Consider the following 72,089-nt stretch of genomic DNA (forward strand, 5'->3'; position numbering starts at 1 on the left):
AAAACTAACAGCTCTGATAGCATCGATGTAAATTTACCTGAAACATATTTAGTTATCTACCCCAATGTAATATTGTGGGTTGTTATTATCTTTATTATCTTTACCTCTAAGCTACTATAATGTGGTAAAGAAGTCCTTTTTATTGAATTTGTTTCCTATCCTCTTTTCACATCTTTATTTCTTCAGAATTGGTAGAGATATCAAGATCTGTAACAGATTTATTGGCTGTTCCCACTACCAAGAATACAATCTTTCTCTTCACAAATTGGCAGAATAAATGATATGACTCCCAGGGCGCACTACTCTATCTTTAAAAGATAAAAAGTCACTGGATTTAGTGAAATCAGAACTAGGGGGAAAATGTTTTCCTTCATTTCACCTGCCTACTTATATGGTTATGCAAAATTAATGTTTTTAGTTTCTTATGTTGACACTTTTCTAAAATAGTAGAAGAGGGTTCAGTGGTTGAGTTTTGATATTCATCTTTTTCCAGACTTGAGTTTCACAAAAAATTCCATCACTCTAACACTAAAAGGGACAAGTTATGAAAAATTTAATCAGATTTCTTTCACAGAGGAAAAAGAACAACGTCTTACTCTGTTATGTTGCACGAATGGTATATTTTCTCATTCTAAAAAATCAGGCACCAGGGATGCTCTTATGAGTTGGTTCTGTGGAATGCAGAATCTGACTAAACTAACATTTACTGAACAAGAACAGCCTTCCAGACACTGCTGTATATCTTAATGATATTGTTTAACGAAAAGGGATAATAACTGTAACTGCAATGTATAATTGCCAACTTTGTGCCTGAAGATTTTTGCTCATTTATTGATGTTGCCCAAAGCTGTGAAGTCAGTAAGTGCTTGGGACAAGGTTTAATCACCATTTTGTTTAGCTGCACAGCCTGTGCTCTAGTATTTCTTACCCAGTGCTGCCTGACTTTCCATTGATTTGTACCATTTTCTTCATGATATCTTTTCCTGAATTTAAGAATTTTACTAAGTTTAGAATTTCTACTAAAATTTAAGAATCCTACTAAGACTGATCCACCCATTTTGATCACTAAAACACTCGACTCTCTAAAAACAAACTCTTCAGTAAGCAGTTGTTCCTGAGAGGCTAACCCCTTAAGCCTATCTTGGCCAAGAGTATAGGAGGATAATGTTTGAACTGTGCCCTGGGACAGTGAGATAAGGCAAAGTAACTAAGGGTGTGTGATTATGAGTATGCATTTGGCTCAGTGAGGGAGAGAGTCCTCATAAAGGAAACTAGAAAAATCCAACACAAGCCACTGGCACTTCATTACTTATAGAACAACTCCTCTCCTGCCTATGTCCAATCGAATTCTTCCACCAAGAAAACTTACAGACTCTTGTTACAGGTTTAGTATAATTTCTTCCTTTACTTTTCCTTTATTCTTTTAACTGTTTCCAGTTTCTGTGCTTCTTTTTATCAGTTTAGTTGCCTGAGGCTAGAGTTTGAACTTGCCTTGCAGTCTTGTAGGTATCCTGCACAAACGTTTACATGAGCATTTCTCAACAGAATAAAATGGTTTGAAATTAAGCTCTTCCAAGGGAAGAATTTTCACAGTGTCTGTTCAAGGTGAACATGCATCTAATTATCCTAATTTTTATCATAGCAACGGAGGGTAGATGAGAGTTCTATCTCCCAGGAGATACACACCTAGTAAAATACAGAACCAAATAATCAAGGGTCCAAGAGTAGGAAGTGAAATGTAAATTCCAGAACCCATTTTCATTTATATAAATTGGTGTTGGCACTGGTGTCAGTTCCCTTAAAATCATTCCTGGGAAGAGAGCAGCACCATGTTTGAAGTCTAGTTAGGTTAATTGTGTGGAAGAAGTGGTGTTGAGCAAGTGAGAACAAGAACATCAGAGAAATGACAACCATTTAATTAACAAGAATTTATTCAGCATTCACTATATTCCTGGCACTGTTGTAGGCAGCATAGATTGAGCTTGTGCTATAGGAAATTTTGTAATAACAATGGTTCTTCTTTAGTGCTCAGTTCTCCCTTCATAGATACCTTTCCTCAGATGGCTTTCTTCAGGAATTCTGATTTTGTTGTGTTCATCCAGAATTTTCTAAGTTATTATTGGTAAGAAATTATGGAGAAATACCTCTTAAGAGTATTTGCAATTTAGTGTTTCTAGAAGATTAATTGGATTGATGGGAAGGACATTAGTTTTGGAATGAGAGACATGGATTTTTATTTCTGCTTTACCACTTAATATACTTGTGGTTTTTGGTAAGTCTTTTATCTTCTCTAATCCTGAGTGTCTTCATCTGTAAAATGGAGATAAATACCTTCTGGGTTGGTGTGAAATATGAAGATTAAATGAGATAATGTATATACCATACACGATGTATAGCACCAAGTAAGGGCTCCATAAATAACCCAAGCTGCTGTGCTCTTCTATTTTAATCACCCAGAACAGAGCTTAGAATACATTAAAATCACTATAATTCTTATTTCATTTCTCTTCCCTTTAATCCAAGGCATGGAATTTGTCCCTGTAACTGAAAAAAGTAGGTACAAATTTGGCTCAAGGGAAAGAGAAGGAAAAAAAAAGAAAAGTGGAAGGAACTTTCTGAGGCTCTTCAAACCAAATCAGCTGTGACCTTAAATTTCAGTTTGGGTTAAGCTCTGTTCTGTTAGTGAAAGATTCAGAAAGCCAATTTTTCTTTCCTTTACTATCTTAAAATGTATCTGGATTGAGAAGAAATAGGTAACCTCTTGACATGCTTTATTTTGGTGGCTAAAACCCATATACTTACATCTCCAAAGTTGTCTCTTACCAGAGTTAAGATGTTTGGAAAAACTGTAGCTTCTTTTGTGTATCAATAACTACTTTACTTTCTCTCTCAACCCATTATTTAATTGGAGGCTGGTGGGGGCTGAGGCGGGTCTTGTAATCATTTTCTGTTTCACATATCATCTCTTCCTACGATTTAGACATACAGTCCCTACAGATTTTGATTTTGTTCAGCACTCCTAGGAAAGAATGCTCAGGCTTTGGGATTTTAGTTCTTCCTTACAACTGCAGGTTCTCTCCCAAGATGGTGACTGAGTTTTGGGGGGTAGAAATATGGCTTACATGATGTCTTGGAAGCCAAAAAGACGTAGAGAACTTGAGGATATGATTTTTTTCCCACTCTCAGGCACAGTGTCTTCTTTCCTCTCTGGTTTTAGCTTGCTGGGTGGGTAGGCTTATACCTGTAGTTGGAGGGCACAGCTGATGTAACTCAGAGTTCTCTCTCCCTCCCAGTTTTCCCTCTCTCCCCAGCTGGTTCAGCTTTTCTTGAGCTCCACTTTAGTCTGTATACTCCTCTTGGATCTGGCTATAAGTCTCCTTTAGCCAGGTACTAGGAGTTTGAGTTACAGTTCGTGCCCACTGGTAACTGGTGCTCTGTAGAAATCATCTATCTGTTACAGTATGCTGTAGCTTCAAATTATCTTAAAGGAAAAATTAAAGCAAATTGTAATAGCAAAGTTAGAAAAATAAAAGGAAAAATATTACCACTTGTGAGCCCAAAGACTTCCTGCTAACTCTCTTATTGTTGGTTTCTGAATCCTACTAACTCATCTTAGGCTGAGTCCTTATGTATGAAATATTCTAGATAACAAGAACAACAATAACAAAAAAATCCAGAAAAAATTAAAAATTTTCCTGAATCATCAAGATAATTAAGTGCATGTTTGCTTTGGCTGTTAAACATTTTTTTAATTTTATTATTTATTTATTTTTATTTTTTTAAAGATTATTTACTTTATATATAGAGAGAGAGTGAGGGAGGGGGTATAAGAAGAGGGAGAGAGAGAATCCCAATGTTGAAAAGTGCTATGACACTTAAAAGTTGGTATCTTTATTATCTTTTCCCTTAAAATTTAAAGTCCTCTTAACTCAAAAGAGCTAAATTTGAAAACAGTTTGAAAATAATAGTTTGTAACATTTATAACAAATATAAAAGGAAAAATAATATAATCACCAGAATCTTTAATAATAATATTATTAATACAAGTCCCATTTTAATTTATCACAACTATTCATATCAGTAGGCCATTTGTATTAATGAAAGCTCAGTAAAGTTGGTAGCATACATGTGATGATTCCCATATGTAGAAAGGATATGTGACTCAGAGGGTAATGCAACATGCCTATGTTTTGTGACTGCTAATTAGTACCAGAGCTAGTACCAAGTATTGAACCCCTCCTCAATAGTAAGGCAGGGTAAAGGGAGAGAAATGTGTACCAAGAGTGCTGTCAGTGAGAAAGGCACAGAATTGGAAAGATACAGGGTATGAAAAGAGGTCTCAAGACTCAGGTTTTTCACGTTTCAGATTTGAAGCAAATAAAACCAAGATAATTCTTGAAGACTCTTCCAACACCAAAATACATTATTCTTTTTTAAACAAATAGCATTCCCATTACGTACTCTTAAAGTTTGATGGAATGGATATTTCCACTCAGCTAAAGCGTAACTATTTTTGGAGGGCAGTTTTCTATTTCTGGAACTCTTATATCTCTGAAACTTAGTTCTGCCTCTCTTATTTTTGCAGAACATTTGCACCTGAAGTTTTTATTTTACCTTCAATCTATTATGTCTAAAATGAATTCATTATTTTTTTTCCAAATAAATTTCCTTTCAGGGTGTGTTTATAGAAACATCATTATTCTCCTAGTTACTAAGGCTGAAAGCTTTGAAGCCACCTTTATTGCCTTCTTCTCTTTTATTCACCTTTTTTAAGGGCAGCCACTCACCCAGTATCTTCTGCATTTGTAGGTTCCTTTTCATTCCACTGATGCTAGGCCAGAATGGAATCTCATTGTTTCATGTTTGCATAACTTAATAATCTCATAGTTAATGTTCTCCCTTGCTTTCAGTTCATCATATAAACACAAACAGCAAAGTCACTATATACACAAAATTATTATCAACTCAAAGTGATATGGGATAAGTAAAGGCAGTTAATGTGTTACTTGCATTTTTTGTCATATCTTATATTTGCCATAAGAATAGGTATCTTGCAGATGTAATCAAAAGAAGGGTCATCTGTACCCCAATGTTTATAGCAGCAATGGCCATGGTCACCAAACTGTGGAAAGATCAAGATGCCCTTTAATGGACGAATGGATAAGGAAGATGTGATCCATATACACTATGGAGTATTATGCCTCCATCAGAAAGGATGAATACCCAACTTTTATAGCAACATGGATGGGACTGGACGAGATTATGCTGAGCAAAATAAGTCAAGCAGAGAGAGGCAAGTATAATATGGTTTCACTTATTTGTGGAGCATAACAAATAACATGGAGGACATAGAGAGATGGAGAGGAGAAGGGAGTTGAGGGAAATTGGAAGGGGAGGTGAACCATGAGAGACTATGGACTCTGAAAAACAATCTGAGGGTTTTGAAGGGGCAGGGGGTGGGAGATTGGGGGAGCAAAGTGGAGGGTATTAAGAAGGGCACGTATTGCATGGAGCACTGGGTGTGGTGCAAAAAAACAATGAATTCTGTTATGCTGAAAAGGAAAAAAAAAAAGCAGCATAGGTATCTTGGCTTTCTTATTCAATACTCTTTCCCAGCACCTGGAACAGTGATGTCATAGACAGACCCTAAGAGGGCTGTCCTGCCTTACAGTGTTTTGATCACTCGCCTTGGTTGTAGATAGGACCTGTGACTTGCTTCTAATCAACAGAATATGATAAAGGTGATATGATGATGTTTCCATGATTATTATAGAAGGTTATAACTTTCATCTTGCTGGCTAGCTCTGACTGTTGATTTCTTTGCTGGTTTTGATGAATCACGTTGCCATATAGATAGATCCATCTGACAAGGAAATAAGGGTGATCTCTGAGTGATAGTTAACACATTGCTAAGGCCTTCATCAGACAGTTTAAGGACTTTATTTCTGTTGATGACCACATGAGCTAGCAAGCAGATCCTTCCCCAATCAAGCTTCAGATGAGACTCCAGCACTAGATCTTGATTGCAACCTTGCGAAACAGAGGATCCACCTAAGCCATACTGGGATTCCTGAGCTAATTGTGAGATAATAAATGTATGTGTATTAAGCCTGCCAAATTTATGATAATTTGTTATGCGACAATAAAAAATGAAAATGCAAATGCAAATTCAGTGATCAATCAATATTTCTCAATTGGATAAATGAATGAAGTATCCTCTTTGCATTCTTATAAGTCAACATTCTCCACATACATCCAATAAATATTCCTTAAAAAAGAAAAAAAAAACCTTCTTAACAGTTAAGAAAACTAAATTGACTTTAAAACTGGGACCTTCAGTCTTGTGGCATTCACTCCAGTGTTGGGTAATTATGTGGTAATTGAGGTAGTTTCAGTTATTTCAATTATTGCTTGAGATATGGTGGTTGTTTGGTTGCTAAAATCTCTGCTCTCAGTGAACATGTGTAATTCAATGTATGATCTATACTTTCATAAACTAATTAAGTGTGTTTCTATAATGTGAACTCTCCTTTTATTTTCTCATAGAGTCTTTGAAGTTCCAAAGTCATTTTGCCATAATTCTTGAGCAGGATGCTTAACTAAATTTGTTTTGTTTTTGGATATCCTCATCACCAACAGTACATTGCACCATAGTTCTGGACATGCAGAAAGAAAATCAAGTTATAAATTGAAATGTTGCAAATATGCATTAAAAAGTAAATTCTATAGAAGTTAATCTCACTTGGCAAAGACTAATATCAGATGATGTATTATATTTCATATCTCCTATAGAATATTTAAAAATCATGGTCGTTTTCTCTTCGGAAGAAGAAAAAGTTTCAGCAAACTTAACATCTATAAAATATAGTGATATATAAGGAGTACATTTTTTATTATATTTAATATATTAATTTATTATATTTAACATATTATATTTTAATATATTATTATGTTAATGGAAAATACCAGAAGACAATATGTTTATTACCAGGTTGGAATTGATGTGTCTGCATCAGCTTTTTCTAGAAATTTCGCAGTGGCTTTAACTGTTTGCTCCTGTCATTCAGGCAATTCCTTGTTTACTGCTTCTTCTAACCTAACTCATTTTCACTTTGTCTTATCCCACCAGAACATTTGCCTTTCCATTCTACCATTACTATGTTTAGAACTGATCACATCAAACAGAAAACAATCTTAAATTAATTAAATATGTCTTGAAAAACTTTTTTTTCATTGAACAGAGGATGAGAGTATATTTGGCTATAGTCCTTGCTAAAAAATATTCTTACTGGAAACCTTAATTTTAAAACATAATCTGGAGAGAAATAGTAAAATTGGGCAGTATATTGTATTTAACTAAAAATACAAGTGGACAATGAAAACTTTGTATGAGTAGTCATTAAAGGAAATCATATAAAGCAAAAATTAGAAAGTCAAATTTCACTCAAGTAGTTGTTGAAGCTGTTTTTATCTTTTGGGTTCAAATGAAGTACAAGTGGTACTTGGAGGGAGGGTTGGCTGGTAAACAAACTGGCCTCAATGTAGCACTTAGTGGAGAGTGTGAGTCATATGGTCAATCAAGGACATCAAATTTGACATGTAGTATCTGGGATGGATTTCAAGAAAGAAGAGGATACTTAAAAAGTGAGACTTAGAGGGGAGTAAAAAATAAGAACCTAGAAAATAAGATCCTCCATAGATCTTATTCTCTGGTGTCTTTTTTTCTTTTTAAAGCTTTATTGAGGTATAATTGATATACAAAAACCACACAGTTTAATGTGTACAGTTTGATGACTATGCATATTTGCAAATATACCATGCAAATATACCCATAATATTATCATGACAATAAGGGAATAAACATTTCCAACACTTACTAAAGTTTCCTTGTGTCCCTTCATTTCCCCTCCCCCCACTTTTTTGGTGTTAAGAACATTTAATATGAAGGGCACCTGGGTGGCTCAGTTGGTTAAGCATCTGCCTTCTGCTCAGGTAATGATCTCAGGGTTCTGGGATTGAGCCTTGTGTAGGACTCTATACTCAGTGGTCTGCTTCTCCCTCTCTGCATGTTTTCTCTTTCTCTTTCTCTCAAATAGATTATTTTTTTTAAAGAACATTTAATATAAAACCTACCCTTGCAACAAATTTTGAAGTGCATAATACTATATTATTAGCTATAGACAGGATTTTGTCAGCAGATATCTAGAACTCATTTATCTAGGATAACTGAAACTTTTCCCATTGAAAAATACCTCCCCATTTCCCCTACCTGCCATCCCTGGCAAGCACTGTTGTATTAGATACTTCATATAAATGAATTATTCAGTATCTGTCCTTCTGTGACTGACTTATTTCACTTAGCATAATGCCCTCAAGGTTTATCCATGTTGTTACAAATGGCAGAATTTCCTTCTTTTTTTTAAAGCTGAATAATATTCCACTGTGTGTATGTACCACATTTTAAAATTCATACATCTGTCAATGGGAAGTTGGGTTGTTTCCACTTCCTGGCTATTGTGAATAATGCTGCAATGAACATGGGAGTACAGATATTTCTTCGAGTTTCTGATTTCACTTATTTTGGATTTATACCCGGAGGTGGGATTGCTGGATCATATGGTAGTACTATTTTCAGTATTTATGGACCTCCATACTGTTTTCCATAACTGTTATACCATTTTACATTCCTTTTAGGACTAATACGCAAATTAAAGTTGCAGGATATAAAATCAATATGTAAATCAGTTGTGTTTCTATACACTAATATCTGAAAAGAACATTGAGGAAAAAAAATCCCATGTACAATAACATCAAAAAGAATAAAATATTTAGAAATAAACTTTACCAGAAAGGTAAAAGATGTATACACTGAAAATGTAAAACATTGATGAAAGAAATGAAAGGAGACACAAATAAATAGAAAGATATCCTGTGTTTATGGATTGGAGGACTTCATCTTTTAAAATGTCCATACTACCCAAAGCAGTCTACAGACTCATTGTTATCCCCATCAAAATTCCAATGGCATTTTTTGCAGAAATAGAAAAAATCCTAAAGTTCACAGGGAACCACAGAAGATACAAAATAGCCCAAGTGATCTTGAAAAAGAAGAACAAACTTGGAGGCTTCATATTTCCTGATTTCAAAACATACTACAAAGCTGCAGTAATTAAAACAGTATAGTACTCACATAAATACAGTCATGTAGACCAATGGAATAAAATAGCTTAGAAATAAACACACTCTCTCGTCTACGGCCATACCACCCTGAACGCGCCCGATCTCATCTGATCTCGGAAGCTAAGCAGGGTCGGGCCTGGTTAGTACTTGGATGGGAGAAATAAACACACTCTTGATTTTCATCAAGTGTGCTAAGTACACGCAAGGGGGAAATTTTTTTTAAAGAATTTATATATTTATCCGAGAGAGAATGAGGGAGAGAGTGAGAGCATGAGAGGGGAGAGGGTCAGAGGGAGAAGCAAACTCCTCACCAAACAGGGAGCCCGATGTGGGACCCCATCGTGGGACTTCAGGATCATCACCCGAGCCAAAGGCAGTCGCTTAACCAACTGAGCCACTCAGGCTCCTTAAAGACTTTATTATATATTTGAGAGAAAGAGAGAGAGAGAGAGAGAACGAACACACACGAGGGAGAGGCAGAGGCAGAGGGAGAAGCAGGCTCTCTGCTGAACAGGGAACCTGACACAGGACTCGACACAGGACTCAGTCCCAGGACCCGGAGATCACTACCTGAGCCAAAGGCAGATGCTTAACTGACTGAGCCACCTAGGTACCCCCACATTGGGGAAATTCAAGAAATGGTGTTGGGAATACTACATATCAATACACAAGAACAAAACGAACCACCATCACCAACAACAAAAAACTACTATAACCCAAAAAACAAAACAAAACAAAGTCTAATACCACACACAAAAATTACCTTAAAATGGACTAGAGTTAAATGTAAGACCTAAAACTGTAAAACTCCTAGAAGATAAAATAGGGGAAAAGCTTGATCATGGTCGTGTTAATGATTTTCTTGGGTATAATACCAAGAGCAAAAATAGGCAAGTGAGATTACGTAAGACAAAAAACAAACTTCTGTATAGCAAATCAAACAATCATGAGACTTAAAAGGTAACCTCCAGAATGGGAGAAATGTTTATAAGCCATATATCTGTTAAGGAGTTAATTTCCAAAATACAGAAGGAACTTATAAAAGTTAATAACAAAACAAAAGAAAACCATAAAAAAAAATACCCCAACCCAACCCAAACCTAAACAACCCAACCAAAACAACAACAACAATAAAAAAAAAAATCTTTAAAAAGTGGGCAACAGGGGCACCTGGGTGGCTCAGTGCGTTAAGGCCTCTGCCTTCCACTCAGGTCATGATCTCAGGGTCCTGGGATCGAGCCCCGCATTGGGCTCTATGCCCAGCGGGGAGCCTGCTTCCCTTCCTCTCTCTCTCTCTGCCTGCCTCTCTGCCTACTTGTGATCTCTGTCAAATAAATAAAATCTTTAAAGAAAAAAAAAGTGGGCAACAGATGTAAACAGACAGTTCTCTAAAGAGAACATACAAATGATCAACAAGTATATGTGTATGTTCAAAATCACTAATCAGGGAAATATAAATCAAAACTACAATGTAATATCACCTTACAACTGTTAAATGGTGGCACCTGGGTAGCTCAATCAGTTAAATGTCTGCCTTTGGCTCAGGTCATGATCTTGGGATCCTGAAATTGAGTCTGAGCCCCATTTTGGGCTCCCTGCTTAGCGGGGAGTCTGCTTTTCCCTTTCCCTCTGCCCACCCCCACTCTTTCTCCTTTCTCTCAAAAATAAATCTTTAAAAAAAAAAAACCCAAAATAACTCTTAGGATGGCTACTATGCAAAAAAGAAAAAAGCTTGGAGAATATGTGGAAAAATTGGAACCCTTCCTTATCTACACTGCTGGTAGGATAAAAGTTTCTGACATTTTTGATAAGACATTATGTTTGTTCCTGAGTCAGTCTTTGGTTGGTTTATGGTATCATTTAAAAATCATTATTTGAATATCTAAAAATACATTTTAGGGGTGCCTAAGTGGCTCAGTCGGTTGAATGTCTGCCTTCATCTCAGGTCATGATCCTGTATTCCTGGGATTGAACCCCACGGCAGGCTCTCTACTTGGTGAGGAGTCTGCTTCTCCCTCTCCCTCTCTCTCTGTGTTCTCTCTCTCTCTCTCTCTCTCTCACATAAATAAATAAAATCTTAAAAAAAGGAAATACAGTTGTCTTTTGATTTTGTTAACTGTTTCCTTTGCTGTGCAAAAGCTTTTGATCTTGATGAAATCCCAATAGTTCATTTTTGCGCTTGCTTCCCTTGCCTTTGGCGATGTTCCTAGGAAGATGTTGCTGCGGCTGAGGTCGAAGAGGTTGCTGCCTGTGTTCTCCTCAAGGATTTTGATGGATTCCTTTCTCACATAGAGGTCCTTAATCCATTTTGAGTCTATTTTTGTGTGTGGTGTAAGGAAATGGTCCAATTTCATTTTTCTGCACGTGGCTGTCCAATTTTCCCAACACCATTTATTAAAGAGGCTGTCTTTTTTCCATTGGACATTCTTTCCTGCTTTGTCAAAGATTAGTTGACCATAGAGTTGAGGGTCTATTTCTGGGCTCTCTATTCTGTTCCATTGATCTATGTGTCTGTTTTTGTGCCAGTACCATGCTGTCTTGATGATGACAGCTTTGTAATAGAGCTTGAAGTCCGGAATTGTGATGCCACCAACTTTGGCTTTCTTTTTCAATATCCCTTTGGCTATTTGAGGTCTTTTCTGGTTCCATATAAATTTTAAAATTATTTGTTCCATTTCTTTGAAAAAGATGGATGGTACTTTGATAGGAATTGGGAGAAGATATTTGCAAACGACATATCAGATAAAGGACTAGTGTCCAAAATCTATAAAGAACTTAACAAACTCAACACCCAAAGAACAAATAATCCAATCAAGAAATGGGCAGAGGACATGAACAGACACTTCTGCAAAGAAGACATCCAGATGGCCAACAGACACATGAAAAAGTGCTCCATATCACTCGGCATCAGGGAAATACAAATCAAAACCACAATGAGATATCACCTCACACCAGTCAGAATGGCTAAAATCAACAAGTCAGGAAATGACAGATGCTGGCGAGGATGCGGAGAAAGGGGAACCCTCCTACACTGTTGGTGGGAATGCAAGCTGGTGCAACCACTCTGGAAAACAGCATGGAGGTTCCTCAAAATGTTGAAAATAGAACTGCCCTATGACCCAGCAATTGCACTACTGGGAATTTACCCTAAAGATACAAACGTAGTGATCCAAAGGGGCACGTGTACCTGAATGTTTATAGCAGCAATGTCCACAATAGCCAAACTATGGAAAGAACCTAGATGTCCATCAACAGATGAATGGATAAAGAAGAAGTGGTATATATACACAATGGAATACTATGCAGCCATCAAAAGAAACGAAATCTTGCCATTTGCGACAACATGGATGGAACTAGAGCGTATCATGCTTAGCGAAATAAGTCAAGCGGAGAAAGACAACTGTCTTATGATCTCCCTGATATGAGGAAGTGGTGATGCAACATGGGGGCTTAAGTGGGTAGGAGAAGAATCCATGAAACAAGATGGGATAGGGAGGGAGACAAACCATAAGTGACTCTTAATCTCACAAAACAAACTGTGGGTTGCTGGGGGGAGGGGGGTTGGGAGAAGGGGGGTAGGGTTATGGACATTGGGGAGGGTATGTGCTTTTGGGTAAATTAGAAGGGGAGGCGAACCATGAGAGACTATGGACTCTGAAAAACAATCTGGGGGGTTTGAAGTGGCGGGGGGGTGGAGGTTGGGGTACCAGGTGGTGGGTATTATAGAGGGCATGGCTTGCATGGAGCACTGGGTGTGGTGAAAAAATAATGAATACTGTTTTTCTGAAAATAAATAAATTGGGAAAAAAAAAAAAAGGAAATACATTTTAAAAGATTTAGAAGCTTAAGTCACCTATGTCATTGGCAAAGGTGTTGAACACATTGACTGCCTTGCTTTCCCCCAGCTATGAGGTCAGTCATGGAAATAAAAGAATTTCAGTTTGCAGTTTAAATTGATAGACATCCTAAGGCCCTCATGAAAATCTTTGAGAAGACTAGACTGGAGAGTATGTTAGCTCTAAAAAAATAGTAACATCTATGGAAATGCTTTTTAAACATAATTCCTTTGTAGGGTGCTAAAAATATTTACAAATACTAATGTATAAATGAAGGAAATGAGAACTTAATGATTTATTAATTTTTCCATAGGCCAAATTTATTAAAGGACTGAACTTTACTCTGCAGTTTTGTCCTTCTTAAATATTGGATGCTAAGTGATCTATCCCATATGAGATGATTATAAAGTTAAATGAAAGAGCTTTTAAAAGTGTTTTTACATAGCAAAATACAAAATTGGCAATTCAAGTCTGTCCAAAACAAAAATTTAAACAGAAACTTTGACTATTAGTATATTTGTGTGGCTTTAACTCTATTTAGCATACTGAGTATATTAGGAATGTCTACCTTGTCCTACACTTTTGGGATCTCTGTGATTAATGGGAATGGACTTTCATAAGACTAGCATATGGAAGGGTAACTATTTTAGTAATAGGACATGTTCTAGAGTGCTTCTGTGGTCGACACTGTCCACACTCATCATCATGGTTTCTAGTCTTTGTTCCCTATGGTTTTACTGGGGGCCTCGCTGTTCTTAACGTATTTGAAGCGTTAGTTTCTGACCAGGAAGAAATTTATAGTTTTTTAAAATTTATATACTTTTATTGAAGATCTTTCAGTTTATAATTTCAGATGAAACCTGACACTTTTTTAGGGACCATATCTACCCAAACCCAATAAAAATATTTGATTATGAGTTTGGGCATCTATTTTCATGGGCTTTGTATTATTATCACCTTTTATATAAAAAGACAAGGATATATATAGTATTACTTTGAGTTGCTTTTTCAATGGTAGAGAAGAGTAGAAACAAGCTGTGGAATTTTAGAACCAGAATGGACCTTTGAAATTGGGAAGGCTGTGGTGTCTCAAATTAATTTAACAAAAGAATCAGAATAATATAAATGCCTGTGTTAAGAGTTCAAATCTGTGCTCAGTCTCTCTTTTCCTATATTCTAACATTCTTGTGGTTATTATCTTATCATCATGCTTTTGAAAAAATACACATTGGGGTGCTAAATCACCTTGTTCAGCATCCATGGATATAAAGTTATATAAATAATATTTTGCTTTCAAACAATAATATCCTTAGGTCCAAGCAAGAGAGACTCTCTGCCATGGTCTCTATGCTCTTGAGGACACTCTTCTTGATATTCTTTAGCCATGCTCCTCTCCATGGCTTATACTTCCCTTTCTTGGCCATTCTCTTGTTAACTAGAACCCTGGAATTTGCTTCCCCTGTTCAGGGTCTGGATGGGTCTCTTTCCCGAGTATGTTCCCTTTAGGATAGATGGTATGAACAACTCCAAGACTGAGAGATGATTAAGGAGCAGCTGTTAATGGGTGTTGTGGACAGAACCTGGCTGAACAGGCTCAGATTTTTGTATGTATGCATGCATGCGTACATACCAGGGCTCTTCCTCTGTGGAACAGAGCTATGACTGTGAAGAGAATGAAGCAGGCAAGGTTTTAGAGGCTGCTACCATTTTTGATAGAGTGAGGAGTAAAATAATTTTAAACTTATACATGGGTTAGCTGGGTATTGGAACATATATTTATCAGGGCAAGAGAATGGAATATATTTTACTATAACTGTTCACTAGTTTGATTTTTCTTTCTTCTTTCTTTTTTAAGATTTTATTTATTTATCTGAGAGGAGAGTGAGTGAGTACGGGAACAGGGAGATCGGGGGAAGAGAGAGGAGGGGCAGAGGGAGAGGGAGAAGCAGACTCCCTGCTGAGCAGGAAGCCTTTTGGGACAGGTTTCTAGTAGGTGCTCAGAAGAGAAAAAAGATCACTGCTCTTTGAGGAAGTATCATATCAATCAAAGGAATTGCAGGATCTAGCCATGTCCATTGTCAGGAACCATAGAGAATAGGTGTAGAAGTAATTCTTGAGGATGTTACACCTGGCAAGCAGGATGTTAGACTGGAAAATACAACTTATTTACATGGTGGTTCTCCCCTCTGGCTTATTTTAAATGTCCTGGCAATAAAGTGGCTTTACTGGTTTGACTCTTAGAGGCTTAGGCCTGTTGATTATCTAAAATAAATTAGATATATTGCTGAGGGAGATTCAGATGATTCAGAGAAGTGAATTAAAAAAGTCAGAGTGGAGTTACTTGGAAAGATCAGAGAAGCTGCCATCTTATAGGCTTCCAGAAGTTCCTAAAGGACACACTTCTCCCTTTAAGATAATAGGAAATACACTGGTTGGCAGTAGGTAGGAGAGATCATGGAATCTTTGAGAAGGTTTAGTGCATTTATTATCTATAGGCCAGAATGGTGGGAAAGGCTCTTGTGAAATTAGATTCCCTTTTGTCCTTTTTGAAACTAGATTCTTTAGTATAAATGGGGCTGATGAATTCCAGAATTGTAAGACTAGCTGACAGTATACCAGATGTAGGGTAGATGTAACTGCCATGATAGGCATTGAAGGCCAGAATGGCAGGTGGGATGCCCAGACCATAAGGGTCCATTATAAGGGCTACGAGATCATGATAGTCATAGGTGTGAGACATACTGACAGTAGGTTAAAACATTTCTTGTTTTGTAGGAATAAAGAAAGTGATATCAGAATAAAGAAAGTGATATCAGGACATGGAAAATCATGTCCTGCCAATTTCTAGATCTAAATTCTCTTACAGACCCAGGGTCCATTGATTGAAGGGGATCCTAAGTCCTCAACATCATCACAAATATCTATGGTAAATGGTGCATTGTTTTGTTCCCAAGAAGATCTATGTCTTTGCTAGGGCAATGGTGCCCTGAGAAACTTTTCAGTGTGGAGTCTGAACTAACATTGATGCAAGATATTGGAAATAGGACCATGGTCTTCCATTTACCGGGCTTATGGTGGAGTTGTAGTAGTGAGTACCATAGTTTGTTTCATTAACTCCCTTGTCTAAAGTCTTTTCAGATACTGTTTTTGTGACTTTTACTTCATCCTTTGGAGTAGTGAGGACATCTTATTCTCATAAAAATGCAAGGTCATTTTGCTGCATGGGAGCTGGGTAAAATGGAAAGGTATGAGTGGATGTGAATGATGCAAAGAATGAGTCCTTTCATACACCTTCTAAGTATCGCTTCAACTGCTTTTGACCTCACTTGCCCCTGGTCCATGGCTGCTTTTTACCTCCCATACTGTGATGACTAGCTTCACATAATAGCATCTTGTCTCTTACCTGTAACCTGCATAGCTTGCTTCTTTCCTGGGGTGTCCTGGTTTTCATTGATGTATGAGATGTTGTAGGATACACTTGGCACCTCTGCATATGCAACCCTGAAGCTGAACTTTTGACTAATGAGAAGTAGGAGATAGTACGTATATTCTTAATCTGTTTCCACATAGACAGACTCTAGTAAAATGCAGTGCTAAATATGCCCTCTTAGTAGATGATCTGCTAGATCAAGCAAAATCAGTTGTGCTGGATTTCAGGCAATGATCAATTCTATAAAACTTTCTTTCCTATTTATTCTCTTTCCTTTAATACCTCATTCTTCATTTTTTCCCCTCCTGCTTCCCTGGGATTTCTCTTATCATTAAAGTATTAACATATAAATTTTTGGCATAAGCTTTGTTTTTAGAAATATTAAGCCAATATACTACATACCCCAGAGATATGTATCTACTTCTTATATCTGTGCTGATTTTTTGTTTTTCCATATCTTGGTGGGAAACTCCTGATCATTCTTCAAATTTTAGTTAACTGTGTTTTATAAAGTTTGATCCACTCAAGCAGAATTAATCATTTTCTCTACTGTGTTACTGTGAATTTCCTAGCACATGTATCTATTATTTTATTTATCATAATGTTCTACAGTGGTTTGTATTACTGATTAAGCCATGAACTCCTTGAGAGCCATGTCTTATGCTTCTTTGGATTCCCAATATATGAATGGTCTTTTGAATGTAGTATATGATAAATTAATGAGTTAATTGAAATGTAGTATTAGGACCATGTTTTAGTTTATTGGTTTGTGGGACTGCAAGGAAGTATCTTAAGAATTGAAAATTTATACTACATTAGCACTTGTTATATAATTATATACATATATTAAGCATCCAAAAATTTTTATTTACCTTTCCATTTTATCTGTCTAGCTATTTGTCTCCTACCAATTGCCTACCTATGGTCAATGTGTAATATCCATTTGAGAATGAGAAAGAAAACAGGCAAGTGTCATTGATAAACCAATAGAACATGAGGCTACTTATTCACAGTCAAAGCACTATAACCTTTGGAGAGATAACTTTTATTATTTTAGCTAGAAAGTAAGCCTACATTGCTTCTTTGTTTGGGTCCAGTGTGTTTTGGTTCTGACAGAGATTTTGTTGTTATAATGGTCTTACTGCAGTGCTTAAACTTGATATAACAAGTCTGAGAAATGGCATCATTTTCCCCAGTAATTGAGATGAAAATAAAGAAATTTCATTTACAGCTGAAAGACTTAGAACTTCAAGTCAATCCTGGATTCCTGAGCAATGTATTAATTTATTTGCAGATCTCTCTCTAACATACCTATCTGCTTCAAACCTCCATAATAACCTAGTATACTTGTTATTGTTCTGATTGATAGTGTCACCTCTCATTTCTATGCTACAGGCTACTTGCTAGTCCAAGACCAGTCATTATATAATTCCCAGAGTGAGAAAAATGTGTGCCCACACCCAGAGCTTTCTCAGTTATTGTCGTATTTTGCTTCTCATCACTCAGCTTACTTTCAAATTTAGCCCTCAGGCTTTTGCCTCCAAAATCACCAAAAAAGGCATCAAGTCTTGGATGCTTCAAAGGTACAAGAACTTAGGTTTCTGTGTTCCAGAAAACAGTTACCACTTATTATATTATTACAAGTGTCCAGAAAGTATACAGTGATAATTTTGTATCCAATTGAAAATACACAATTAGCATGTAATTATTCCCTATTGAAATTATGTCTGACCTAAGTATATTATTTATGGGTGAGAATAAAGGGAAAATCATTCCTTGTTTGTTCAGTTTGATGAAGTTCTAGAACCTAGGTGAGGTTCGGTGGGCTGAGGTCCAGAGCCGATGACCAAGAAAGAATTCTTGAGACATCTTTGGTGCAAAATGGTGGTTTATTAAAGCACAGGGACAGGACCCATGGGCAGGAAGAGCTGCTGCCCCGGGTTGTGAGGGTAGGCATGTTACATACCTTGCGGTTGGGGGAAGGTGAGGGGAAGGGAGGTTCAGAAGGGCTATTGGGGTAAAGAAGACTATCAGGATATTGAAGGCCTGGTTACTATCAAGCCAAGGCCACTTTCCCTCTAATGAGGCATTAACATAAAGTCAATTGGGAGTCTCCAGGTGGAATGTGACATTCCTGCTATCAAGGTCCTTGTTAATGAGATTTAGGTTTAGAAGAAATTTAACTTTATTTACTTTTCCTTCTACCTCCGCCTCCTTCAGTTTTTTATGGAGGGAGGGTGACGTTAGGGCTTGAGGAACTGTTATGTGTCTTTGGAAATTGGGCTATTGATAAGGTAACTTCTTTGTTGTAAATCTCAAGGACATTTGCAAACCAAGGGAGACTCCTGCCTTGCAGGACTGTGATCTCTGCAAGTTAACTATTTGTTTTCCTTCTAGGATAGTCAGGGGTGCCTGAGGAATGTGACACGTATTACTGAGGGGAGCGGGTGGAGAGGGGGTACAAGGCTCCATCCTCAGCCAGCCTCCTGCTCCCTCATCAAGTTTACCTTTGTGATTTATCCAGATTGCTTAATTTAGTTCTTTTTTAAAGGACTGTACTTTGAGATAATGCATCCTGGAAAATATCTGCACTCTGTTTGTCCAAAACATTTATTTGGAGTGGATTAAAGATCTTGAAGTCTCTATTATATTCTTTCTTTATCATGCCTTTAAGAGATTTCTCAGTTCCTGTCAAGGTACCTAATATTTCTTTTTCTCAGCTTGATGTAAAATGTCATAAAACAACTCTAGGAGAGTGTGGGCAGTCTCCATATTGTCAAAGAGAAGTGATCTTCTTTTTTTTTTTTATGAAATTATAGCTATTTACTTCAGACTTTTAAGCTGATTTGTCACTAGAAGTTTCTATTTAATTGTTATACTTTAAGCAAAGGAAATATAAATAGATGAGACAGAAAATTAATGAATATGATCACTTTATTCATTAAAACAATTTTAAAAGGGGCCGTATGAGTTTAGGAAAACAAATGTCATAGTTACATATAGTCTTGCAGAATTTTTTGTCGGCATTTCCCATGCTCTCAAATGCCAAAACAGTAACACACTTGACGTCGGTGAATAAAAATTGTTTGTTAAAGTGATCTACTACCAAACATGACCTAATATTATCCTATTTTTACATTGTTTTGTAGATACAAGGCTTCTTTGGGCTTCTAGGACAGATTAGTCCTCAGAAGGGAAGTGCATGACAAACAGTGAAAAAAGCTTTGGAATTGGTTGGCTTGCTTCTAAGCATCAGTGCTCTTATGCTCATATCTGATACTAGTGGTGAAATGAGAGGAAGAGGACTTGGGGGTTGAGTTGGTAAAATTCATAGGCAAAAAGAGAAGAAGCATACATCTCTAAGAAGAACATGCTGCTTCTGATCTTAGGTTTAATATTGACCACCTCACCCATTTCACAGATAAATGAAACCAAATAAAAAACATTAATATTTAATGTGCTTATTTATGGACTTTTAAAAATCCTTTTCTCTAGTATATCACCTGCACTCACTGTTCTGCCATTTCTACCTTTATATGAAAATGGGCTTCTCAAAAGTAGCACTGTTGACATTTGGGGGTAGATTTATTCTTTTCTGGGGGAGTAGAGGCTAAGCTGAACTATCTTTTGCCTTATTAACTGTTTAGCAACATCTCTGATTTTTATTTACCAGATTGCAGTAACACAACTCTCCTCCACCTGTTGTGACAACCAAAAAATGTCTTTTGACCTTACCAAATGTCCCTTAGGGGACAGAATCTCTCTTGTTAAGAACCACTGTACTAAAAGAAAAATTATAGATTCTGCATTAAAATATGTTATACTAGCTACTCTTCTCAAATCTTGGTTGCTTGACACAATAAGTTTATTTTTTCCTCACTTTATAGTTATGAGCAGATATTCCTGGTCAAATGGCCTTCTGTAATATAATTAAGGAACATAAAACACTGTGTTTCATAGATCTACCTTCTTTAAGGTGCTTTGAGTCCTCCCCATCCAGCAGATGGAAAAAGAGAATGGGAAAAAAATCTGCCCAATTCTTAATTACTTTGGATAGGAATTGATATGTATATTAGATCTGTTTACATTTCATTGAGAAGAGTAGACTTTGGCATCACATGATTAACATAAAATAGGAAACCTGGTCCTAAATTAAAGGCAGCCATTTCCAAGCAATGATTCCCCCTAAAGAAAAAGATCAAAATGTGTCTTTGGGGGTTAGAAATGGGGTGTCACTTTCTTTTATTTGATGCATAAATTTGGAATAGTTTTTTCTACCCCAAGTACCCTTTGATTTAATTTAATTTTTTTTAAAGATTTTACTTATTTATTTGACGGACAGAGATTACAAGTAGGCAGAGAGGCAGGCAGAGAGAGAGAGGAAGGGAAGCAGGCTCCCTGCTGAGCAGAGAGCCTGATGTGGGGCTCGATCCCAGGACGCTGAGACCATGACCTGAGCCGAAGGCAGTGGCTTAACCCACTGAGCCACCCAGGCCCCCCCCCCCAAGTACCCTTTGAATTTGGACTGTTGGAGAGGTTTGGGAGAGTAACTAAACTGAGGTGCCAGTGAACAGAAGATATTTTTAGGTATTTACCTTGAAGAGAAGGAAAAGAAATCTCAGAAACCTATATACTTTATAGTTCCAAAATAACACTAATTTAAAGTGTTTTTAAGAAATTTAAATATTTGAGAAATTTAAATATTTACTAGGTTATAGATTCGTTTAAACCAAATTTATACAATATAGTGGGTTTAGAAGAAGAAATCTGATTTTTGATTTTGACTCTGCTTTTACTGGTTTACAATTTGTGGAAGTCATTGAACTTCCCAGCATGCTTGTTCTGCATGTGTAAAATAGGTATGAAACCATTTCTTTTAACTTCCTTACAGGGAATTAAAATAAGACTTATGTTTATACCTTTATTTGAAAAATTCTCCATTCTAGGTAACTCGAAGGTATTATGTTTATATTGCACTACTTATTACAGGTCAGGGTGTGATATTGGTGATTGAGTCAGATATTGGTATACTGTCCAGTAGATAAAAGGATTCTGATTTACCTGGAAACAAAAAGACTGAGAGACTGAGTAGTAATCTTGTAAACCCCATGAGTGTTTGGACATGTTTATGGAGACTCCAGTCAGGCTATATAAAAGGAATTCCTCTGTGATGTGTACCATAAAGTATAAAGGCCTCAGTAACAATAGTTTAACTATAAGGAGGATGAAATTTTGTAAGAGAGAACATTCTCTCACAGGGTATAGCCAATGAATTAGGTGGTGAATTTTGAATACAAGGCTCTTGAGGGAGCTATCCACGGTTCTGATATTGTACTACTGACCTTTCTGCATTGAAGGTTCAATATACCTATTCTTGAAGAAATATTGGTCTTAAATATTGTTCTTCTGGTTGTAACTATCCTTGACATTACTGTTTTCTGGAGCAAAATTGATATGTAAATCATTCTTTTACCTTGAACAATTTTCCATCCTAACTTCCATTAAGCTTTATGAGTTAAAAAGAGTTAAGCTACTGCCCAAGTTAACCAGTTCCAGTGTGATCTTTACATTCCCAGATATACCCAAGACCTATATTTTGCTTTCAGACTGGATGGAAAATACATGCATTGTGCATGTAGCCAATAGTTAGAAATACCTTCATATGGAATCAATAACTGTAGTGCAAATCAAACTAATTTTTATGGTTTGTGACATTTTAAAGTAACTGAGAAGAACCTGAATTTGGAACACAAATCTTAGCAATGGTTCAATATATTGTGAGAACAATGATTTAGTTGTAAATTAATACTTCTGCTGATTGTTGAGGTTTCTTATCTTGGCCAAGAATTACAGCAGACTCATATATATTTATAACAGGTGATGAAATCATATGAGCTACTTTGCTACTCATTATATTATCTCACATGATTCCATTGTCATGTAAATACCCTACTCTGGTAATAAGGAAAGAAAAGATAAGTGGTCTGTTTCTGGAATTTTGGTCTGATTATTTTCTTCACTGACCTTTAAGAATATGAAGTATATTATTTATGCCAAGCACAAAAAATCACATTACCTGAACTAAGAAGAACTGTATTTTGCAGGGTTGATTCCTATTAAAGAGTGAGTTTTAACAGAAAAGGACACAAATAAACCAGCTTGAGGCGTATTGATCAGGGAGAATTGCGGGATTGAAGCTGGCTGAAAAGTGCACTTTTGGTATTCGGTTGAAAACCAACAGCGTTAGAACTAGGGAGATTCCTTAAAAACACAAACCAAAACATGTCTAAGGTGCAAGGATTTCTAAATTTCATAAGAATTAATTTAGGTTAAATCAGTTACTCCCAAAAGAAGGAAAAATGGATGAACTGGCAGATGAATGATGTACTTGAGACATTTTATTTTTATTGCATCTGATTGACCTTTTTCCAGATAATGATATAAAAATGTACTTGGCTTCTAGGTGTTTTAGTGAATATAAAATAAATATGGCTATTTTAATCTTTGTTTCATTAGATTAACACTATAGTGCTAATATTAAACATTGCAACATATTTTTATTGAGGTATAGTTGACATACCCTATCATATTAGTTTCAGGTGTACAACAATTTGACATTTATATACATTTATATACGTTATGAAATGATCACCATGGTAAGCCATTTGTCACCATGCAAAGTTATGACAATGTTATTGACTATATTCCTGTATATGGTATACTTTATATCCCCATGACTCATCTATGTTATAAATAATCCTTCATATATTTTGCCCATTCCCCTACCAGTTAGGCAACCACAAGTTTTTTTTCTTCTGTATTTATGAGTCTGTTTCTAAACATTGCAACATTTAGAAATATCTATATAGTTTCCCTGGCTAGATTTTCCATGACATATGAAAAAGAAACTAATAGATATTCCAGACTTTCTAAACTTAATGACCTATTCCTTTTTATGTTCTTAGGAACATCAGTATTTGAATATGGGAAGGGAAGAATACTACCTAAGTGGTGTATTAACAAAAAACATATTCATTGGCAATTACTGCTTTTACTTTCACCTTTTTCTATATTGGATACTATATGAACAGAAATAGAAATTTATAAATAGTTGGCCCTATTTTCAATGATTTGAATAGCACATACAGCTTAAAGATAACAATAAGTCCCAGGCACTGAGATAAATAGTATAATTTGACAGTAGTCCTGATTATATGCTTCAAGTTTTGAAGGCTGCTTTCATTTTATTTGTACACACATTTGGCAGTTTTATTGTTTGCCCAGTATATAATTAGGTTAAAGGCCTAAGGAAAAAAAAATTAAAGAATAACATTGTTCATTTCTTAAAATCAGGTAAAATGTGGCCATTTTCTTACTGCATGCCTTTGTCCTTTCTTGAATGTTCTTTGGGACATTAGAAAGTTTTCCAAATTTTAATGTGCATGTTAGTCATGTATACATCTTGTTAAAATGCAGAATCTAATAGTAGATCTGGGGTAGAGCCTGAATTCTGCATTTCTAGTAAGCACCCGTGTAATGATGATGTTGCTGGTCTGAAGACTGTACTTCTAGTACTGAGGCATTAGTCTGTTATGTCATGTCATAGCTATTATTTATGTAGCTATTATACTAAGATATTTGTTCTTCCTATTTCAAAACCCTAATCTGTACAATAGTGATGGTGAAGTATAATGAGTAAGAGCATGGGCTCTGGTGTCAGGTGACCTGAATCTGATGTCCCGCTTTTACTTTTATTTAGCTGTGACTTAATTGTTAAGCCTCCCTAGGCCTTAGTTTTCCATTAGATAAAAAGTAGATAATATCTAGTCCTACAACATGGAATTCTTTTGTGAATTACATGAGATAATGCTTATAAAGTACTTAGTCCACTGATTGACCTATTCACATTTATATGAAACTAAAGGGATTTCGGAAATTCTGTAGTGTAGGGGCGCCTGGGTGGCTCAGTGAGTTAAAGCCTCTGCCTTCAGCCCAGGTCATGATTCTAGGGTCCTGGGATCGAGCCCCACATTGGGCTCTCTGCTCAGTGCATAGCCTGCTTCTCTCTCTCTGCCTGCCTCTCTGCCTACTTGTGTTCTCTGTCAAATAAATAAATAATATCTTAAAAAAAAATTCTGTAGTGTAGCCCTTTATTTTTATAGCTTGGGATGGTAAAGCATCTAAGATAAACTGAATTTGCTTGGATTACTCAGAAAGTGCTGCTTAATAACCTAGATGGCTAGCATATAAGAGGCAGGAATGATCTGAGAGAAAACTTGGAAAGATCAAGACAGTTAAAACAAAATCCATTATTTTTGAAGATACATTCATCAAGAAATAAACCCATCATTTACCATTACTTAATCAATGTTTATATTTTTATGAACATATTTATTTTTTTAAAGATTTTTTTTAAGTTTATATATTTGACAGAGATCACAAGTAGGCAGAGAAGCAGGCAGAGAGAGAGGAGGAAGCAGGCTCCCTGCTGAGCAGAGAGCCTGATGTGGGGCTCAATCTCAGGACCCTGGGATCATGACCTGAGCTGAAGGCAGAGGCCTTAACCCACTGAGCCACCCAGGTGCCCCTGAACATATTTCTATTTTTTAAATATTTCATTTGTGATATTTCAAATAACTTATAATGTAGCTTATACAATCTTTTAGAGCCATTTTAGCAGACAGAATCTTGAAGTACAAATAGAAATTTTGACACACTTCTGCAACAGAATAATTGCTTGGCAGGTATCAAATTCTTTTATACTTAAAAAATTTCTTGTTCATCTTGAATTGGATGTCTGTCACTATCTGGGCCTGATAATCAAGACACATGCATTTTAATTCTATTTTTTTTACTCACTGATTGTGGGTTCTTGGGTAAGTCAGTTTATCTCGCTCAATTTCATCAGCCATAAAAGATCTGTTTTTTCCTTCAAGCATCAAAAAATTCTCAGTGTTGGTCAAAAATATGTTTTTGAATTATCATCAGTTTGAATTCATTATAATAGCACATCTTCGGAAAATAATTAAGGCTGTCAATGACATAGGCTCTTTTATGAATGTCAGTGACTTTCCCAGTAACAAAGCAAGGACCCATTTCTTTAAGTGTTAAAAGCACTGAGAAATTGGGTAGCAGCTATTGACATTGAAGAGGCTAAATTATTAACCATATAAGTGTAGACCCAGGCATTTCCTTTAGGTAAAAAAAAAAAAAAAAAAAAGAATACCTGACATAATTCTAAAATATGGTTGCATTAACTTTGTCTCTATCTGAATTTTTAAAAATAAACTGTTGTCTATGAAGTTTTCCAAAAGATTTTCTCATGGTTTGAGTTGGAATTACCTTTTTTAAAAAAATGCTATGACTTTATTCTCTGTTACAAAATGACATCCAAATGTCAACATCATGAAGAGAAAAAAATGGCCTTACTAAAGTGGATCTCGACTTTTCGTTAGAGATGGATTATTATTTATTGACTTTTCTTTACCTCAGATATGTCTGCCCAGTAAATGCATTTCAAAATTCAGGATTGTTTCTGACTCTCTCTTGTATGTTCCCTAGGATGTTCTTCCCAATGAAGGTCAAGATTTATCTAGGAAAAGTTTATTGTATTTCAAAAACTGTAAAAAACTATAATTTCTTTCTGTTCCCTCAGGTAGAGGCTGCCAGGATCATTCAGGCAGTCTCCACTTGTTTCTTTCTGGAGTTTCTGCATATGAACTCCATTTACTGATTGAGGAGGTCATGATTCAGCATTCTCCATATGCCTTGTGCTGTTCGTTCTTGAAGTCCTATCCCTCCCACTGCTTTTGTCCCTCTGTTGGTCACTGAGGAATATCAGATAAGCTGTTGCGTTCACTTATAACTTCGTCCCAAGGTAATCGTTGATGGAAGTGTAAAGATTATCTTGAGAGGAAAATTTGTCATGTGGAGTAGAAGCATAATATCTTTTTAGGTCTCTTCCTGAAGAATGCTGTCATTTTTGAATTAACACCTGTGTTCAAAGAAAAAGGCTGCCTAAGTTCTTTTCTTAATTTAGAAGGCTTTAATTTTCAGATATTCTATATAAAATGTGCCCATTAGATATAGCAGAGTTTTCTGAGTTCATTTAAAAGTCTGCATCATTGGGGAAGACAAACCATGAGAGACTGTGGACTCTGAGAAACAAACTGAGGGTTTTGGAGGGAAAAGGGATGGGGTTTGGGTAAGCCTGGTGTTGAGTATTAAGGAGGGCATGTATTGCATGGAACACTGGGTGAGTTGCATAAACAATGAATTTTGGAACACTGAAAATTAAATTAAATTAAATTAAAAAATAAAAGTCTGCAATAAAGAGTGTATAGTAGCCTTCCTTGTTTAAAAATATTTCTTTAAGGACATCAGCAGTCTGCCTTGGCCCTGGATAGCATTTTTCAGGATGCCTTGACCAAGCCTCAAACCACGTAGTCAATTAGGGAAATAGATTTTTTTTTTTTCTAGTAAAAATAGGCTTTGCTTATTGTTCAAAATGTGGAGTAGTCTTGGGGGGGGTGGGAGGTTGGGGTACCAGGTGGTGGGTATTATAGAGGGCACGGATTGCATGGAGCATTGGGTGTGGTGAAAAAAATAATGAATACTGTTTTTCTGAAAATAAATTAATTAATAAAAAAAATTAAAAAAATGTGGAGTAGTCTGAAAATATTTAGCTAAGATGCAGAGTAAAATAGAAGCAAAGTCCTTTTTAAAGTATTAATTAAAATGTGTTTTTCAGTGATTATAAAATCCACTTTTTTACTTAATCCTAGATATAGACCTCTTGATTTGAGTCATAGGGACAGTCTGGGATGTTGTGAGTATACTGAGCAACCTCTCAGAATATGTGCCTGAAATTTAATAAACTTAGAAAGAAAGGGTTTCTGCTAAGAAATCATTTTTATTTGACACCTCAGCAGTGAACATTGAGATCTGACAGATTTAAAGTTAGTATGTGAATGTGAAAAATATGATTTCTGTAAGTGCAAAGGGAAACATTGTTTTGCCACACAATGATGATCTATTGAAGAAAGTAACCACTGTACCAGAAAGACTTACTTTCTTTGATGTATGTATTCACTGGGGGCAGAGCTTGACAGCTGTTTCATTTAGGAGAAAAACACCATTAGTACTGAAATTCTTAAACATTAGTTGCAACCAGCTTTTAGAGTCAAACATGGGCCCAATTTGAGCTAATATTAGTACAAAGACCCTCTGGCTCTCATTGCCAGGCTGCTTTACATAATCCATAGGAGCAGCTGTATAATTTGACTTTATTCTGGGAGCTGGCTTTGATAAAAAATAATTTCTGCCACACAAAAAATTATTTGATAAGCCTCCTATGTTCCATGTTTGTACAGCCATGATAGCTCATCCCCTTGGAATTATCAGTGAAATAACTAGGCCTTCAAGATCTGTTCAATTAGTGTTTTCTTGTACAAGACATTTAATCCCTCGGAACTACTTACAGCAGATCCTGGGACAAAGCATTAAAAAATCACAACTTATAATAACAAATGCTAATATTAAGATATCATTATTCATTCTTCAGGGGGATATATATATATATTTTTAAGATTTTATTTTTTATTTATTTGACAGACAGAGATCATGAGTATGCAGAGAGGCAGGCAGAGAGAGGAGGAAGCAGGCTCCCTGCTGAGCAGAGAGACTGATGCAGGGCTTGATCCCAGGACCCTGGGATCATGACCTGAGCCAAAGGCAGAGGCTTTAACCCACTGAGCCACCCAGGTGCCCCAGGGGGATATATTTTAAAGATGATTTTTCCACCATAGGCTTTGGGTTTCTCCTTGGCAAAGTGATAGTTTCTTCCCAGTCTAGGCTCTAACCTCCTCCAGGCTGGAGAACTAATATGAAGAGATAAGGACTGGTAGGGACTGTGAGCTCTCTTAGCCTTGCATTCTTTTGGTTTATAGCTGTTAGAAGTGAGGCCATATTTTCTGCCATTCTTTTCACAGTTGGATCCCAGCTTGAGATTCATAGAACAAATTGCAGGAGGTAAACAACAGCCAGGTCTTGCACTCCATGAACCGGCCTTTGCCTGAGGCAGCCATTTTGTCAAACTCTGCATTTTACCTCTGTTGAATACATAGGAGGGAGAAATACAGTTGGTCCTATAGGAGTTCATCAAAATTCAAAGGTAGTCTTCAGGAAGAGTAGTTTGTCAAAAAAGAAAAAAAAGGGGGGAAGTGAGGATAGTTTATTTGTAAAGTGAAAAAGTACTCTGGGTTTCTCTTTCCAGGAAAATTTTGAAGTGCTGTTTTGTTTTGTTTTTAACTGGTACAGCATACCTAAATCAAAAATGGAGAATTCAAACAATTCTTTAAATATTATAGGCAGTTATATCAATTAGAGTTTTATAACACATACATAAACTATTTTGTTTTTCTAAAATGGATTTCTAAAATGTATTCCTATATAATATATATATGTAGCTATGATTATTTATCTATACCTACTTTATTTCCATTTAGATCAATAATTTAATTTTGGCCTTTTGAATAATTAAGATGAGCTGCTATTTTAACTCACTTCTGGTTTGGGTTTCTCCTATCACATTATTTGCAACTGCTCTGTTACCAGTTGGAAAGTAGTTCTTGTTCATTTCTTTGTTGTACTCCTTTTGTAAGGCAGGCACAAAGGAATATATTCCTTAATAAGCAACCAGAGCCACTCTGATTACAGATAAGCTAAATCCATGCAAAAAAATGAAGGCGACAAAGAGTGCTGCTTTGAGAACCCCCACATCCCAGGGCAGACATTAGAGATACTGGCTCTTCTACTTTCCCCTCTGAAGCTGCAAGTCCCCTGTCTGCCAGGCCATGAGAGCAAAAGCAAGTTGTGGAAGGGATAGGGGTTATGTAAACACACAGGATGGTAAAAACATTCAAAATCACAATGGGACAGATATGCAAGAGGGTTAGAATTTATAGTAGTCCAGTGTTTTTCAAATTATTGTCTCAGGCCTGCCTGGCAGAGCCACCACTTGCCCCTAATGAGTCAGGCTTCATGGAGTTGTATGTCCAGGGTACAAGCACACCAAATGACTTTTCAATACATACTAAGGTTTGTAAATCACTGATTCTAATCAAATATTCCTTCTAGAAAAATTGAATTAACTTAGTTACATCATCATCACTATCATCAGCGTTATAAAGCTGGGATTTATTGAGAATTTACTCTGCAGGGCACTGTACTTTCCATGCTTTATTTTCTTTAATCTTCACAACAGTCTTATAAATTAGGATTATATAAACTATTATAGGTAAAAGGAAAAAGACCTAGAGAACTGAGGAACTTTCCCAAGGTCACAACAAGTACTACTGGTAGGGACAGAATCCAGCCCCTCTTCTGTGTGACTGTAGAGATTTACTCTTGAATATTTTGTAAAGAATAATTTACAGAAAAATTAATAGTAATGTTTTCTGTAGAGACTGAAAATAGTGTGAATAAATAGGAAAATGCTTTAGGGAAAATGCAATTAATTAAAATTCTTGAAAAACTGTTTAATCTCATCTAGTCTGTTGTATTAACAGAAATATTAGAGTTAGCCACAAATTGGAAGAAAGAAATATGGGATTGTGGAACATGGATTAAGACCAGCATATATGCTCTAAAATTTTTTTTAGGGGACCTGGAATTTGCATAGACAAATGTGAGACAAAGAATAGTGTAGGATCTGATGGGTGATTAAGTAAAATACCTTCAGTTTCAAACTAAAAATTCTTTCCATATACTTTTTTTATTTTTTTAAGGTTCTTACTTTGCTGAAAATACCTGGTATGTTACTACATTACTGGGTTAGTTCTCTAAAAACCTTTATATTAGTCTATAAAACAATCTCACTGCCCTGAGACCATCAGTATGTAGGAGACCTAGCACAGTGTTCCGAAGAGTCTGTAGGTTAATATGAACATAGTTTTGATTGAGTTCTCTCCTTCTGTGCAAGGACCTTTTGCTGTTTTATAGTATATGTGACATCATCCATAAATGTTCATGACAGAACTTTGTTATAAGTCCTTTGTGCTGCTCCAAGGCTTTGGTAGCCAAAACCCTTAGTCTATTTAGGTGTCAGGAAAGTGGTTGCAGAATTTAGCTGGCAGTTGTTAATGATCCAAATGTTCTTTGAAAAAAGTGCATTCTGTTGGCATGGGTCACACAGGATATGCCTTGTAAAGGGGTTTCATGATCACAAACATTTGGGAAATGCTGCATATGATACTCTGCCCCATGCAGATTTATAACATACTTCAGCATATTAAAAGCTTGATGAAATCCTTTGCTAATTTAACTTTAGCTTTGCCAAATCCTGGATTTCTGAAACTTATTTGATTTAAAACTCTTTCTGGCTTATTTTTTTACTGTCACTTGGAATTCATATCCAAGAAATAACTGATGTGAAACATTGTGTTTTAATATAATAATGATTTTCTTTCCCCCTTAGGAATCGCTTTCACTTTTTTTTTTTTTTTTTTTTTTTTCCTATCTGGGCTTTTGCTATCTGGGCTTTTATTCTAAAGGGCCATTCTAATAGCTTTTCAGATCTGCCACAATGTCTTAATGGAGATTTTATTTAGGAAATGTATGAATAAAACATTTGAAAATATAAAGGGAGAACATGGAGATCATCATGAGATGATGCCAAGAGACTTTCAGTGCATCCTTGTTGATAAATTCTGTGTTAAAAAGTGGTCTGTGTTGAGATGGGCTGCAGTCTTCAGTCCAAAATTCTGTATGACGTGGATATTAAAACCTTGGATGTTTAAATCAGAAAGACTTGATTTCAAGTCATAGCTCTTCAAAATTTTATATGTTCTCAGACAACATACCTAACCTCCCATTTATATGCTGTGTATGGGAATGCCCAAATTCTAAGTATGTGGGGAAGGTGTGGATATCTTGTATGTATAACATCTTGAAAGTAAAAATTATAGAAATAAAAATACAAAAGGAAAATGGGCCCAGCTGATATTTTACTAAACACAAGCACATTTTTCTTTTGTATATATGTGAAACATGTTAGATTATATTAGAAATATAAGTTGTTTCTATGTGATACTGAACACACAAATGAAAAATTAAAATTAACCAATCTTTGCTGATTATATAAACATCCAGATGTTTGGCATAGAATAGATTAAACATCTGGCTCTTGAATTGAAAATTTTACTTTTCATATGCAAGTTTTGATGGCACTACTTGATGTATATTTCTTTCCTTTTTTAAAAAAAGATTTATTTATTTATTAGAGTGCAGGAGTGTGGAGAGTGGCAGAGGGGGAGGAAGAGGGACAAGCAGACTCTACAGGCTGAGCGGGGATCCCTGTATGGGGCTCAATTCCATGACCCTGAGATTATGACCTGAGCCAAAATCAAAATTCAGATACTTAACTAACTGAGCCACCCAGGTGTCCTACTTGATGTCTATTTCTATAAAATATTTTCCTTTCCAAAGTAACTGGCATATGACTTGCAAAAAAGAAATGTGTACTGTAGGGAAAACACTTCAATTTTTGGTAAATTTTATTCTTACAATTACTTTTTACTTTCAGTTTCATACCCAATTAAATTTATTCAGTAACAATTTTGAATCTTATTATAAAGCAAATCCTGTGTTAGGCAATATGGATTTAAAAACAAACATAAAATCCAACACTGCATGGAGAATAGGTCACATTTGAAGGAAGAAAACAAATGTTTGAAACAAAAATTTAGCATCAGCGCTGAAGTAGCATCAGGGTGCCATTGGCTCACAATAATGGGGCCCCCTTCCCAGTTCCCAGCTAGAGAAAGTAGAGAGAAGGAATGTTTGGAAAGACTTTCATGAGGAAGATGATACTGGAATTGAGTAGTAAAGAAAAATTACTGTATGTCAGGTGGATTAGAGAGGTGATGGACATTCAAGGAGCTCATGGATTTGTCCCCTGGAGTTTAGGATCTATATGTAAGGTGTTTGGGAGATGAGACGGCAAGGAGAAATTTTAAATAGCTTCCCCCTGTAGTCAGTGGGTTGACACACAAGAATGAGTGTGAGGGCAGTAGGATACAGGTAACCAGCAAGGAGACTACTGCATTCTGGGATTATGAAAACCTGACTTAAAGAAAAGGAGTAACAGGAGAGGACAGATTATTGAGATATAAATGAGCTAAAAACAACCCAGTTTGGTGCTATTAGGAGTAAGGGGTGAAGGAAAGGGAAATTAGCTTTTTGGGTTTCTATCTGAGTGACAGGGAGATAATGTCATCTCTGTATAGATCTTAGAAGAAAGGAAAAAAAGGAACAACTCTGTGACTGAAAATGGTGAATCCAGTTTTTGTCAAATGTCTAGAGGGCCATAAAAAGTGGTCTAGCTTGTAATAATTGATTGTGCAGATGTTGAAATCTGAGTAAATAAGAGGAAACACTATAAAGATTATAAACACTAAATTTAAAATATTCTATAAATTACATGATAATCCAGAACATCAGTGTAATGGGTATATCTTTTGAAATGTCTTTATTATGAATTCCATTAATTAATGACCTTGGATGATCAGAGTATTGGAAATAAATTTATTATTTATGCCTGATAGAATCTGTGAGCCATGATTTCACTGCTGTCATATGTGCACCTTAGCCAGAACTGTATGATTTTGTGAGATATCTTCTAGAAGACCAATTTATTTGAATTTGAAGACTAAAGATATAAAAGATTATGTGTCTTTTGTGCTCCCTATGTTCCATTTGTATTTGAAGGGAACTGGGTTTTAATTCAGGTTTTTGTCTGTGGGTCTAAATAGCAGAAATAAAGTGCCTCCAAAATTGTTGAATAATTCAATGATATGTCACTTTGTATATAGTATCAATTATTTTGTATTGGAGATATTTCTGGATGGAATCCCAAACATTAGACTACCTATTGACTCTGTTTGACCTTGCCTTGGGATTTTAATATTGCTATTATGTGGAACCAGAGTGTGATACCCATTATCAAACTTCAGAGCACAAGCCTCACTGTCATCTGACTTGCTCTATGAGGCAAGGGAAATGGAGTTTTGCCTAGATGTTGGCAGGAGGCACTAATACAAACCTTTAAATTAGAGTCAAAGCTAAACTTCTGAATAGCCATCAGCAGGCCAGGACTTCACACTCCTCCACAGTAAGATCTGACCTATAATGTTCAATATTGTTTTATCTCTTCAGTGATGGATTGAGGAATAAATTTCATTTTTCTGATAGCCAAGATAACTTAGCTCAACTTTACACTAACACTATATGTTATTAATCTCAAAATGACTCTTGCTCTGTTTTAGTGCTTAAACAACCTTAAAAATCTAAATGATAGTGTTTCAGTTATTGAGGGCTAATGGTATGTTTTAATACTGGGTAAATATTATTCACTCTCATTACTCTTATTTTTCCTCCTGGTGTTTTATAACCTTCTGTTATACACAAAATTCATATTAAATGCTTTAGCATATACATTTAAAGAGAGAAAATTTCTCACATATACATTATAGTACCAACACTAAAAATAATTCCAACTATTTTCCATTATCTAACATTTAGCTCATATTGAAATGTACTGGATTGTACCTCAAATGTCTTTAGTTTATTGTTGTTTATTGAATCAGTATTCAGAATCTACACATTGCATTTTGCTGTGATGTCCCTTAAAGCTCACACACATGTGCAGAATTTTTTTTAAAGATTTTACTTATTTATTTGTTGAGAGGGAGAGAAATAATGAGCTGGGAGGAGAGGGAGACCAGACTCCTCTCTGAGCCAGGAGCCCAATGCAGAGCTCGATCCCAGGACCATGGTCCAGGATCATGACTTGAGCCAAAGGCAAATGCCTAACCGAGTGAGCCACACAGACACCCCCACATGGAATTTTTTTAATGCTATAATCTTGTGAAGAGGCTGTTGATCAGTGATTTTCTAGAATGTTCCACATTCTGGTTTTGCCTATTTGTTCCCAGATGTCTTTGCTTATTCTTTTCACATATGAATTTCAAAAGCAACTTGTATAGAAAAAGTCTCCATCCATGATGGAGTAACAAGAATTAGACTCCCTTCCCTGCATTAAAACAACTAAAACCTGTCCAAAACGTATGAAACAATGGATTTCTGCCATTGGACAAAAGGCAGCACAGAACAATGATCCCTGCGAGAGAAGAAATAAACAAAGTGAGCCCTGTGCACTCCAGCTTATTACCTGAAGAGAATTTCTAAGTTGCAGCTCATAATAGGGGTATCTAAATAGAGTTTAGCAGTCTGAGTTGAGGAGAGAGAGTTCAGAGTTTAGGGAGGGAAAGGTGGCTAAAATTCATGGAAGAGAATGCAAGAGAGGAAAGCTGCACCCACACATAGAGAATGAGAGAGAGAAAGAGAAGCACGTTGTGGGGGATGTTCTTGAGTCTTTGAGTAGACATCAGTATATTGTGTACTGTGAGAGGCCAGACAAAGAGCCACCATGAAAAAGCAGGTGGAATGATCCTCAGAAGTGACATACGCTTGAGAATAGTTCTTGTTCTTACCATGTAGAGAAAAAAAAAATCTCTGAATATGGAAATTGAATAGTCTTCAGAAAAGCATAGCCAGAGTAGTGAGATCAGATTAAATCTTGACCCATAACAGCTGTTTGGGATCGATCAAATCTTAAAACCAATCTTTGAAAGGATCAGATTTTTGCTAATTAAGATAAAAGAGCTAAAAAAAGTAAAAATTTACAATCTGTAATTAGGAGAAATGTCAGTAAAAACAGAATAACAATGACAAAAATGATAGGCTAGGCAAATGATTATATGTGTACTCCACATGTTCAAGAGAGCAGAAGAAAGCATAAGAGACAATAAAGATTAAAGAAAAGACCCAATAGAACTTCAAAATGAAAAGTACAATGTTTAAAATGAAAAATGCCCTTACAAGGATTAATAGTAGATTAGACACTACAGAAAGCCAGATTTGTAAAATGAAAGTGATAGATATTATTCTGAATGAAACGGAGAGAAAATGGACTGAATTAATATGAACAGTGGTATAACATATGAGGTCTAATATACATGTGCTTGAAGTCTTAGGAAAGAGTACATGGAGGGAAGCATTTGAAGATATAATGGGTGAAATTTTTCTAAACTTGATGAAGATAGTAAACCCACAGAGCCAGGAATCTTAATAAATCTCAAGCAGATAAACAAAAGATGATAAAAACTGTGACAAGGCACATTATAGTCAAATTGCTTACCCAGTGATAAAGAGAAAATCTTAAAACTAGCTAGAAATAATATAGCATATAGACAAGTTGAATCACTATGTTGTACACTATATACAACATGTGTATACACTATGTACAACATATGTACAACAAATAGTGTTGCACACTATGTTATGTGTCAGCTAGACCAAAAACAAAACCAAAACTAGCCAGAAAAAAATGATTTTATACACAGAAGAAAAAAAGACAAGATTGACAGCTGACCTCTTGTGAGAAACAGTGTAATGAAAAAGACATTTTTAGGACAGTTATAACAAATTAAAAGAAAAAATCTGTCCACTTACAGTTGGATAGTTGGCAGAAAGATTTTCATTATCAAAGCCAAACAAGGACTTTTCCAAGCATAAAAAACTAGAAAAACTTACAAGTACTACAAGTAATGTTAAAGAAAATCATTTCATCAGAAGGCAAATACAAAGGAATCAGTACTGGCACGGTAGAATACTACCAGAAAAGACAATTACGTGAGTAACTATAAAAGGTTTTTTTCTTACTTTAAATTCTCTTTGAAAGGTAATGGAATATTTAAGGCAGGAGTTGGCAAAATAAGGACTGTGGACCTAATCAGCCTCTTACAACCTGCTTTTTATGGCCTGTGAGCCAAGAATAGCTTTTACATTTTTAGTGGTAATAAGACATAAGCAAAAGCATAAAAAAAAAGAAATATGTAACAGAGATCTCCTGTGACCTGTAGTGTCTAAAATATTTACTGTCTGAAAAAAATAAAATAAAATATTTACTGGCTGGCCCTTTACAGAAGAAAATCCCCAGTTTAAAGAAAAATACTAATATTATATTGTAACATTTATACCATATGGAAAAACAAAATGTGTGACAATGACAGGACAAACTCTAGTAGAGAGAAAATGGAATAATAATGTCGCAAGATTTTTCTATTATCCTTTAAGTGCTACAACATTATTTAGAGTTAGATTGAGAAAAATTAACATATAAAAATTAACATGTAAGTTAATGATAATAATGATAAAGCAACCACTAAGAAAGATGGACAGTTACTAAGATACAGTGAATCTGTATATGAATAGTTACTTTAGATACAGTGAACTAAAATAATCATCAGTTATTCCAAAAGAAGAAGGTAAATAAGAAAAAAGATATAAAGATCAGAAGGGAAAATTTAAAAATGATAAGCAATATGGGAGAACTAAACCTGAAAATATTAATAAATCATATTAAACATAATTTACATTATACCTCATTAAATGGCACATGTGCCAGATTGGATAAATAAACAAGATACAAAAGTATGTGGTATACAGTAAACCCCCTTCAAACATAAAGACACAACTGTTTAAACCTCAAATGATGGGAAAAATACATGGAGGGGCTATGTTAATATAAGATGAAATAAATTTAAAGAATATTGCCAGTGATAAAGTACACTAGTTTTAGAGGTTATAACAATCCTAAATGTTTGTGTATATAACACAACAGTTTATAGATAAATGAAAAGAAACTGGTAACATTGAAAGAAGAAATGGACAAATTTCCAATTAAAGCGAAAGACTTCATACTTGATAGAAGACAAAAATAAGTAGGGATATAGAAATCTTTGAACAAAAGTATAAATAAACTTTACCTAGTAAATATTTTTAGAACATCCTTCTCAATAATATCAAAATACACATTCTTTTCAAATTTACATAACTTTAACCAAGATAGATTATATTATGGTCATGATACATGTCTCTAGTTAAAAATATTCAAATCATGGGTTGCCTGGGTGGCTCATTGGGTTAAGCCTCTGCCTTTGGCTCAGGTCATGATCTCAGTGTCCAGGGATTGAGCAGATTTATTCTCTGCTCAGCAGGGAGCCTGCTTCTCCCTCTCTCTCTGCCTGCCTCTCCTCCTACTTGTGATCTCTCTCTCTCTCTCTGTTAAATAAATGAATAAAAATCTTAAAAAATATATTCAAATTATGCAGAGTATGCTATATAACAACTATGGGCACAAGACTTTATTCTGATTTCACCAATTTTTCCATTAAAGTTCTTTTTCTGTTCCAGGACCAATCCAAGATACCATACAGCATTTAGTAGTCATTTACTATTATTTATTTAGCAAGTGACCTTTTGGGTGCAGTTAATTGTACAAGAAATAAACACACCTGCTTTGTACTAACTCTGTTTTTCCTCTTTATAATTTATGGTAAGGCACAAACTTTAATGTGCATATGAATTACCTGGGGGTCTTGTTAAAATACAGATTCACAAAATCAGTAAATTTAGGGTAGGGCCAGAGATTCTGCTTTTTCTAACGGGCTCTCAGGTGATGTTAATATTTTTGATCCATGGACCATACTTTGGATTGCAAGGACTTAAAACATGGAAACTATGATTAGACAGACTGAGTGCTAACTCTGTAGTTAGTGCTAGACTTGGGTTTCCCGCAACCCACTCATGTGGCTGTTGATTTGAAACAGACAGAAACTTGCAGAGTGCTGTGTTGAGAAAGGAGATAAAGATGTGAATGAAGCCTCTAAGATCACAGAACTTGTGAGCAAAACAGAGACAGAGATGGGACTTCCTAGATAATAGTCGGGTTCCCAGGAACCCAACTGTTAGAAAGCAGTCCCTAAGTCTAACCCCACTCTCTTTCTACACAAACCTTCAGTCAATTATAAGCCCACTTTATTGACATTAGCATTAATGGGACCCTACTTCTTTCCCCTGAACATCCTGATTTAGACCCATATAAAAGTAATACCTCCCAGCCACACCAAGGAAAAAAGAAAAGAAAAAAATAAAATACTTCTGGGAATATATGGATTTAAAAATACAAATTAGTTTTTCTGTAAAATCTTCTTATCTGTTGATGCAGCATCTTTTTCCAGGAGTTCAAAACATTTCATACAAAAAAGAGAGATTCCTCCAAAGTCACGTGTTATATTTGTAATTCAAACACAAATTTTAGTGTAAAAAATTTGTATGAAATTGAAAAAAATGATTAGAATTTATAAAACCAATTCAGTATGTTTTTTGTTAGCTCAATATATCCTATTAAGATGCTGTGTGTCTGAGGGGCAAAACTGAAATCACAGGTACAGTTAGCCTCTGAGATAAAGGCTAGACCTAATGATCTTGCAATTTCATCTCTTGTTATTATTATACAAACAAAACTGGGCAGACATCACAACATGTTATGTTTGATTGTGCATTTTTAAAGTGAGGTCAACAAAACGAAGTATGATTTAAGGTACGAAGTATGATTTAAGGTACGTGATATTTTTTCTGGTCTCTGCAATAGTATCATTGAGTAGAATGATCACTTTGTTGCTTCTTCCTACCCTGAAACTCCCTGATTTCATTATCTGTATGATTGGTTGAGTTTCTTTCTTCCTTTCTCTGTTTCTTCTCTGTCTCTCATTCGTTCAGCATGTATCAAATGCATATATGCCTCTGTGAAGTAAATATAAAATCAACACTGCAATCCCATTAAAAATTGGAAAAATATCATTTGTTCTGAAAGCAGTTTGGACGTATATAATTACCTTCTCTCCTGTGGTGCTAAACAAAGTGTGTCTGTGATCTCTTCCAAACTAACAAACATCTTTCTGATTCTCTGAGGTAAGTCAATATTTTGATAAGCTTATATATAGATTCTTGCATTCTTGCTACTAATATAAGAGACATTCAATATTTTATATATGTGTATATAAACACATATAATGTATATAATATGTAATGTAATATACATACTTATACACATTTATATATAATTTTAATTGTGTGTTTATTTCACACAGTTTAACACACAATTTAAATCTGAGTTTATGATACTCTTATTTTCATGTTTGTTTACCCAAGCATTTTGGATTTGGACATAAGATCTGTATGTTTTCTGCCCTTTAATGGGTTTATGTCTTCTTTTCTATTCCATATTTTATATCTTATCTTCTATTTCACAGCATAGTCCTGGCCCTGAGGTTACAATGTCATGTGGATTCTGAATGGCCAGTTGGTCATTGATATTTCCGTTTGATTTTTAGTTCATTTCTCTTTATGATCTGAGAAATAAAACCTTAAACTCTTCTTTTTCCCAATTTTGCCCTATATAAACCTGGAGAATTTGAACAAATGTCATTCACTTTGTCATTAATCCATCTCTCTGGAAAGTCCAGAGAAATCAAAGGGCCCCTGGGGCCTGCCGCCCAGGGCCTCCCGCTCACTTTTAGGTTTGGTAGTTTGGGGTCCCGGAGGGTAGTGAGTTCTCGCAGCTCTCTGCTGGGGCCCCGCCTAGAATGAGTTACATTTCTTTTCTTTTCTTTTTTTCCCCCAAATCTTGATTATCATTCTGTGTTGAACTCACAACTAATATTGTTTCTGGGTACGCAGATCTTAAGTTGATGTGCCATATGAACTCTTCCAACTACAGGGTCCCATTGACATAAATAAGTGTAACAGATGCATTGTTAGAAGTCAGGGTTCCAACATGGAAAGATGATAATAGAAGCTGTTTAAAATGAGGTCATGAAATATCAGTTTAAAGTGTTCCCTTTCAGATAGGTGACATTTTTTTGCTTTCTGTCAGAGGAAGCATATTAATAATAATAATCTCCATTTTGCACATACATTTTTCAAATCAGAGAGTTTGCATCAGAATTGCATATGGTGTTTCCTCCAGATTTAATAATTTAATTCCTCAACTCTTTGGAAAATCACAGTAGGCAGCTTTCATCATGATCATTTATTCCAAAGCATATCTTATCAGAGTGGGTTATTTTTTTTAAAGATTTTATTTATTTATTTGACAGAAGATCACAAGTAGTCAGAGAAGCACTCAGAGAGAGAGAGAGAGAAGGAAGCAGCCTTCCCACTGAGCAGAGAGCCCGATGCGGGGCTTGATCCCAGGACCCTGGCATCATGACCTGAGCCGAAGGCAGAGGCTTCCCCACTGAGTCACCCAGGCACCCCTGAGTGGGTCATGTTTTTGAATAAATAAAGCACTTTATTTATTCAGTAAAGTACCTGTTAATTTTTCTCCAGTAGCATAAGGTCATAATCTAAGATTCCCTAAGATTTCCTAAAGATTTAGGATTGCTGGACCATCAAGCAAATTACCTATCGAGGGTCGCATTTGTACTGTTGGCCATTGCAGTCAGCAGATATGTTTCTCTTTAAAACAATGGGCCTCTTGCATAACTGACAAATGGAATTATAAGGTATTTAAAGTGTACATTGTGATAATTTGGTATACTTACACACTGTGGAAGGATTCCTCCCATCTAGTTAAAAAACATCCATCACATCTTTGAAAACATTTTAATTCGACTCCTAGCAAATTTTAATTATACAATACATTGTTTTCAACTATAGTCACCATGTTACACATTATATCCTCAGACCTTATTCATCTTACCGCTGAAAGTTTGCACCCTTTTACTGATCTTCCCATTTCCTGCAGCTTCCAGCCCCTAGCAACCACTTCTCTACTCTCTGTTTTAGGAGTCTGACTTTTTGGTTTTTTTTAGATTTACATGTAAGTGATACTGATATTCAAGAGTTTCAATATTCAGTGGATACTTAGATGATCTACCTTTCCTGGTTACTTGAAATCTTATTTATTAGGTTAAATTCAATCACTTTATAAGCAACTCTGAATAAAAGCATAATTTTCACATGGTTACCTACATTTAAAAAAGAAATCATCGTTGGGGTGCCTGAGTGGTTAAGTGTCCGACTCCTGATTTTGGCTCAGGTTGTGATCTCAGGGCTGTAAAATTGAGCCCTTTGTTGGGCCCCATGCTCCTGCTTGAGACTCTCTCTCCCTCTCCTTCTGCATCTGCCTCCCTCTCTCTCCCCCTCTAATAAAACAAACAAGCAAACAAAGAACCAGAAATCATTGTTGAGGGCTCTGGTAGATCTGGTCTGATCAAAAGAATTTATTAGTAGTAAGCAATAATTCACTCATCTTAGCTCCATTATAGAAGCCATCTTAGACATGGCTCAATGTGGCTAATCTAAAAGTGTCAAAGGAAACTAAGAACCTGGGAAGACCCAACCACATAGTGAAGATAATTATATGAAAAAAAGCTGTCTTGGTGGCCCAGAGCATTCTATGCCTGCTCTTCACCCTCACTTTTTGGCGTCCCCTATTTTTTTTTAAAGATTTTATTTTTAAAGTAATCTCTAAATCCAATGTGGGCTTTAACTGACAGTCCTGAGATGAAGGTTCTTTTGCTCTGCCGGTGGAGCCAGCCAGGGGTCTCTCCCTATTTTTATATCTTCTTACTATGTTCAGAAACCTTCCCTTTTGGTTGAAACTAATATATTAAACTTTGCTCTCAAAAAATAAAACATAAAAGAGGTTATATAGAGTAGTGATTAAGAGTGGCGGGGGGGTGGGAGGTTGGGGTACCAGGTGGTGGGTATTATAGAGGGCACAGCTTGCATGGAGCACTGGGTGTGGTGAAAAAATAATGAATACTGTTTTTCTGAAAATAAATAAATTGGGAAAAAAAAAAAAAAAAAAAAAAAAGAGTGTGGGTTTTAGAGAAAGACAGTTCGAGATCACATCCTGATTCTGCTACTTACCTGAGTATATCCTGGGCAAGTGGATTAACCCCTCAGTCCTTAGTTTACTCTTAAGTTCTGTAAACCAAATGATTCGTGAACTTTATAATGATTGAAGGAATTAATCTTTCTGAAGGCCTGTTATATAATAAGTATTTGATGAATGTTAGTATTACCATTATTATATTCATCTTTTACAAATTACTATGATACTAACTTTTAAATTAAATTTCTGTGGAACATATGGATGTTAACTCTTACCTCTCCTAATTAAATCATTTCATGTTTCTTCAAGAATTAGGAAGTCAGAAGTAAGAGCTTTTTAGAGAGAGCTATCTTTCTTGGTACCCATGATATAATAATTATCAGTTTTTGGGTCCCTATATTTGACATAATATAGTGAGGTAGTATAACTATCTAATTTAATTCTCATAGAATCCTCTTGAATCACTAAGGTAACTCTTGCATATTTTCAAAGCAGGCATTGCATCCACTAATTTTAGCTCATGATCATGGGGAAGGCCCTCAATATAAGCATTTGAAATTGGCTAGGATTTATAAATATATTTTCTGTGGCTTTTCTAACCATGATTTTTTTATTAATTATTTTTATTAACATATAATATATTATTTGCCCCTGGGGTAAAGGTTTGTGAATTTTCAGGCTTACACACTTCACAGCACTCACCATATCACATACCCTCCCCAATGTCCATAACCCAACCACCCTCTCCATACCTTTCCTCCCCCTAGCAACCATCAGTTTGTGAGATTAAAAGTCTCTTATGGTTTGTCTCCCTCCCAATCCCATCTTCTTTCATTTTTTCCTCTCCTAACTCCCAAACCCCCTACTCTGCCTCTCAAATTTCTCATATCAGGGAGATCATATGATAATTCTCTTTCCCTGGTTGACTTATTTCGCTAAGCTTTAGCTCCATCCACGTGGTCACTAATGGCAAGATTTCATTTCTTTTGATGGCTGCATAGTATTCCATTGTATATATATATATACCACATCACTTTATTCATTCATCTGTTGATGGACATCTAGGTTCTTTCCATAGCTTGGCTATTGTGGGCATTGCTACTATAAATGTTCAGGTGCACATGCCCCTTTGGATCACTACATTTGTATCTTTAGGGTAAATAACTAATAGTGCAATTGATGGGTCATAGGGTAGCTGTATTTTCAACTTTTTGAGGAACCCCCATGCTGTTTTCCAGAGTGGCTGTACCAGCTTGCATTCCCACCAACAGTGTAGGAGGGTTCCCCTTTCTCTGCATCCTCTCCAACATCTGTCATTTTCTGACTTGTGTGAGGTGGTATCTCATTGTGGTTTTGATTTGTATTTCCCTGATGCCAGGTGATGTTGAGCACTTTTTCATGTATCTGTTGGCCACCTTTTTGACTGGTGTGAGGTGGTATCTCATTGTGGTTTTGATTTGTATTTCCCTGATGCCAGGTGATGTTGAGCACTTTTTCATGTGTCTGTTGGCCACCTGGATGTCTTCTTTGCAGAAATGTCTGCCCATTTCTTGACTGGGTTATTTGTTCTTTGGGTGTTGAATTTGGTAAGTTCTTTATAGATTTTGGATACTAGCCCTTTATCTGATATGTTGTTTGTGAATATCTTCTCCCATTCCATTAGTTGTCTTTTGGTTTTGTTGACTATTTCCTTTGCTGTGCAAAAGCGTTTAATCTTGATGGAGTCCCAATAGTTCATTTTGCCTTTGCTTCCCTTGCCTTTGGAGTTTCTAGGAAGAAGTTGTTGTGTTTGAGGTCAAAGAGGTTGCTGCTTGTGTTCTCCTCAAGGATTTTGATGGATTCCTGTCTCACATTGAGGTCTTTCATCCATTTTGAGTCTATTTTTGTGTGTGATGTAAGGAAATGGTCCAGTTTCATTCTTCTGCATGTGGCTCTCCAATTTTCCCAACACCATTGGCTGAAGAGCTAATAGTCATGATTATTATCTATAGATTTTCAGAGTTAGACCTTTTCTCTGCATCCATCACTTTGTAACTGACTTCTTGCTATTCTTGACTCAGGAGTCTTTAAGACCCAGAGTGCAATGGTGAATCATTTGTTTGTGAAAAAGACCATATGTCCAGAACACTCGTACCTAAGAGAAGCTTTGTAGGACCTGACAGGTGATGTGTCTCTATATGGGTTGTTCTGGCATGATCATTCATAAGGATTCTCATAGGGAGTATGAGTAATTTACATATCAAAGGTTCAAGGTCAGGTATATATATTAAGTAAGAAGCACACCAGTATTAAATTTTGAATCAGGAAATTTCTTCTAGGGTGATATCTCAATTTTAGAGGCATTTCTAGTAAAAAATATATATATAATAAAGGCATTTCTAATAAAGACAACTTAAGTAGCTATTTTAGTTGACAGTGTCTTCTTTCATATTTGAAGATGATATTAATGACTCAGATTCATATCTCATTCAATCCTCATTTTTATCTTTGAGCTGAGATTAGGGTCCACATAGTGTTATGACTCATACACTATTCATCATGCCACATATCTAGTGTCCCATTATCTCACCTTCCTTCAAATATGACTCTTTCCTCAGACATTAATTTATAAAAACACCATTGTAATGTGTGTGTGTGTGTGTGTGTGTGTGTATGTATGTATATATATATATAAATATATAAAACTGAGTAAGAGACAGATGTTTTGTGGTGGGGAAGTGCTTGCTTGTGCCCTTGCAATTTCATAGAGTATAGCATTTCTAGTCAGCTGAGGTTGACTTCATAGACCACCTTTGTTTAAGCATTTTTAGTGTGTATTTTGGAGACTAAAAGTAGTTTGTTGGTACTGTTTTTACTTCTAGACTTCTCAGGACATTTATTATTGCTAATACACATTTGTGAGTCTACATGTGGAAAAGAAGGACATAATTTTCAACATTGTCCAAATTTATTTAACAGCAGAATATCTTTTGTTTTTTTCCACAAAGACACAAAATAACTCAGGGCATTAAGGCTTTATGCAATACACTCCAGGAAACTATGTTAGTACTTGGAGAAAGGCCGTATTAAATTAGGAGGAAGGAAGGTAGAGTTGAAGTATAGAGTTGAAGCTCACCAAGAGCTTTTGGTGAGTTTCTTCGTTTTGCCTAAATATTATATTTTATTGAATGTGAAAGTGAAAAGAAATGAAATCACTTCAACCACCATAATTACTTTGGTGAAATGAGGGTTGATTGCAGCATAGCCATTTTTTAGGATTTTTGTTCATGTTCACCATGGTGCTTATGGATGCAAGGTCAGCTACTATCATGACTTCCTTTACTTCCATGTCACTGCAGTTTTAAATTTGAGCCTCTGATCTATTTCTCTTGTTTTGCCCAATTCTCATTTGGCTTTGGGTCTTTCAGGATGGAGATGGTTTGCCCTTGTAGACATGCCCCTTGTCATGCATTTTGGCTGTTCCTGTGCATTCTTTCTATTCCTTCCTGCCCCCCAATACATCCCAAATTTTGGCTTCTGGCTTTGGGTTCTGTATCTGCAATTATCTCCATTTAGTCCACTTACCTTAATGCCAGCCCCTTCAAATTAAATGCCTCCAATTTTAAGGTGAGTAATTTTTCTTTACAATTTAGAACAGTGTCATATAGTTTTCAGTATATAGGTCTTTTACCTCCTTGGTTAAATTTATTTCTAGGTATTTTATTCTTTTTGATGCAGTTGTAAATGGGATTGCTTTCTTAATTTCTCTTTCTGATAGCTTGTTATTAGTGTATAGAAATGAAATAGATTCCATATATTAATTTTGTACTAAATTCATTTATTAGTATTTTGGTGAGATCTTTTATACAGGAACATGTTATCTGCATTTAGTGACAGTTTTACTTCTTCCTTGCAATTTTGATGCCTTTTTTTTTTCTTTTTGCCTAATTGCTATGGCTAGGATTTCCAATACTGTATTGAATGAAATCAATTAGAGTGAGGATCTTTGTCTTTTTCTTAAAAGGAAAACCTATTAGTTTTCCTTAAAGGAAACCTATTAGTTTTTCACCAGTGTCTATGATGTTAGCAATGGCCTTTACTGAGGTACATTCCCTCTATATTTACATTGTTGAGAGTTTTTTTATAAATTGATGTTGAATTTTGGCAAATGGTTTTTCTGAATATGTTGAGATGATTATATTATTTTTTTTAATTTTTTTTTTAACAAACATATAATGTATTTTTATCCCCAGGGGTACAGGTCTTTGAATCGCCAGGTTTACACATTTCACAACACTCATCATAGCACATATCCTCCCCAGTGTCCATATCCCCACCACCCTCTCCCATCCCCCCTCCCCCCAGCAACCCTCAGTCTGTTTTTTGAGATTGAGTCTTTTATGGTTTCTCTCCCTCCCAATCCCACCTTCTTTCATTTTTTCTTTTCCTACCCCCCAACCTCCCCACATTGCATCTCCACTTTTCATATCAGGGAGATCATATGATAGTTGTCTTTCTCTGATTGACTTATTTTGCTAAGCACAACACCCTCTAGTTCTATCCACAACATCACAAACGGCAAGATTTCATTTCTTTTGATGGCTGCATAGTATTCTATTGTATATATATACCACATCTTCTTTATCCATTCATCTGTTGATGGACATCTAGGTTCTTTCCATAATTTGGCTATTGTGGACATTGCTGCTATAAACATTCGGGTGCCTGTGCCCCTTTGGAGCACCACATTTGTATCTTTAGGATATATACCCAGTAATGCAATCACTGGGTTATAGGGTAGCTCTATTTTTAGTTTTTTGAGGAACCTCCACACGGTTTTCCAGAGTGGTTGCACCAGCTTGCATTCCCACCATCAGTGTAGGAGGGTTCCCCTCTCTCCACATCCTTGCCAGCATCTGTCATTTCTTGACTTGTTAATTTTAGCCATTCTGACTGGTGTGAGGTGGTATCTCATTGTGGTTTTGATTTGTATTTCCCTGATGCCGAGTGATGTGGAGCATTTTTTCATGTGTCTGTTGGCCATCTGGATGTCTTCTTTGCAGAAATGTCTGTTCATGTCCTCTGCCCATTTCTTGATTGGATTATTGGTTCTTTGGGTGCTGAGTTTGCTAAGTTCTTTATAGATTTTGGATACTAGCCCTTTATCTGATATGTCGTTTGCAAATATCTTCTCCCATTCTGTCAGTTATCTTTTGGTTTTGTTAACTGTTTCCTTTGCTGTGCAAAAGCTTTTGATCTTGATGAATTCCCAATAGTTCATTTTTGCCGTTGCTTCTGTTGTCTTTGGCAATGTTCCTTGGAAGAAGTTGTTGCGGTTGAGGTCAAAGAGGTTGCTGCCTGTGTTCTCCTCAAGGATTTTGATGGATTCCTTTCTCACATTGAGGTCCTTTATCCATTTTGAGTCTATTTTCGTGTACAGTGTAAGGAAATAGTCCAATTTTATTTTTCTGCATGTGGCTGTCCAATTTTCCCAGCACCATTTATTGAAGAGGCTGTCTTTTTTCCATTGGACAGTCCTTCCCACTTTGTCAAAAATTAGTTGACGATAGAGGTTAGGGTCTAATTTCTGGGCTCTCTATTCTGTTCCATTGATCTATGTGTCTGTTTTTGTGCCAGTACCATGCTGTCTTGATGATGACAGCTTTGTATTAGAGCTTGAAGTCTGGAATTGTGATGCCACCAACTTTGGCTTTCTTTTTCAATATTGCTTTGGCTATTCGAGGTCTTTTCTGGTTCCACATGAATTTTAGGATTGTTTGTTCTATTTCTTTGAAAAAAAATGGATGGGATTTTTTTTTAAAAGATTTTATTTATTTATTTGACCCAGAGAGAGAGAGAGATATCACAAGTAGGCAGAGTAGCAGGCAGAGACAAAGGAGAAGCAGGCTCCCTGCTGATCAGAGAGCCCAGGACCCTGTGATTATGACCTGAGCCGAAGGCAGAGGCTTTAACGCACTGAGCCACCCAGGTGCCCCATGGATGGGATTTTGATAGGGATTGCATTAAATTGAATGTGTAGATTGCTTTAGGTAGCATAGACATTTTCACAATATTTGTTCTTCCAATCCATGAGCATGGAACATTTTTCCATTTCTTTGTGTCTTCCTCAATTTCTTTCATGAGTACTTCATAGTTTTTTGAGTATGGATTCTTTGCCTTTTTGGTTAGGTTTATTGCTAGGTATCTTATGGTTTTGGGTGCAATTATAAATGGGACTGACTCCTTACTTTCTCTTTCTTCTGTCTTGTTGTTGGTGTAAAGAAATACAACTGATTTCTGTGCATTGACTTTATATCCTGACACTTTACTGAATTCCTGTACAAGTTCTAGCAGTTTTGAAGTAGACCCTTTTGGGTTTTCCACATATAGTATCATATCATCTGCAAAGAGTGATACTTTGATTTCTTCTTTGCTGATTTGGATGCCTTTAATTTCCTTTCGTTGTCTGATTGCTGAGGCTGGGACTTCTAGCACTGTGTTGAACAGCACTGGTGATAACGGACATCCTTGCTGTGTTCCTGACCTTAGCAGAAAAGCTTTCAGTTTTTCTCCACTGAGAATGATATTTGCAGTGGGTTTTTCATAGATGGCTTTGGTGATATTGAGGTATGTGCCTTCTATCCCTACACTTTGAAGAGTTTTAATCAGGAAGGGATGCTGCACTTTGTCAAATGCTTTTCAGCTTCTATGAGAGTATCATATGGTTCTTGTTCTTTCTTTTATTAATGTATTGTATCACATCGATTGATTTGCAGATTTTGAACCAACTTTGCAGCCCTGGAATAAATCCCACTTGGTCTGGTGAATAATCCTTTTAATGTACTGTTGGATCCTATTGGCCAGTATTTTGGTGAGAATTTTCGCATTTGTTTTCATCAATGATATTGGTCTGTAATTCTCTTTTTTGATGGGATCCTTGTCTGGTTTTGGGTTCAAGGTGATGCTGGCCTCATAAAATGAGTTTGGAAGTTTTCCTTGCATTTCTACCTTTTGGAACAGTTTCAGGAGAATAGAAAGTAATTCTTCTTTAAATGTTTGGTAGAATTCCCCTGGGAAGCCATCTGGCCATGGACTTTTGTTTGTTTGGAGATTTTTGATGACTGTTTCAATCTCTTTACTGGTTATGGGTCTGTTCAGGTTTTCTATTTCTTCCTGGTTAAGTTGTGGTAGTTTATATGTCTCTAGAAATGTATCCATTTCTTCCAAATTGTCAAATTTGTTGTTGTAGAGTTGCTCATAGTATGTTCTTATAATTGTTTGTAGTTCTTTGGTGTTGGTTGTGATCTCTCCTCTTTCATTCATGATTTTATTTATTTGGGTCATTTCTCTTTTCTTTTTGATAAGTCCGGCCAGGGGTTTGTCAATCTTATTAATTCTTTGAAAGAACCAGCTCCTAGTTTCGTTGCTTTGTTCTATTGTTTTTATTAGTTTCTATTTCATTGATTTCTGCTCTGATATTTATATTTCTCTTCTCCTGCTGGGTTTAGGCTTTCTTTGTTGTTCTTTCTCTAGCTCCTTTAAGTGTAGGGTTAGGTTGTGTATTTGAGACCTTTCTTGTTTCTTGAGAAAGGCTTGTACCACTATATATTTTCCTCTCAGGACTGCCTTTGTTGTGTCCCACAGATTTTGAACTGTTGTGTTTTCATTATCATTTGTTTCCATGAATTTTTTCAATTCTTCTTTAATTTCCTGGTTGACCCATTCATTTTTTAGATTGATGCTGTTTAGTCTCCATGTATTTGGGTTCTTTCCAAATTTCCTCTTGTGATTGAGTTTTAGCTTCAGAGCATTGTGGTCTGAAAATATGCAGGGAATGGTCCCAATCCTTTGATACTGGTTGAGACCTGATTTATCCCAGGATGTGATCTATCCTGGAAAATGTTCCATGTGCACTAGAGAAGAATATATATTCTGTTGCTTTGGGATGGAATGTTCTGAATATATATGTGATGTCCATCTGGTACAGGTGTCATTTAAGGCCTTTATTTCCTTGTTGATCTTCTGTTTGGATGATCTGCCCATTTCAGTGAGGGGAGTATTAAAGTCCCCTACTATTATTGTATTATTGTCAATGTATTTCTTTGATTTTGTTATTAATTCATTTATATAACTGGCTGCTCCCATGTTAGGGGCATAGATATTTAAAATTGTTATGTCTTCTTGTTGGACAAACCCTTTGAGTATGATATAGTGTCCTTCCTCATCTCTTATTATAGTCTTTGGCTTAAAAACTAATTGATCTGATATAAGGATTGCCACCCCAGCTTTCTTCTGATGTCCATTGGCATGGTACATTATTTTCCATCCCCTCACTTTAAATCTGTAGATGTCTTTGGGTCTAAAATGAGTTTCTTTAGATAGCATATTGATGGGTTTTGTTTTTTTATCCATTCTGATACCCTGTGTCTTTTGATTGGGGCATTTAGCCCATTAACATCCAGTGTATCTATTGAGAGATATGAATTTAGTGCCATTGTATTGCCTATAAGGTGACTATTACTGTATGTTGTCTCTGTTTCTTTCTGATCTACTACTTTTAGGGTCTCTCTTCGCTTAGAGGATCTCTTTCAATATTTCCTGTAGAGTTGGTTTGGTGTTTGCAAATTCTTTCAGTTTTTGTTTGTCCTGGAATCTTTTTATCTCTCCTTCTATTTTCAATGATAGCCTAGCTGGATATAGTATGCTTGGCTGCATGTTTTTCTCATTTAGTGCTCTGAATATATCATGCCAGTTCTTTCTGGCCTGCCAGGTCTCTGTGGATAGGTCTGTTGCCAATCTAATGTTTTTACCCTTGTATATTACAGACTTCTTTTCCCAAGCTGCTTTCAGGATTTCCTCTTTGTCGCTAAGCCTTGTCAATTTTACTATCAGGTGACGAGGTGTGGACCTATTTTTACTGATTTTGAGGTGCGTTCTTAGCATCTCCTGGATTTTGATGTTTGTTCCCTTTGCCATATTACGGAAATTCTCTACAATAATTCTCTCCAATATACCTTCTACTTCCCTCTCTCTTTCTTCTTCTTCTAGAATCGCAATTATTCTAATGTTGTTTCGTCTTATGGTGTCACTTATCTCTCGAATTCTCTCCTCCTGGTCCAGTATTTGTTTGTCTCTCTTTTGCTCAGCTTCTTTATTCTCTGTCATTTGGTCTTCTATGTCATTAATTCTTTCTTCTGCCTCATTTATCCTAGCAGTAAGAGCTTCCATTTTTTATTGCACCTCATTAATAGCTTTTTTGATTTCAACTTGGTTAGATTTTAGTTCTTTTATTTCTCCAGAAATGGCTTTTATCTCTCCGGAGAGGATTTCTCTAATATCTTCTATGCCTTTTTCGAGCTCGGCTAGAACCTTGAGAATTATCATACTGAACTCTAGATCTGTTATATTAGCAATGTCTGTATTGATTAGGTCCCCAGCCTTCGGTACTCGTTCTTGTTCTTTTTTCTGTGGTGAGTTTTTCTGCCTTGTCATTTTGTCCAGATGAGTATATGAAGGAGCAAGTAAAATACTAAAAGCATGGAAAAGACCCCAGGTAATATGCTTTAACCAAATCAGATGAGATCCCAAATCTTGGGGGGTGGGGAGCAAGGGGATAAAAAGAGGTTCAGAAAGAAAAAGAAAAGAAAAGAAAAGAAAAAAAAACAATAAAAGAAAATGAATAAAGAAAAAAATATATATATTAGATAAACTAGTTAAAAAAGTTAAAAAAGAAAAGAGTATAAGTTAAAGAAATTAGAAGAAGAGAAATAAAATTGAAAAAGAAAAAAAAATTAAATAACTGCAAGACTAAAGAATCATGGCGATAAAGCCATGAGTTCCGTGCTTTGCTTTCTCTTCCTCTGGAATTCCGCTGCTCTCCTTGGTATTAAAACTGCACTCCTTGGTAGGGGAACTTGGTCCTGGCTGGATTTCTTGTTGATCTTCTGGGGGAGGGGCCTGTTGTAGTGATTCTCAAGTGTCTTTGCCCCAGGTGGAATTGTACCGCCCTTACCAAGGGCTGGGCTGAGTAATTCGCTCGGGTTTGCTTTTAGGAGCTTTTGTTCCCTGAGCGCTTTCCGTAGAGTTCTGGAGGACGGGAATGAAAATGGTGGCCTCCCAGTCTCCAGCCTGGAGGAACTGAGATCTCAGGGCCCCACTCCTCAGTGCGCCCTCAGAGAATAGTGCCCAATAACTCCCGTCTCCCTGGCCTCTGACTGGGCTCCTAGCTCACCGAGCCTGCGACCAGTTCAAGGTAACCCCTAGCTGAGAGCTCTCTCCTCGGCTCTGTCTCTGTAGCTGGCTTCCCCATTCTAATACCTGCAAGCTCTGTGATACTCAGACACCTTTGATCCTTCTGTGACCCTGCGGGACCTGTGGCCACGCGACCCCGCGTGGGCTTCACCCCGGTTTAGCCTCTGGAGTGGAACAGACTTTTAAAAGTCCTGATTTTGTGCTCTGTTGCTCTGCCGCTTGCTGGGAGCCGGCCCCTCCCCCCGCGGTCTATCTTCCCGTCACTTTGGATTCACTTCTACCTTTCAGAAAGTGATCGATTTTCTGTTTCTAGAATTGAGGCTCTCCTTCTCTTCAATTTCCTGTTGGATTTGTAGGTGTTCACAATGGTTAGATAAGCTATCTAGCTGATCTCCTGCTTCCTAATGTCGTCTCAGCCTGTTACTTCTTCACCATCTTGGCTCCTTTCCCTCGTTCAATTATATTATTGTTATCCTATATTTTGTGACTATGGTGTACCATGTTGATTGATAAGTGAATGTTGAACCATCTTAGCATCCCTGAATGAGTTTCCCTTAATCATGTTGTGTGAGCATTTTAATGTATTATTGAATTTGGTTTGCTACTATTTTGTTAAAGGTTTTTGTATGTATGTTCATGAGGGATATTGGCCTCTAATTTTCTTTTTTTGTGTGTAGTGTTTTTGTATGGTTTTGGCATTAGGATAATGCTGACCTCATAAAATTAGTTTGGAAGCATTATCTCTTCTTCAGATTTTTGGAATAGTTTGAGAAGGATAGGTATTAAATCTTTGAATGTTTGGTAAGGTTCACCAGTGAAGCCATCTGGTCCTGGATTTTTATTATTCAGAGCTTTTTGATTAGTGATTCAACCTCCTCCTTAGTAATCAGTCTATTCAAATTTTTTATTTCTTTAAAATTTAATATTAGAAGACTGTATGTTTCTAGAAATGAGTCTGTATCTTCTATGTTGTCCTTTTTGTTGACATACAATTGTTCATAGTAGTTCTTTGTGATTCTTTTTATTTCTGTGGTTGGTATCAGTTTAATTTTTCTTTCATTCCTCATTTTATTTATTTGGCCTTTTATTTCTTGGTTAGCATAAGTAAAACTTTGTCAGTTTTGTTCATTTTCAAAGAACAAAATCTTAAGTTTCATTGATCTTTTCTAGTTTTTTTTTAGGCCTCATTTAGTTTCTTCTTGCTTTGATCTTATGTCCTTTCTTCTGCTAACTTTGAGCTTTATTTGTTCTTCTTTTTCTTATTACTTTGGATATAAAGTTAGATTATTTATTTTAGTCTTTGTTTCTTGAGGTAGGCCTGTATTGCTATGCATGGCTTTTCCTGCATCTGATAGATTTTGTATTGTTGTATTGACATTTTCATTTATCTCAAGATATTGTTTGATTTCTTCACTGATGGCAATGGTTGTTCAGTAGCATGTTGTTTAATCTCTATGTATTTGTGATTTTTCCAGTTTTTTGTTTGTTTGTTTGCTTTGTAATTGATTTCTAGTTGTTTTTTTTTAAAGATTTTATTTATTTATTTGAAAGATAGATCACAAGTAGGAGAGAGGGATGGAAGCAGGTTCTCCACTGAGCAGAGAGCCCAATGTGGGGCTTGATCCCAGGACCCTGGGATCATGACCTGAGCTGAAGGCAGAGGCTTAACCCACTGAGCCACCCAGGTGCCCCTGATTTCTAGTTTTATATCATTTTATTCAGAGAACTTCCTTGATGTGATCTCAGTCTGTTTAAATTTATTGAGATGCTTTTGTGGCCTTACATATGATGTATCCCAGAAAATGTTCCATATGCACTTGAGAAGAATATATTTTCTGCTTCTTTTGAATGGGATGTTCTATGTATATATGTATTAAGTCCATCTGATCTAATGTGTCATTTAAGGCTGCTATTTCTTTATTGATTTTCTGTCAGGATGATCTATCCATTGGTGTAAGTGAGGTATCAAAGTTTCTATTATTATTGTATTGCTGTCAGTTTTTCCTTTTAGGTCTGTTAATATGTCTTTTATATATTTAGTTGCCTCTATGCGAGGTGTATATTATAGGTGTTATATCCTCTTGCTGGATTGGCCCATTTTACATTTGTGTAATAGCCTTGTTTGTCTCTTACTGTAATCTTTGTTTTAAAGTATAGTTTGTTGCATATAAGTATAGCTATACCAGCTTTCTTTTCATTTCTATTTATATGGAATATCTTTTTCTTTTTCTTTTTTTAAAAGATTTTATTTATTTGAGAGAGAGAGAGAGTGAGTGAGTGAGAGAGACGGAACATGAGCAGGGGTTGGGGCAGAGGGAGATGGAGAAGACGACTCCCTGCTGAGCAGGGAGCCCAATGTAGGGCTTATCCTGGGACCCTGAGATCATGACCTTAGCCTAAGGCAGATGGCCAGCTGACTGAGCCACCCAGGCACCCCTTGTATGAAATATCTTTATGGACTTCACTTTTTGCACTTTCACTTTCAGGCTGTCTGTGTCATTAGTCCAAAGTGAGCCTCTTGTAGGAAACATATAACTGAGGATTGTCTTTTTTGTTGGTTTTAAATCTGTTCAGCCACTCCCTGTCTTTACTGAAGAATTTAGTCCATTTGCATTTAAAGTAATTATTGATAGGCATATACTTGCCATTTTTATTGTTTTTCTGGCTTTGTTTTTAGTTCCTCTCCATAGCTTTCTTCTCTTGCTTTCTTTCCTCATGGTTTGATGCCTTTCTTTAGTGTTATGTTTAGCTTTTTTTCCATTATCTTTTTTGTATGTATTATAGACTTTTGCACTGTGATTACCATGTGGTTCACATATGAACCATGCACTGTTATATGCATGGTCACTGAACTCAGAAGAATAGATAAACAAAGTGAAGACTTCAATAAGGAGATAAAAAATATATCAAAGTACTGAACAGAAGTCACGCAGCAGAAGAATACAGCAACAGAAATGAAAAGTATACTACGGGGTTCAACAGCAGACTAGATGAAGCAGAAGCCTATGCATATAACAGTTTAAGTTGATAACTTAAATGTGAGCACATTCTAAAAACTACACCTACCCCACATATTTTGGTTTTTTTTAGTCACATTTTATATCGTTTTTGTTTTCTGTATCCTTAAAATAGTGACTGTAATTATAGCTAATTTTACTGCTTTTGTCTTTTATCCTCCTAGTAGCTTTATAAGTGGTTAATCCACTACCTTTTCTATATTTGCCTTTACTACTGAGATTTTTTTATTCTCCTCATTTATTTTCTTGCCTTTTCTTTTCAGTTTAAAAAAGTCTCTAATATTTCTTATAAGGCCGTTTAGTGATGGTGAAATCTTAGCTTTGGGTTGTCTGAAAAACTTTTTTCTCTCTCTCTCTTTTCTGAATGACAACCTTGCTGAGCATCGTATTCTTAGTTGCAAGGTTTTTTTTTCCTTTTAGCACTTTGAAAATCATGCTGTTCTCTTCTGGCCTCAAAGTTTCTGCTGAAAACTCAGCTCATAGTCTTATGGAGATTCCCTTGTACATAACAGATTTTTTTTTTTTTAAGGATTCTCCCTTTGTCTTTGACTTTCTGCATTTTAATTATAATATGTTTTGGTGTGGATCTCTTTGAGTTCATCACATTTGGAACTCTCTTTGCTTCCTGGACCTTGATGTTTATTTCCTTCCCCGGCTTAGTGAAGTTTTCAGCCATTATTTCTTCAAATAAGTTTTTTGTATTTTTCTTTCTCTCTTCTCCTTCTGGGACCCCTGTGATGCTAGTGTCATTCCACATGATGTTGTCTTGTTGTGGTCCTTTAAGCTATCTTTATTTCTTTAAAGTCTTTTTTCTTTTTGTTGCTCTGTTGCTGCTCTTACACTGTCCTGTCTTCCAGGTCACTGGCCTTTTCTTCTGCTTCATCTAGTCTGCTGTTGAGCCCCTGTAGTGTAGTTTTCATTTCAGTTGTTGTATTTTTCTGCTGTGTGACTTGTGTTCAGTACTTTGATTTATTTTTTATCTCTTTATTGAAGTCTTCACTTTGTTTATCTATTCTTCTGAGTTCAGTGACCATCTTTATGATTATTACTTTAACTCAATTGAGTAGATTGCTTATCTTTGTTTCATTTGATCTTTTTCTGAGGTGTCATCTTGTCCTTTCATTTGGAATACATTCCTCTGTCTCCTCATTTTGTTTGACTTTCTGTGTTTGTTTCTCTGTGTTAGGAAAAACAGCTTTTCCTCCCATTCCTGAAAGAGTGGCCTTGCATAGGAGATGAACTTTATGTTAAGTCTTGCATTAGGTCTTTGTTTTCTCTCAAACCTTCCTGATTGTCTGAGTAACCTAATTTATTCTTGATTGATCCTAGTTGTTAAGGGTTTGCCAAGACGTGCCATGTTTCAAAGGGAGTGGTCTAAGTCAAAACCTTGTTTCAGGATGATTGGGAGCCAGATCTTCAGACAGCAGCTTTTAAAGTATGCAAATGTATACAGTCCTATGGAAACACACTTATAAACCTGCCGACCCTCAGACCAGGAATCTGGAGGTGTCCGCTGGGTGATAGTTGCAAAAATAATTACTTAGGAATAAATTTATAAGCTCCATTTTGAGAGGTACCAGTGAGCTGTAATGAGGCCAGGGGTGATCTCAAAGATGATGTCTCCCTACTGTGTTCCCTGAGAATGCCTCTGTAGTTTCTACAGAGTATGGCAAACCCAGGCAAAGCCTGTTCTTCAGGTTGGAGCTCCAGGACAAGTAGATGGGCATTTTTTTCATAAGCAGGCTGAGGGGTGTATTCTAGTTTACTGTCTTCACAGTATTCTGGTTGTGATAGCCAGTTGAGAACTCTCTTTCAGTTGTTAAAAGTCCCACATCTCTAGCTACCAGGGCCAGGTGATCAAGGGCTGTTATCTGTGTGTTCTGTGTTTCACTACTGCTTTAGTGAGACTACCGCAGTGAGCTGAGGGCAGGGTATGTCCTTGGCTTTAGTGAAAGAGCAATTGGGGTGGGGCACATCTGCAGCTTTAGCTAGGCTAGGGAAGAGCACTGAGGTTGGGACATGCCTGCATCTTTATCAAGGCTATGTCTACATGTGCTTGCCTGTGCTAGCAAAGTAGAGAGAGAGTGTGTAAATGGCTATTTCCAGTGTCACTGTCCCCCCAAAAAGTCCCATCTGGTCCTTGTCCCTCTGCAAGAGGCTTTAAATGAATCTACTTCATATATATTCCAGACATCTCTCAAATTGCTGCCTTTGCACTGGGTCCTGAGATGAGTGCACCTGAGCATGAGCCTCTTAAAGAATATCTCACATCTCCACAGTCCCTTGGATCCCATGGATATAAAGCCCTATTCATTTCCAAAGCTAGACATTTTTTAGACCTTGTCTCTCCAGTGCAGGTACCAAGGTTGAACTGCCTGATGTGAGGTACAAACCTGCACTCCTTAGCATGAGGCTCTGGAGCTTTCAGATCCCTCTCAATTGTGGGGTGCTGCACTAAGAGTGGGGTTTTTGGTGAGACCTGGTTTCTGCCTCTCCTGTCCAGCTCAATGTGACTCTTTTATCCCTATATGTAGAGGAGCTATTCGGCTAGATTTCAGTTCTTTTTCAGTGGGATTTATTCCACACGTAGCTATATGTATTTGATGTATCCATAGATGGGTGAGTTTTACTGTGTTGCCATCTTGGACTACCTCCCAGAGATTTCCCATGGATTCTCTATAGTATAGAAAACCATTTGTTCTGAGTCTTGAAGAAATAGAAATGAAAAGGAAGAAGTGGATAAAGATTATAAAATGTTTATAGGGAAAATGCTATTGTACCAATTTAGCTCATAATTACATTTCAATGGTAAAATATCTGGAAAGTGTGAGAATTTTTTGATCAGTATGAACCATACTCATGCAGTCTAGCATTCTGATTAAAATCTGGGAAAAGAATAGGGCACAGTTCATCACCAAAAAGAACCAAATATTTTCCACAGAGAGTGAGGAGTATTTCTGGCATCCAGAAGTTGGTGCTGCCAGGAAATGATATCATTTCTCCCTTGGATTTTTTTTTTTCTTTTTCTGTTCCTTTCCATGAGTACTACTTTATCTTACACTTATGCTTAACCTGACAAATTGAATTTCATGCTGTGTCTTGAATCTACATCAGCAAGTTGAATTTCTCCCAATTGTTCTTATTCTTCAGTATATAGTAAAAGCATAATAAGGTCATAAAAAAGGAAGTGTCTGTCTTACTGAAGAGATGATATCTCATAGCATAACTTGTGCTCACCAGGTGATATAAAACCTCTTCAGAATAGGGGTGAGGATGGAGAGGGATGCAGGGGTTAAAAGGAAGAGAACTCTATTCTGTCTAACAGAGGAAATGGGAAGAATACAGAGATGAAATAGTTGACGATCTCATCTGGCTACACAGGATTGGCTACACTGTTTTGCAGGTGGGTAAAATGGGGATATGACCCATGCCAAGGAAATATTTTATAAGAATGGGAGTTAAAGTGGGAAGGTACCTGCCATCCTCAGCTTTGGATCCCAGACACCTTTGAACTTAGCTCCTTATGGATGCCTGAATAATTCTTTCCTCATGAGAAAACTCTTTTCTAATAATTTCTGATTCTTTAAAGAATAATTTTGTCCTCTCTTGGTATTTATTTCTCAAAGACCTTTGGGAGAAGCATTTGATATTATTAAGAACTCATTGTTGGACTCCTCTTATTTCCAGAAAGTTATGGTTTTTATTGATTTTACTGCTGCAACTGGATTAATTTTAAAAATCCAAATCTTCTGGTTAATGCAAAGGCTAGTAAAGATAAATAAATGTAATGATTTTTTTTGAGATAGAATATCTATATTTATTTATTTTTCATTTCATTTTATTTCTTTTCAGTGTTCCAGCATTTATTGTTAATGCAGCATACCCAGTGCTCCATGCAATATGTGCCCTCCATAATACCCACCACCAGTCTCACCCAACCACCACCCTCTTCCCTCCAAAACCCTCAGTTTGTTTCTCAGAGTCCACAGTCTCTCAGGGTTTGTCTCCACCTCTGATTTCACCCAACTCACTTCTCCTCTCCATCTCCCAGTGTCCTCTGTGTTATTCCTTATGCTCCACAAGTAAACGAAACCATATGATAATTGACACTCTCTGCTTGACTTATTTCAGTCAGCATAATCTCTTCCAGTCACGTCCACGTTGATATAAAAGTTGGGTATTCATCCTTTTTGATGGAGGCATAATACTGCATTGTATACAAGGGCTATATCTTCTTTATTCATTCGTCCATTAAGGGCATCTTGGTTCTTTCCACAGTTTGGCAACTGTGGCCATTTCTGCTATGAACATTGGGATACAGGTGGCCCTTCTTGTCACTACATCTGTATCTTTGGGGTAAATACCCAGCAGTGCAATTGCAGGGTCATAGGGAAGCTCTATTTTTAATTTCTTAAGGAATCTCCACACTGTTTTCCAAAGTGGCTGTACCAACTTGCATTCCCACCCACAGTGTAAGAGGGTTCCCCTTTCTCCACATCCTCTCCAACACATGTTGTTTACTGTCCTGCGAATTTTGGCCATTCTAACTGGTATAAGGTGGTATCTCAATGTGGTTTTGATTCGAATTTCCCTGATTGCTAATGATGATGAACACTTTTTCATGTGTCTGTTAGCCATTTGTATATCTTCTTTGGAGAAGTGTCTGTTTATGTCTTCTGCCCATTTTTTGACATTATTATCTGTTTTGTGTGTGTTGAGTTTGAGGAGTTCTTTATAGATCTTGGATATCAGCCCTTTGTAGTGTCATTTGTGAATATCTTTTCCTATTCCTTGGGTTGCCTCTTTGTTTTGTTGACTATTTCCTTTACTGTGCAGAAGATTTTGATCTTGACAAAGTCCCCAAAGTTTATTTTCCTTTTTTGTTTCCTTTGCCTTTGGAGACATATCTTGAAAGAAGTTGCTATGGGCAATGTTAAAGATGTTACTGCCTGTGTTTTCTCTAGGATTTTGATAGATTCCTTCCTCACATTGAGGCCTTTTATCCATTTCGAGTTTATCTTTGTGTATGGTGTAAGAGAATGGTCAACTTTTATTCTTCTACATGTAGCTGTCCAATTTTCCCAGCACCATGTATTGAAAAGTCTGTCTTTTTTCCACTGTATATTTTTTTCTGCTTTGTTGAAGATTATTTGACCATAGAGTTGTGGGTCCATATCTACTCTGTTCCACTGGTCTATGTGTCTGTTTATGTGCCAGTACTCTGTCGTCTTGGTGATCACAGCTTTGTAGTAAAAGCTTGAAATCAGGCAATGTGATGGCTCCAGTTTTGTTGTTCTTTTTCAACACTTCCTTAGCAATTCAGGGTCTCTTCTGGTTCCATACAAATTTTAGGATTGTTTGTTTCAGCACTTTGAACAATGCCAGTGGAATTTTGATTGGGATGGCATTGAACGTATAAATTGCTCTAGGCAGTATAGACATTTTAACAATGTTTATTCTTCTGATCCATGAGCACGGAATGGTCTTTCATCTTTTTGTGTCTTCTTCAATTTCCTTCATGAGTGTTCTGTAGTTCCTCAAGTACAGATCCTTTACCTCTTTGGATAGGTTTATTCTCAGGTATCTTATGGTTCTTGGTGCTGCAGTAAATTGAATCGATTTTCTCATTTCCCTTTTTATATTTTCACTGTTAGTGTATAAGAAAACAACTGATCTCTGTAAGATACATTGATTTTGTATCTTGCCACATTACTGAATTGCTGTCCGAGTTCTAGTTATTTGGGGCTAGAGTCGTTTGGGTTTTCTGTATAAAGTATCGTGTCATCTGGAAAGAGAGTTTGACTTTTTCATTGTCAATATGAATACCTTTTATTTCTTTCTTTTTTGTCTTTTATTTCTTTTTGTTGTGCTATTGCTAGGACTTCCAGTACTACGTTGAACAAGAGTGGTGAGAGTGGGCATCCTTGTCATGTTCCTGATCTCAAAGGGAAGTCTGTCAGCTTTCCCCCATTGAGGATGATATTTGCTGTGGGTTTTTCATAGATAGATTTTTATGAAAGTGAGGAATGTTCCCTCTATCCCTATACTTTGAATCATTTTATTTAGGAACGGGTGGCGTATCTTGTCAAATGCTTTTTCTCCATCAATTGAGAGGACCATGTGGTTCTTCTCTCTCCTCTTATTGATTAGCTCTATCATATTGATTGATTTGCCAATGTTGAACCACCCTTGTATCCCATGGGTAAATCCCACCTGTCATGGTGGATAATCTTTTTAATGAGCTATTAGATCCTAATAGCTAGTATCTTGTTGAAAATCTCAGCATCCATATTCATCAGGGATATTGGTCTGAAATTCTCCTTTTTGATGGGGTCTTTGCCTTATTTGTGGGTCAGGGTAATGCTGGCTTCATAAAGAGAGTCTGGAAGTTTTCCTTCTGTTTCTATTTTTTGAAACTGCTTTGGGAGAATAGGCATTATTTCTTCTTTGAATGTTTGGTAGAATTCCCCAGAGTATCTGTCAGGTCCTGGGCTCTTGTTTTTTGAGAAGTTTTTGATCACTGCCTTAACCTTGTTACTAGTTAGTAGTCTCTTCAGGTTGTCAGTTTCTTCCTGATTCAGTTTTGGAAGTTTATAGGTTTCCAGGAATGCACTCATTTCATCTAGGTTGCTTAACTTATTGGCATATAACTGTTGATAATAATTTCTGATGATTGTTTCTATTTCCTTGGTGTTAGTCATGATCTCTCTCTTTTCATTCATAATTTTATTATTTTGGGTCCTCTCTATTCTCTTTGGATTAGTTTGGCCAATGGTTTATCAATCTTACTGATTCTTTCAAAAAATGAGCTTCTAGTTTTGTTGATGTGTTCTACTGTATCTCTAGTTTTTATCTCATTGATCTCTGCTCTAATCTCGATTATTTCCCTTCTTGTGTGTGAAGTTGTCTTAATTTGTGTGATTCTCCTGTTCTTTGAGATGTAAAGAGAGGTGGTGTATTCTAAATTTTTCAATTTTTTTGAGTGAGGCTTGGATGGCTATGTATTTCCCCCTTAGGACCGCCTTTGCCATATTCTATAGGTTTTGTACTGATATGTCTTCATTCTCATTGGTTTCCATGAATTGTTTAAGTTCTTTGATTTCCTTTTGATCCAAACATTTTTAAGCAGGGTGGACTTTAGCTTCCAAGTGTTTGAATTCCTTCCAAACTTTTTGCTGTGGTTGAGTTCCAGTTTCAAAGCATTGTGGTCTGAGAATATGCAGGGAATAGTCTTAGTCTTTTGGTATCAGTTGAGCCCTGATTTGTGACCTTGTTTGTGGTCTATTCTGGAGAAAGTTCCATGTGCACTCAAGAAGAATGAGTATTCTGTTGTTTTAGGGTGGACTATTCTGTTTATATCTATGAGTTCCATCTGGTCCAATGTGTCATTCAGTACTCTTTTTTCTTTATTGATCTTCTGCTTGGATGATCTGTCTGTTACTGAGAGTGGCATGTTGTGATCCCCTACCATTATTGTATTCATATCAATATGACTCTTTATCTTGATTAACAGTTGTCTTATGTAATTGCTTCCGTGTTGGGGGCATAAATATTTACAATTGTTAGATCTTCTTGGTGGATAGACTCTTTAAGAATGATGTAGTGTCCTTCTTTATCTCTGACTACAGTCTTTAGTTTAAAATCTAATTTATCTGATATGAAAATCACTACCCCAGCTTTCTTTTGAGGCCCATTGACATGAAAGATACTTTTCCATCCCTTCACTTTCAGTCTGATTGTATCCTTAGGTCCCAAATGGGTCTCTTGTAGACAACATATGGATGGGTCCTGTCATTTTATCCAATCTGCAACCCTGTGCCATTTTATGGGAGTGTTTAGGCCATTCATGTTGAGAGTGATTATTGAAAGATCTGTTTTTATTGACATCATGTTGCCTGTGAAGTCTTTGTTTCTATAGATTATCTCTGTAAATTTCTGTTCTGTGACACTCTTGGGTTCTTTCTTCTTTTGTAGAACCCCCCTTAATATTTCTTGTAGTGCTGGCTTCATGGTCACATACTCTTTTAAACCTTGTCAGTCTTGGAAGTTCTTTATCTCTCCATCCATTATGAATGTCAGCCTTGCTGGATAAAGTATTCTTGACTGCATGTTCTTCTCATTTAGTGCCCTGAATATGTCTTTCCAGCCCTTTCTGGCTTGCCAGGTTTCTGTGGACAGGCCTGATGTTAGTCTTATGCACCTTCCTCTGTACATAAGGAATCTCTTCTCCCTAGCTGCTCTCAAGAGCTCTTGTCTAAAATTATGATTCATCAGTTTCACAATGAAGTGTCTGGAGGGCTTTCTAGATTTGTTGATCTTGGGGTGTGGTTTTTCTACCTCTAGGACACAAACCGTGGTTCCATTCCCCAGATTGGGAAAATTTTTATGGAGAATTTGTTCATGTATGTCTTCTAGTCTTCTTTCTTTCTCCTCCCCCTCAGGGATCCCAATAATTATGACGTTGGAATGTTTCATGGCATTATTTGTTTCTCTAATTCTGTTTTATGGCTTCTAAGCTGTTTGTTCCAGGCCTCCTCCTGATCCTTTTTCTCTATCAGTTTGTCCTCTGGATCACTAGTTTTATCTTCTGCCTTGGTTACCCTAGCTATTAGTGTATTTAGGTTAAATTGGATCTCATTGGATCTGACAGCATTTTTTACTGCTGCCAGATCAGCCCTCACTTATGCCTTTAGAGTTTCTATGTTGCCACTAATGGTCTTCTCCAACCCAGCCATTATTTGGATAATTGTTACCCTGAATTGCCTTTCCAACATACAATTTATGTCCATATTCAATAGTTCTGTGACAGAGGGCACAGTCTGATTTTTCCTCTGTTTGGTGTTCCTCCTCCTAGTCATTTTGGGGAGAGGTGGTTGAGGGATGTATAGCTGAATATATCAGCCACTCCCTAGGCAAGGTGCACCCTGGGAAGTTTCAGAACAATTGGATGTCACCACCAAAAAGAAAGAAAGAAGAAAAAAATAGAGAAAGAGAGAGGAGAGAAAAAAAAAAAAAAAAAAAGAAGACCCAGCCAGAATGGGGTCCAAAGTTAAGATTTATAAGGTATACAAATAAAAACAGACAAACCAAAAGACCAACAGAAGTAAATAACAAGGTATTTGTAATCTGGTATTCTGTATACCAGAACAAAAATTAATACACAAAAACACTGACAGTAGAAAAAGATGGGAGGGTGGTTATAAATCCTCAATGTGGGTAAGGAAGCTTGTTTGATTCTTCCAGGATGTATCTTGTTATCTTTGTTAAAGGACTCAACTTTCCAGAGATAAAGGGAGATTAAAGCTGGTTTATATATAGAAATAGTATTGATTAGGGAAAGAGGATTACCTTGAAGCTTATAGCTATATGTATATTTAAAAAAATAGAACAAAAACCCCATAGGTATGAAAAAGTTCAAGTTAAAAGGTTATTATAGAATATGTTGTAATGATTTTTTTTAACAGCTTGTCCTCTACACAGTGGTCCTATATACCATTAAATCTCTGATGATAAAGGTGAATGAGTTAATAATGAAGGTGGGCTGTCTCTCTTCTTCATACATATTCCATTATTATGTTTTTAAAACAAAAATAAAGGCAATCTCTGAGAGAATGTACAAGGAGAGCCTTCTCTCTAGTCTTAGTTACTTCTAATTTAAATGTAAGTTTCTTTGTTGCCTGTAGCTTACCAAGAAAAGTCATCTCATCTCCATTTGTTCCATCCTAGCTTGCAATAAGTGTGGGACTATTAAACATGTCTCTTGCAATTCCAGTCAAGAATTTGGGAGGATGTATCCCATTTCATGCTTTAAATGATGGTGTGGGCTCTGAAGTTACCATCTCACTGACCTTTATGTACTTTCATGAAGCATATGAACAATGGCTCAGGATGGTGAGTTTTAAATTCACTGGATCATAGAAATTTGAATGATGATTTATTTAAACTGAGATGGAACTAGAACAGTGATGATTTTTAAGTAGTCCTATCCCTTCCATCATTACCAGCTCCTATACTAAAATCATTTGTGATTTTATTCCATATTTTGAATTTTTTCTCATATATCATGCAATAGTAAGTTTTAGGCTTAGCTAGCAGTTCCTACCCCCTTTCACTTTTATTGTCTGAAGACAAAAAAATTTTTTAAGGGGGGGAGAGTCAAGATGGTGGAGAAGTAGCAGGCTGAAACTACATCAGGTAGCGGGAGATCAGCTAGAGTGCTTATCGAAACATTGCAAACACCTACAAATCCAACAGGAGATTGAAGAAAGGAAGAACAGCAATTCTAGAAATAGAAAATCAACCACTTTCTGAAAAGTAAGACTGGCGGAGAAGTGAATCTAAAGTGACGGGAAGATAGACAGCAGGGGGGAAGGGCCGGCTCCTGGAAAGCAGCGGAGCAACGGAACACAAAATCAGGACTTTTAAAAGTCTGTTCCGCTGAGGGACATTGCTCCAGAGGCTAAACTGGGGTGAAGCCCACACGGGGTCAGCATGGCCTTAGGTCCCGCAGGGTCACAGAAGGATCGGGGGTTTCTGAGTGTCGCAGAGCTTGCAGGTATATGGAACCAGAAAAGACCTCGCATAGCCAAAGGAATATTGAAAAAGAATGCCAACGTTGGTCGCATCACAATTTCGGACTTCAAGCTCTATTACAAAGCTGTCATCATCAAGACAGCATGGTACTGGCACAAAAACAGACATAGATCAATGGAACAGAGTAGAGAGCCCAGAAATAGACCCTCAACTCTATAGTCAACTAATCTTTGACAAAGCAGGAAAGAATGTCCAATGGAAAAAAGACAGCCTCTTCAATAAATGGTGTTGGAAAAATTGGTCAGCTACATGCAGAAAAATGAAATTGGATCATTTCCTTACACCACACATGAAAATAGACTCAAAATGGATGAAGGACCTCAATGTGAGAAAGGAAAGGAATCCATCAAAATCCTTGAGGAGAACACAGGCAGCAACCTCTTCGACCTCAGCCGCAGCAACATCTTCCTAGGAACATCGCCCAAGGCAACAGAAACAAGGGCAAAAAAGAACTATTGGGATTTCATCAAAAAGCTTTTGCACAGCAAAGGAAACAGTTTACAAAACCAAAAGACAACTGACAGAATGGGAGAAGATATTTGCAAATGACATATCAGATAAAGGGCTAGTGTCCAAAATCTATAAAGAACTTAGCAAACTCAACACCCAAAGAACAAATAATCCAATCAAGAAATGGGCAGAGGGCATGAGCAGACATTTCTGCAAAGACATCCAGATGGCCAACAGATACATGAAAAAGTGCTCCAAATCACTTGGCATCAGGGAAATACAAATCAAAACCACAATGAGATATCACCTCACACCAGTCAGAATGGCTAAAATTAACAAGTCAGGAAATGACAGATGCTGGCGAGGATGCAGAGAAAAGGGAACTCCCCTATACTGTTGGTGGGAATGCAAGCTGGTGCAACCGCTCTGGAAAACAGCATGGAGGTTCCTCAAAATGTTGAAAATAGAACTACCCTATGACCTAGCAATTGCACTACTGGGTATTTACCCTAAAGATAGAAACATAGTGATCTGAAGGGGCATGTGCACCCGAATGTTTATAGCAGCAGTGTCTACAATAGCCAAACTATGGAAAGAACCATAGTTCTTTGAACATAGATGTCCATCAACAGATGAATGGGTAAAGAAGATGTGGTATATATACACAATGGAATACTCTGCAGCCATCAAAAGAAATGAAATCTTGCCATTTGCGACGACGTGGATGGAACTAGAGGGTATCATGCTTATCGAAATAAGTCAATCAGAGAAAGACAACTATCATATAATCTCCCTGATATGAGGAAGTGGAGATGCAACATGGGGGGTGGTTAAGCGGGTAGGAGAAGAATAAATGAAACAAGATGGGATTGGGAGGGAGACAAAACATAAGTGACTCTTAATCTCACAAAACAAACTGAGGGTTGCTGGGGAGAGAGGAGTTGGGAGAGGGGGATGGGGTTATGGACATTGGGGAATGTATATGCATGGTGAGTGCTGTGAAGTGTGTAAACCTGGTGATTCACAGACCTGTACCCCTAGGGATAAAAATACATTATATGTTTATAAAAAATTAAAAAAAAATACTTAAAAAAATAAAAAAAATTTAAATCCTCATGTTTTCCGCTCTGAAGTTTTGTTGTTATTTATGCTTTACAGGAGTGCCATTTAGTATTTCTATCATAAAATGTCTATAAGTATTCTTAGTCTTATCCATCCTTATGTATATCTTCATTTTGTTATTATATTCAAATACTAGTTTTAAGTTATTTTTCTCAGAACATTGAAAATGTGATTAATAACTCTCTGAAGACTAGTGTTACTGATAAAAGTTTTGATGCCAGTTTGATTTTTCCATGCCAATAGATAAATTTTTGTTCTTTCTCTAGGGAAACTGCAGACTTTTTCTATTCTATTTGGCTTCTTAAAACTTCACCTCAGTGTGGGTTTCTTTTGCACTAATGCTATATTCAATCATAAGACTTGGATTTTTATTCCTATATAGGTTTTGACTTTATTTTTTATTATTCCTTCCTTTCTGTTCTTTCTATATTTTCATTCTGAAACTCATCATTGATGGGCCTCAAAACTTCTGGATCTAACCTCTTTGTGTCTCAGCTTTTTTGTCCTATTTATCTTTTCATGGGGCCTGTCTTTGCTTATCATGTGGAGAGAGGTGGTATGGAGTTCAGTGGGTGCTTGGAAGTGATTTGCCCAACTAGTGTGAGAGCTCTTGGTGCCTCCAGAACTGTGCTCCTTCTTTGGTACCTGGCCCTTCTCCCAGACCTGAACTGATACTTCACGGAACAGTTCTATAGGCAGGCAGTTCTTTTTGCTTTTCTGTCATTTGAGAGACTGCTCTTGTCTTTCATCACCATATATACTGTGAACCCTCTCTGGACAGATGATCCATGGGATTTCAGGAAATAGCTCTCAGGGCAGCAGTATGGGGGCAGTAGACACTACTCTCATTTGCTTTGCAGAATGATGAAGGATGAACCAAGTGAAGTGAGATAGTTTATTGGACATCTGATATTTTAGGTCTGTTTTTTCCTCTGCCTTTTTTCTATTAGTTTCACTTGCCTTCTTTCCTTAAGGAATTTTTTAAAATTTCAAAGATGTGAATGACATTGGTTTTTGTTTTTGTTACCCTGTGATATTACAGGACCTTTATTTTTACAGTTTTTTTTTTTCATTTTAAAGAGATTGTTAAGTTTGAGACAATATAGATATTTGGATTCATTTCAGTATGCAGACCACTAAAAATTCCAAGACAATAGGCTGAATGCTCAGTGAGATTTTCTAGCCTGTTCAGAAGACAGATCCATGGTTGAGGATTTGCACCCAGCACTATCAAGGATAATCTCTCTCCTAGGAATTTCCTTCTTAATCTACAAAGCTCAGTAGCTCTCCTGGGATAAACAGGGAAGTATCCATGTGAATTAAATATTGTATTATAGTCTGGAAACTAGCATTTCTTTACCATAATACTTTTTTTTTTTTAAGATTTTATTTATTTATTTGACAGAGAGATCACAAGTAGGCAAAGAGAAGAAGGGAAGCAGGCTCCCTGCTTAGCAGAGAGCCCAATGTGGGGTTTGATTCCAGGACCCTGGGATCATGACCTGAGCCAAAGGCAGAGGCTTTAACCCACTGAGCCACCCAGGTGCCCCTACCATAATATTTTTACACTTAATAATAATGTGAGTATTTTACCCACATATTTCCTGAACTGTAAAGTATTGCTCACTGTATGTTGTGGCTGACTACACTGAGATAAAGAATCTAGTAGTCTTGTATTCATGGGAACCAAGATAGGACTGTAATTAGAAACGAAGTATCCTAATCGATAGGCCTTTTTCTGCTTTTGCAGAGCAACACACATGATGGAGTAAGCTCACATATTCACCACATTCTTGTGTTTCCTGTTGCCCCAAACACAAACTACTCCGATTTCATCATTTAGAGACCTAGGTACCTCTTGGCTCTATTAATTTTTGGTGGATTTGTGAATTTATTTATTTAAAAATGATAGAAAATAGTTTTTGAGCACTCATCGTCAGGCAGGATTCTAATGTGCCATACATATTAACTAAGTAATTCTCACAACTATCAATTGCGGGAAGGGATATTATCATATCTTCATTTTATAGATGAAGAAACTGAGAAAGAGAAAGATTACTTTCCAAAGTCTATTTGAAAGCTAATGATAGGTGATGCCAGGAACCCAGCTTTCTGACTTCAGAGCCCATGCTCTAAACCAGGGATGGAAAACAAGGCCTGTGGGCTAAATTTGGCCAGCTATCTGTTTTTGTTTTTGTTTTTTACTGCTCATGAACTAAGAATAGGTTTTACATTTTTAAATTGAACATTTCTAAATGGTTAAATCAGTACCTACATGATATCCTCAACTTTGCCTCAGCCCCATGAAGCCTATAATATTTACTGTCTGGAGCTTTAAAAAAAAATGAATGCCAACAGCAGGGAGTCTAATCATATAAGACTAATTCACATACTCCTGCATTTTATTATGAGTTACATAATTGGGCATAGCTCACTGTTAGCTATACTAAGATACACTATTGAGTCTAGAGAGTGAAAATAGGCAATTTATGGCTTTTATTGCTCCTCCTGCCCATTTCCTCCTCCCTTTTAAGTCTTAATAGGGTGTGTGTATTTTTTAAATTATTAATACTGATTGGTAAAATTTCTCCCTCTGTCTTTACCCCTTTCTGAGTGTACCTAGTTTTGTTGTTGTTGTTGTTTTGTTTTTTGTTTTTTTCCAGGGAAACAGAGAAAGGATTGTGCAAAGACAGAGTAAATCTAAAAATAAATTAAGAGCTCTGCTTCAGGATCTCAGCTGTTGTTTTCGGAGTACACATTAGCAATTTAGCTGATGATCAAAAGGCCCTGAGAAAGGAGTAGGACATATATCTAACCTAAAATATGGAACAGGCCTTCTGCATAGGCCTTGCTTTCCAGGTAAGTAAATTCATACCTAATCCCACATTATGATTAGAGGAATTTCCTAAGCATGCAGTTAGAGTTTATAAATAATATCTTAATCTGTCGCAGATAATAGTTTCATGGAACACTAAAAGCTGTTTGGTTTTGGGAATCAGGGCATCCACATGGCTGAGTAAGTTTGAAAAATTTTGGTTAACAAAGTTAACAAGTTTTCTTAGCCAAAAATTCTCCTAGAGCTGATAATAACTAATTTCCGTTATCAGTCCATAAGTAGAGTATATACTATACAGTGTTTTTTAAAGTTACTAGATGATGGATTTTCCTGTTTTTTGTTTTGTTTTGTTTTAATGAAATGACTCATGCTCCAGGGAATACAGTTTAGGCAACATTGGGAACCATAGTTAATTGCTATTTTCCATACTAGAAACTTATTTCTGCACAGCAAATCAGTACCAGTTGATTAGAGTCAGAGCACCATTTCTCCTGGATATTATAGAACAACATTTATAAATCCCGTTCTCCCTTTCCTGTTTCCTATTTTAGATTTGATGCAAACTATCAGCCTTCCGTGTGCATATGATGTTATATCATTCTTTTCCATTCCAATATACTTTTATAACAACAAAATTTTCAAGTCGACAGATTATTCCTCATTGCTTTAATTCTTGATTTTACTGGCTTGTGTGTAGGCAGGGAGCTACCTTAATCTCATCAGCCTAAATCACAGTTTAAAATAGTGACAGTTAATTCTTACAAAGATGGTGAGTTTCTGTTAATTTATGTCTCCAAGGCCTTCTGTAAACCAGTATTTAGATTTGGAGGTTTATAGCATTGGGTAGGGAGGTGTAAAACCTTTTGGCAACTGACCACATTGTTTATCTACAACATAAAGTGTCACCTGACATAAATAAACAGCTCTCACTTTTGAAATTCTATTTTACTTCTGAAATTCTATCTTTCTTTTGAAATTCTACCCAAGGATTGTCTGAAATGGATTTCAATGGTTTTCTTTTTTTAAAACAGTCTTCAGATAGAGAAACTTAACCAAATTCTTTAAATAAAGATCAGTCTCTTTATCTAGGGGTGCCTGGGTGGCTCAGTGGGTTAAGCCGCTGCCTTCGGCTCAGGTCATGATCTCAGGGTCTGGGATGGAGTCCAGCATTGGGCTCTCTGCTCAGCGGGGAGCCTGCTTCTCTCTCTCTCTCTTTCTCTGCCTGCCTCTCCATCTACTTGCGATTTCTCTCTGTCAAATGAATAAATAAAATCTTAAAAAAAAAAAAAAAAAGATCAGTCTCACCTGCCCTGACAACCTTTGGCAATCTTGTCTCCACCCCTGTGTGGCAAAAATCAGCATTCCCTGTTTACAGTGGGGCTCCAAAAATGATAGCAATTTCCTTGTGCACATCAATTTCTCTTTGCGGATGGGCAGTCTTTTGCTATAATCAGATATGTCAGCTCTTTGCAAAAGGATTGGAGAGTGGCCTTACTCAAGTGGAAATCCAATAGCTACTCCTTGTCACTCTCTTTTAGCAGCATGGCCCCAGGATGTCAATGCAGTATCCTGTGTCATGCTGCTACAG

This window comes from Neovison vison, chromosome 8 (assembly GCF_020171115.1).
Source record: "Neovison vison isolate M4711 chromosome 8, ASM_NN_V1, whole genome shotgun sequence".
Lineage (NCBI taxonomy): Eukaryota > Metazoa > Chordata > Mammalia > Carnivora > Mustelidae > Neogale > Neogale vison.